We start from the raw sequence: 72089 nt of genomic DNA, 5'->3' as shown, positions 1-72089 counted from the left end.
AACGACGTATATGCGAGGTAATGAGTGTATATACGCCGTCATAGGATTTAGCCTGCGTGAATTTGATATTTATTTCCATGCTTTAGTTTATTACATGATATTTTTGCTTCATGCCTTAATTGTTACATGTCTTTAATTGACTTTCATGTCATATCTGTTACTTGTCATTTAGTTGTCCCTTTGTCTAAATTTGTTCGTTCTTTCCACGACTCCTGCTTATTTGCTATCTGCTTCTACCTGTCTTAATTGCATACTTTAATTGCCACATGCTTTACTAGCTATATTGTTTTATAATATTTATTGCATTCTATAATGTGGTTTCACTTGCGTGAGTTGTTTAGTTGTTAGAGACTGATGAATAGGTAAACTCGAGACTTCTGAGTTGCGAGAGATTCTTTGATTATTCTGTGGTTCTTTATTGCCTTGTACATTTACCCTCTTGATGTAGAAATTCTTGTAAATTTGGTTGTTGAATTGTTTATGTTGATGATTGAAATTGTTTGGGGAGCGGGTTGCAAGCTACAACAGGAATTGAAAGGTAATGAACTGAAATGGTGGAATAAGGTTGGATTATGATATGGACAGATGATGACATGGTGGGATCGAGTTGCGCCGCAACTGATTGCATATGTGGTACTTGTTTGTGATTATTGAATTAGCCTCGGCATTGTGATATGAGGCTATGAGACTTGTTATTCTGGGCCCTCCGATAGTTGAATTTCGAGTTCGTTTTCATGAGTTAATTACTTTACTTCCATTTCCTGTTTTCTGTTATTATTATAATTATTATTGCGTATAGGTTATTATAAGTGGCCCACCTTAGCCTCGTTTCTATTTCGTCGATGTTAGGCTTGGCACTTATATAGTACATGGGGTCGGTTGTACTCATACTACAACTGCACTTCTTGTGCAAATACCAGAGTTGATCGCAACAACGCATAGTGAGACTGTCCTGATCCAGCTACTTATGGAGACTTGAGGTATAACTGCATAGCGTCCGCAACCCTGGAGTCCCCTTCTATTTCATCATTGTTGTTTATTTAGATTCAAATAGTTGTGTTTATTCAGACTATTATTTGTAGCACTATAGACGCTCATGTATTCGTGACTCCAGTTTCTGGGATGATATTCAGATTACGTTGTTCGGTAGTATATCACCTTATTTCAAACTATTCGGTTGTTATTGTTAACATTTTCATTTAAATTGTTAAAATTAGTTAATAAATTTAGCTAACGTTGGCTTGTCTAACAAGTGAAATGTTAAGTGCCATCACGGTTTCGAGGGTAGGAATTCGGGTCGTGACAGACGTGATTTGATGACTTGGTTGTTGTTTATGGATTTGACTACTATTTAATTGCTTGAATTTATTGTAGAAACTTTAATATTATTTGTAATTTTATACTTTATAGTGTTTAATTGAAAGAGTAACATCTTTTTCAATATTATTGCATCGTATGCCTTAGTTCATTTTGGTGATTCTTTGAAGCAATCGAGAGAGCTTTTTGAGTTACCGTTTAAATCATGATTGAGAAATATTCGCGATAAGTTTCTCTTAGATCATTCATACCAATAAATTCTTGCAAGTTTCACCGCACTTCACATTAGCTTATTTGAAAGATTTAGATTTAATCGCGAGAGGAATTTGAATCGGAAGTATAAGCTAATCACCTATTGAATTCATGAGAATCGATAGAACCTTAAGAGTGAAATATAACATTGTCACGTTCAGAATAACAATTTTGCACCTATCATATCAAAACACTTATTTTTCATCTTGAATCTTGATAATAACCTGTTGCTCTACTCTCTAATCAAAGTGTTAATCATCATGAATAGCATTAAACCAGAAATTACTTGAACACCATTTAAATCCAATCCCTGTGTGATGACCCAAAATGTCATCTTTAAATTTAATAATTAATTTTATGTTCTAAGACCTTGAAAAGCACTATTTTATTTCTCTCCTATTCCTTGTCAAATATTAATTCTTGAATTCCTGCAATAATTGTTACATGCTTATTTGATTTATGTGTCTTAATTGCTACTTGACATTTAGCATATTAAATATTAAACTGTCTATTTTCTCCCTAATTTCCACAATTAACTGCTACTTGTCATTGTTTGTTTCATAAATAAATTATAATTATTGTATGCATTGATGTTTAATAGTTTCTCATTGAATGCGATATTTATTGGAGTATTTTTATTACATTTAAGAGTTGTTAAAATATATGGGGAACGGGTTGCACGCCGCAACAGATTTTTTTAAAGTTTATATTGGGGGGAACGGGTTGCACGGCGCAACGGAAATGAAAATAAATATATTGGGGGATCGGGTTGCACGCCGCAACAGATTTATTCTAAGTTTATATTGTTGGAGCGGGTTGCACGCCGCAATGGAAACAAGTTGAGGGATTATGACTGCTGAATTTGACTTCAATTATTGATATTATTTACCGGTCTTACTACTATTCTTGTTATTATTATTATTATTATTGTGTATTATTATTATTATTATTATTATTATTATTATTATTATCATTATTATTATTATTATTATTATTATTATTATTATTATTATTATTATTATTATTATTATTATTATTATTATTATTATTATTTTTGTGAAAAGATAAATGTAAGCGACCTGCCTTAGTCTCGTCACTACTTTATCGAGGTTAGGCTCGGCACTTACAGAGTACATGGGGTCGGTTGTACTCATACTACACTCTCCACTTCTTGTGCAGATTTCGGAGTTGGTCCTAGCGGCGTACCATAGACTTGCTCGAATTTCAGATACCCAGAGGAGACTTGAGGTATAACTGCACAACGTCCGCAGTTCTGAAGTCTCCGTCTACTTTATTTTAGTTGTGTGTTTTCTTTCAGACAACTTTATTTTATTCAGACCCTTATTTGTATTATTCTAGAAGCTCGTGCACTTATGACTCTAGTTCTGGGATGGTATTTAGATATTGCGTTTATTATGGATTATTCACTTTATTTCAGACTTTATTTTTGCATTTGTTTTTTTGTTATTAATTTAAAATTGTGTTAAAATGGTTGATCATATTCTAATGTTGGCTTGCCTAGTAAGTGAAATGTTAGGCGCCATCACGGTCCCGAACGTTAGAATTTTGGGTCGTGACAGTTGGTATCAAGGCCCTAGGTTACATAGGTCTCACGAGTCACGAGCAAACTTAGTAGAGTCTGAAGGATTGGTACAGAGACGTTTGTACTTATCTTCCATAGGCTATAAAGCTTAGGAACAATATCACTTCTTTCTTACTCTGTCGTGCGATCTTATTCTATCATCGATAATTGAACCATTCTATTCTTATTCTCTAGCAGATGGCGAGAACACGTAATACATCTACTGACGGACATGGACTAGAGCCCCCGGTGGCAACTATGGCTAGGGGTAGAGGTCGAGGCCGAGGCAGAGGCAGAGGTAGAGCTCAGTCTAGAGCTCGAGCAGCAACACCTGTTGTAGAACCTCAGGTGGATCTTCAGGAGGAGGTTCCAATTCAGACTGTACGGTTGGACCAATTCAGGTCCTATGAAGATTCATAGTTACTATAGTGCTTGAGGACGCCTTAGTCCGTTTGATGAGTCCTATAGAGGGCGTGCCCCAGAATGGTACAACTCCAGTGGCACCAGCCGTCTCACAGGCTGGGAGAGGAGCACAGACTCCCACTACTCCCGTTCCGGAGCAGATGGCTCCCCAGTATCAGGCTCCAGCAGCCCCGCCAATTGGGGTAGTTCAGCCAGTTGTTGCGGCACAGGCCGGTGATAGGCCCACCATGTCTTTTGAAGCCTTATTGAGACTAGATAAGTTTACTAAGTTCTTTCCCGTTCACTTCAGTGATACACCTTCTGAGGACCCACAGGATTATCTTGACCGCTGCCATGAGGTGCTGCGGAACATGGGTATAGTTGAGACCAATGGGTTGATTTTGTTGTATTTCATATGACGGGTTCCACCAAGTGGTAGTGGAGAGATTATACATTGACCAGACCATTTGGATCGCCTGCATTGACCTGGGAATAGTTCTCACAGCTATTTCTAGAGAAGTTCCTTCATATCACATTGAGAGAGGATTATCGCAGGCAATTTGAGCATCTACAACAATGTAACAACCCGACCGGTCGTTTTGAGATCTAGTGCAGCGTTCGACGGTTTGAGGCCATGAGCATCTTCACTTCAGGTATTATGACTTGTACGCGTGGTCGGGATTGAATTTCGGGAAGTTCGGAGTTGAATTGGAAAGAAAATTCTCATTTCGAAAGCTTTAAGTTGGAAGAATTGACTAAGATTGGATTTTAGGGTAAATGGCCTTGGAATCGGGATTTGAAGGTATGATGATTTCGGACTTGGGCATATGTTCGGATCGGGTTTTAGATGCCCCGGAAGCGTTTCGATACCTATTGTGGAAGTTAGCATTTTTGTGGAAGTTAATATTTTGGAAGAATTCCATAAATTTGGGTTGAAGTACATTTCAATGTTATTGATGTCCGTTTGGAATTCCGAGTCTGAGAATAGCTCCGTATGGTGATTTTGGTATTGGGAGCTCGTCCGGAAGTGGATTTGGAGGTCTGTAGGTCATTTTGGAGTCGTTTGGCGAAAGTTAGAAATTTGAAGGTTTTTGAAAAGTTTGACAGGAAGTGGACCTTTTGATATCGGGGTCGGAATCCGATTTCAGAAGTTGGAGTAGGTCTGTAATGTCAAATATGACTTGTGTGCAAAATTTGAGGGCAATCAGGCGTGATTTGATATATTTCGTCATCGAATGAGGAAGTTTGAAGTTTTAAAATTCATAAAGCTTAAATTGGAGTGTGATTCGTGGTATTAGCGTTGTTTGATGTGATTTGAGGCCTCGAGTAGGTCCGCATTATGTTTTGGAACTGGTTGGTGTGATTGGACGGGGTTCCGGGAGCCTCGGGTGGATTCTAGGTGGTTAACGGATCGAAATGGAATTTGAGGAAGAGCTGAAGCAGCTAGGCATATAGTGTAATCGCACCTGCGTGAAAAGGGCCGCAAGTGCGAGCCCGCATGTGCGGGAAAGGACTCGCGGAAGCGGATTTTGCTAGGGGAGGCGTGGGCCGCAGATACGGTCGATATCCACAGAAGGGGGACCGCACCTGCGTGCATGGAGCCGCAGAAGCGGATGGTGGCCGCAGATGCGGAGTTGATGGGTCTGGTGGAAGACCGCAAAAGCGGTAGTTGGGCTGCACCTGCGGAACTGCAGAAGCGGTCAAGTGACCGCATGTGCGGAAGTCGGGGCTGGGCAGTGTCTTCTTTAAAATGAGGATTTGGCTCTATCTCAATTCATTTCTCCCATGGGAGCCGATTTTGGAGCACATTGGAGTGCCATCTTCATCAATCATAATAGGGTAAGTGCTTTCTTCACAATTTTGAGTTAAATACATGAGTTTATATGGATTTGAACATGCAAATTAGTAGAAATTGGGGCTTTGGTGAAAAAACCTAGAATCTTGTATATTTGGATTTTGACAATGAATTTTTGACATGGAATTGAGAATAAATTATATATTTGAGTCCGTGATGTCATGGGCAAAGTTTATCTTCGAGAATTTTTGAAATCCGGGCGCGTGGGCCCGAGGGCGATTTTATCGACTTTTCAAGCGGAGTTGGGAATTATTGTAAATATGATTATAATGAGTATTTGAGTATATATTAATGGGTTTGCATAATTATTGACTAGTTTTGGAGCATTGGGCATCGGTTTGAGTCGTTGGAAGGGCTTGGGAGCCGGTTATGGAACTTCGGAGCGAGGTAAGTCTCCTTTCTAACCTTATAAGAGGGAATTTACCCCATAGGTGAAATAATTCAATTTGTGCTTCTATTTGTGGGGCCTACGTACGTACGAAGTGACGAGAGTCCGTGCGTAGCTACTATTATGCTTATGTCTGGGTAGTCTAGGACACGAAATCGCGTTATATTTGCGATGTTTGCATCCTACTTGTTAATTTAACCGTTTAAAACATATTAGAACTTGATAAAGGAATTACAAAAGGTTAAACTTCACCTACTTAGGTTTCGGATGGGTCACTTGACCGTTAATGAGAATTGATATTTCTTTGAACATCAAACCTAAATAAATCCTTAATTTGGTTGTTTGAATGTGTTTATCTTTTATGGAACGGGCCGAATGCCTCGGCAGATTAAATAGATGCATTTGTGGTTCGCGCCATTCGACCCTCCGGTAGTGCACAATTTAATATTATGTTGGATCGGGTCGTACGACCCCAGCATGATTTGCGCATGACGTAATTGATTGTTTTGGAATTTACAATAAATGATATTGCCTTATCGACCTAGGATAAATTATAAAATAATGGGAGATAATTTTGGAGATTTCTTAATTATAAAAGAACTGCTTACTTACTTCAAAATATCGAGCTTGCAACCATTCATATAATCCATACTTAATTATATCATTGATATCCTATTTATAGCCCATAGTAAGTGTCGAAGTCGACCCATCATCACTACTTCTTCGGGGTTAGGCGGGATACTTATTGGGTACGCGTTGATTTACATACTCATACTACACTTGCTGCATATTTTTGTGCAGGTACATATATGTCTAGAGGCCTTGTGGGCGCAGAGACGTGGTTATTGCGCGGACTTATGTGGGCTGCACTCTCTACTACGATTTGCCGCCAGCAGAGTTTTCTTCAGGGTATTTATATTTTTTCTGTCCAATTTGTATTCCGGACAGATGTTGTATTTTATTTTTCTTCCTAGTTGATGCTCATGAACTCGTGACACCGATTTTTGGGATGATTATGGGATGTTATGTATTAAATTTGTTAAAAGTATTATTATTTACTCTGTAAATCTCCATTCTTTACTATTTAAATTGAAGGAAAATATAATTTCAAAAGTAACAAAATGAGAACACAATTAAGTATTTATTGTTGGCTTGCCTGACAGTGGTGTCCGGCGCTATCATGACCTTTATGGATTTTGGGTCGTGACAACATGGTATCAAAGCACTAGGTTCGCTTAGGTCTCAAGAGTCATGAGAGAGTCTAGTAGAGTCTTGCGGATCGGTACGGAGACGTCTGTACTTATCTTTGAGAGGCTACAAGACTGTTAGGAGCACTTCCGTTCTTGATTCCTCATCATGCGATTCGATTCTTTTGAGGCTTATGCCTTCATTTCCTTCCTATTCAGTCTTATGCGACGTGAAGCGCTTGTTATAAATTGGGAGTCGAGTAATTTTAATGTTACTACAGATATGGTGCAGGATGTTTCTCCCTACGTATTTGATTGGGCTATTGTCGTTGCCTTGCAGAAGGCCGTTCTGTCGTTGCAGCTCAGTATCAGTATTACCTAAGGTTTTGAGGTTTGGCATTGATTTTTATGACGACTCGTGCGTTGCTATCGCACCGTGTTTGTGTAATGGTAGGATGTTTGTCTATGCATCAAAACAGTGAATGACTTGGAATGAGGTTTACTCAATGCATGATTCAGAGATCTAGTATTTTATTTCCGGTGAAGGAAAGGCAATCAGACTATGAATGTTCAATTTTGGGTTGATGGAATAACAAGACTTGGTATTTCGAACATGGTGGAATTTTTATCTGTGATGTGGTGTCGTCGCCCTGGATTGAATGTGTTAAGTTCGTCGATGTTATGGTCTTCATCAATTTTGCCTTCGGGACAGGGTAGTGTGAAATAATACCGGGGAAGCGGCTGTTAGAGATCGCAATGTGCGGGGGTTCATGACTTAATCGGTGGTAGAGGTGTTGGGGGCTCAAGGAAGATGATCTTCGGAAATGTTTAAAGTTGGTAACGATCGATTGGTTCAAGTGCTACAAAGGTAGATTTTGATTTAAGGCAACAGCTGGGCAACGAAGGATGATGAGGAATATGTGGGAGATGTCTTGCGGTGGTTAAATTTCTAGAAGGCCAAGTGTGAGAAACAAAAGTTGGGTAGTTGCTTAAAGGAGAGGGTTTAACCAAAGTGGGAGAGTGGCAGAGTATTAGATGGGTTCTGTGCTAGGATAGCTACACGCCTTGGGAAAAGTTTAGAGTGATTCGGGATTTCATGGTGGACAGTGACTAGGTCTACAGACTTAATTTGGAATATTGGCTATTATACGGGGGATAGTGGATACGACGGGAAGGAGTTGCCTGATAGGAAGAATACAACATAACTTTGGATGGGAATGTACTGTCGCACCTTTTAGTTGATGTCGATGAGAAATGAACGGACATGTACAACTGGTGAATGAGCACGGGCTCATAATGGGTTACTAATCATGTAGTAAATGTACCTAGTGCAATAATGTTGGAAGATGTCGGCATGTAATTTCCACAGGTGGGTTATCTCCTGTGAGCAGGTTAGCGGTCGCGTGGCTGACGAAGCCTCTGTGAAGAATTCTACTGGCTATCCGGTGAGAGGTTGAATATAAAAACGTGGCTAGTGATTCAGAGTGTTCACGAAATGGTTAACAGGAAGATTTTGAGGCGGATTAGTGGGTTGATTATACAAGATCATGTCAATGAGGGATAAAGAGCCTTGGTAGATTCCAGAATTATGCAATGGTAGCTTCAAGCTAAGTGGGAGAGCCCTCACCGCCTACGATGGGATTTCATGGTTGTCTACTAGTGAGATTTCTGGTTATTGGCATATTGGTGGGTTATTACGACTAAGGAAAGAGAACATCAACGGTAATTTGAGCAAAGGATTGAGGAATGTGTGCTATAGTTGGCCTTATTGACTCATGTTCGGGCTTTGGAAAGATTCGGGATTTATGCTTCGTGTAAAGGTGATTTACAAGGAAAGTGATTTACTCGGGTGCTTCTTGAGAGAGTGTTCATGTGCTAGTGGAGCCTTGGAGTTTGATTATATTCGAGACCAAGTCAGAGTGGGTGACTCTCACAAAGGTCCTAGTGGATTCTAAAGTTAAAGTGTGGTTCTTAAGGATTTCGAGTCCATAGTATGGTTAAGTATTGAGTTGCTGCAGCAGATTATAAAAGGGGCTTGGAGTGTTCTATGTTATCTTCGGTATGCGGTGTAGCAGTAGAAGAATGGGAGAAAATAACTTTGAAATCATAGGAAAATTATCAGAATGAGTAAACCTATTGAAGATACGAATATGCGCACAAGGAAAGTATGTGATGGTTCATGGGTTTTGAGACAAATGTGGTCTCGTGAAATAAGGTCACTCGGGATGAGTGCGGATTTGGGTTCATGATGTTTTGAATTGAGAGATTATTATTTCTAGGGAAAGTCCCGAGTAAATTAGAAGAAGTGGCTCGGTTGGTAATGGTTGAATCAACACGGTTATGGCATTGACCAGTTTCTCCAGCGTGAAGTTATACATGTGGTTTGTGGTTGTACACTTGGGCTTGAGCACCACCACAACTTGGTTGATTTGGGAGGTATTCGATTCGTATGGCTTTGTGGTGTAAAGGGATTTCCGAAAGAGTTATGCTAGTTTAAACCACTACTCGAGGTTTGTATTTTCTGTGGTTATGGGAATTTGACTGCGTGTTGCAATGGTTCTCTTGAAATGAGTTAAGTAAAATATTTCTATATGATGAAGTGTTTACCCTATTAGTGGTTTCGGAGTTATGATGAAATTTTTGTGCTCTTACGCATTGGAATGATTTAGTGTAGTGAGTAGCATGGGATTTGGAAGTTGAGGATCAAGGTTGCGGTTCGGTATTGACAAGAATGTCACGAGCTCGGATGAGCGAGAAAGGACTCAGATGGTTAGAGTCAGCTGGCATTATTTTTGGCGTCATCTGAGATTGGTGTCTGGTGTAAAGAGGCTTTGCATACTGAATGCAGATTCTTGAATTGCTTTACAGAGTTGGTGTAGCCGGTAGTATGAATGTGCAGACTCGTTGTCTGGTGCGGAAGGTCAGGGGAGCATGTCCCACTGAAAGATTGTATAAGTATGACAGGTAGTCACTTAAATGATTAAAGATGGAAACCAAGTATGGAGGTTGTGGTACTATCGTTGATGTGAGAATTTATGCATGAAGGGCACTCGGTTCATTTGGTTATGAACTGAGAATGTTTGTTCTGGATTTGGCGGCTATTCTTGTGTGTCGTGGGAAAAAGGTTTACCCTAGATCCTTGAAAGGTTGTTAGCCCAGTGCGGTACGATCAGAATCAGTTTGAGGTCCGTGGATGGATCTAGATATGAATGTGGGGTCTATATCGGTCCGGATGTGTTCATTTCAGCATAGCGCTCCTTGTGGAGGAGTATTCGTACGTTGGATGTTATTTCGCCTCCGACTATTTCATGTAATACAATATTGTGCCGTGTGAGTTGTGAAACGGCTTGATGATTTCATATGTGTTGAGGTTCCGCGTAGCGATGGTGTTATGTAAGCAGGATGGCTCTCGAGAGTTAGATCATATATCGCACCTTAGTTGTGCTTGAGTTTTGTAGCGTATGGCGCTATCTGTCTCCCCAGGGATGGTATTATGCACTTGGCGTGTTTGTGGCCGATATTCGGGTATTTCGTAGGTACGAGCATTTTAGCTCGGTAACTAATTCCTTACAGATTATTATGTGTGAATCAGGTGGCATGCCGCCACGGACATGTTGTTTGGATCGGGTTGCACGCCGCAATAGTGTGATGTTAAGTACAGTTCTCTATATCTATTCTTATGTGTTTTGTTTCTCATTTTCTGAGGAAGGTTCATAATGCCTTTTCGGTTGCTTAATTAGTTACGTGTATTGAGTAGTTCTTTCCAGAGTTCGTTTTCCTTATGTATCACATTCAAGTTTGTAGTTTGTCGGCATATTGTGGCATCATATGAGATTTTTGGCAAAGTCTGAGGTGGATTATTGCCTAGGCAACTTATACTGGGAGAGACAGGATTATTGGACCTGGGGTTAGTGTGATCAGATCCGTATGAGGCATAGTTAAAGAGCAAATATCGGTATTCAGTCCAGAATGAGGTAATAGTTCTTGTCAAGGGGAGAAACTCAATGAATGGTTGACTCAGCAGTTGGTTGTAAATTTTTACGCATCTTTTCTGCTGCGGCAGCATTACAAGAGTTGGAGCAGGACATGTATGTGGCATGAGGTGTGTTGTGGACATCAGGTTTGTGGAATTTCGGCTATTGTTATAAGAGGATGTAATTATGGTCATGTGAATTATGTGGTGCATGGTGTGAATTCAGTAAAGGTATGCAGTCATGTTTTGGTACATCGTGTGGTGATTGATACGGTAATCGTATGTTGGAAACATGCATGGCAGAAGATTCCGGATGTTGGAATTTGGCTCTAAGGCAAATTTGACTAAACAAAAGGGGAATCTTCAGATTTACTCGAGCCAGTGTGCTCAATTGATTTGTGGTAGAACGGGTAGGTGCACGAAGTTCTAAACAGTGATTTCGGATAACTCCAGCGCAGTTCTTAGCACGTTCGAGGACGAACGTATGTTTAAGTGGGAGAGAATGTAACGACCTGACCGGTCGTTTTGATCTCTAACGAGTCGTTCGGTGGCTTTAGGCCATGAGCAGCTTCACTTCAGGTATTATGACTTGTACGCGTGGTCGAGATTGAATTTCGGGAAGTTCGGAGTTGAATTGGAAAGAAAATTCTCATTTCGAAAGCTTTAAATTGGAAGAATTGACTAAGATTGGATTTTAGAGTAAACAACCTCAGAATCGGGATTTGAAGGTTCCAGCAGGTTCATATGATGATTTCGGACTTGGACATATGTTCGGATTGAGTTTTGGATGCCCTGGGAGCGTTTCGGGACCTATTGTAGAAGTTAGCATTTTGGAAGAATTCCATAAATTTTGGTTGAAGTGCATTTCAATGTTATCAATGTCCGATTGGAATTTCGAGTCTGAGAATAGCTTCTTATGGTGATTTAGGTATTGGGAGTGCGTCTGGAAGTGGATTTGGAGGTTCATAGGTCATTTTGGAGTCGTTTGGCGAAAGTTAGAAATTTGAAGATTTTTGAGAAGTTTAACCGGAAGTGGACTTTTTGATATCGGGGTTGGAATCTGATTCCGGAAGTTGGAGTAGGTCTGTAATGTCAAATGTGACTTGTGTGCAAAATTTGAGGGCAATCGGGCATGATTTGATAGGTTTCGGCATCGAATGAGGAAGTTCGAAGTTCTAAAGTTCATAAAGCTTGAATTGGAGTGCGATTCGTGGTATTAGCATTGTTTGATATGATTTGAGGCCTCGAGCAAGTCTGCATTATGTTTTGGAACTGGTTGATGTAATTGGAAGGGGTTCCGGTGGCCTCGGGTGGATTTCGGGTGGTTAACAAATCGAAAATAGAATTTGAGGAAGGGCTGAAGCAGCTGGGCATCTGGTGTAATCGCACTTGCATGAAGAGGGACACAGGTGCGAGCCCGAAGGTGCGGGAAAAGGACTCGCAAAAGCGGATTTTGCTGGGGGAGGCGTGGATAACATATGCGGTCGAGATCCGCTGAAGGGGGACCGCACCTGCGCGCGTCGAGCCGCAGATGCGGAGTTGAGGGGTCTGGTGGAAGACCGCAAAAGCGGTAGTTGGGCCGCACCTGCGGAACCGTAGAAGCGGTCAAGTGAACGCAGGTGCGGAAGTCGGGGCTGGGTTATGTCTTCTTTAAAACAGGGGTTTGCTCTATCTCATTTCATTTCGCCCATGGGAGCCGATTTTGGAGCACATTGGAGTGCCATATTCATCAATCATAATGGGGTAAGTGCTTTTTTCGCAATTTTGAATTAAATACATGAGTTTATATGGATTTGAACATGGGAATTAGTAGAAATTGGAGCTTTTGTGGAAAAACCTAGAATCTTGTATATTTGGATTTTGACCACGAATTTTGGACATGGAATTGAGAATAAATTATATATTTTAGTCCATGATGTCATGGGCAAAGTTTATCTTCAAAAATTTTCGGAATCCGGGTACGTGGGCCCAAGGGCGATTTTATCGACTTTTCAAGCGGAGTTGGGAATTGTTGTAAATAGGATTATAATGAGTATTTGAGTATATATTAATGGGTTTGCATAATTATTGACTAGTTTTGGAGCGTTGGATATCGGTTTGAGTCGTCGGAAGGGCTTGGGAGCCGGTTATGGAACTTCGGAGTGAGGTAAGTTTTCTTTCTAACCTTGTAAGAGGGAATTTATCCCATAGGTAAAATAATTCAATATGTGCTTTTATTTGTGGGGCTACGTACGTACGAAGTGACGAGAGTCCGTGCGTAGCTACTATTATGGTTATGTCTGGGTAGTCTAGGACCCAAATCGCGTTATATTTGTGATGTTTGCATCCTACTTGTTAATTTAACTGTTTAAAACATATTAGAACTTGATAAAGGAATTTCAAAAGGTTAAACTTCACCTACTTGGGTTTTCAGATGGGTCACTTGACCGTTAATGAGAATTGATATTTCTTTGAACATCAAACCTAAATAAATCCTTAATTTGGTTGTTTGAATGTGTTTATCTTTTGTGGAACGGGCTGAATGCCTCGGCAGATTAAATAGATGCATTTATGGTTCGCGTCGTTCGACCCTCCGGCAGTGCACAATTTAATATTATGTTGGATCGGGTCGTACGACCTCGGCATGATTTGTGCATGACATAATTGATTGTTTTGGAATTTGCAATAAATGATATTGCCTCCTTGGCCTGAGATAAATTGTTAAATAATGGGAGATAAATTTGGAGATTTCTTAATTATAAAAGAACTGTTTACTTACTTTAAAATATTGAGCTTGCAACTGTTCATATAATCCATACTTAATTATATCATTGATATCCCATTTCTAGCCCATAGTAAGTGTCGAAGTCGACCCCTCGTCACTACTTCTTCGGGGTTAGGCGGGATACTTACTGGGTACACGTTGATTTACGTACTCATACTACACTTGCTGCATATTTTTGTGCATGTACACATATGTTTAGAGGCCTTGTGGGCGCAGAGGCGCGGTTATTGCGGGAACTTATGTGAGCTGCAGTCTCTACTATGATCTACAGCCAACATAGTTTCCTTCAGAGTATTTATATTTCTCCTGTCCAAATTTGTATTCCGGACTAATGTTGTATTTTATTTTCCTTCATAGTTGATGCTCATGTACTTGTGACATCGGGTTTTGAGATGCTTATGGGTTATTCTGTATTGAATTTGTTAAAAGTATTATTATTTACTCTGTAAATTCCCATTCTTTACTATTTAAATTGAAGGAAAATATGATTTCAAAAGTAACAAAATGAGAACCCAACTAAGTATTTATTGTTGGCTTGCCTGACAGTGGTATCCGGCGCCATCACGACCTTATGTATTTTGGGTCGTGACAAGCAGGGCAGTATGACTGTTACTCAGTATGAGTCCCGTTTTGTGGATTTAGCTCGTCATGCTCTCCTTTTACTACCTACTTAGGGAGAGAGAGTGAGGAGGTTTATTGAGGGACTTACTCACCCTATCAGGCTTCAGATTGCCAAGGAGACCGAAAGTGAGATTTCCTTTCAGGCGGCTGCTAATGTCGCGAGGAGTATCGAGATGGTGCACAGGATAGAGTGAAGGGTTTGATAAGAGGCCTCGTTAGTTAGGTGGGTTCAGTGGTGCCTCGTCTGGGGGCATGGGTAATTTTGGTAGGGGTCATCCTCCCAAACCGTTTCATTCAGCACTTCAGGCTTTTCACGGTGCTTCAGGGAGTCATAGTCATATTATGCCTTACTTTGGGCAGCCAATATTTAGTGCATATTCAGCTCCTATCAGAGCACCACCACTCCAGAGTCACTACAGCAGTTATCCAGCCCGTTCGAGTCAGCTTCAGTTTCAGCAACCATGGCAGCAAGATGGGTGTTATAAGTGTGGGAACATTGGTCACATCAGGAGGTATTGCCCTAGGTTGTCGAGTAAAAGATCTCGGCAAGATTCTTGTGCCATCATACCAGCACCGGTTGCTTCATCGCCTGCTCAGACAGCTAGAGGTAGGGGTCAGACAACTAGAGGTGGAGGTCAGGCCATTAGAGGTGGAGATCAGGCCATTAGAGGTGGAGGCCAACCAGTTAGAGGTCGTCCCAGAGATGCAGTTCAGAGTGGTGGAGCCCAACCCCGATTTTATGCTTTTCCAGCTAGGCTTGAGGCCGAGTCATCTGATGCTGTGATCACAGGTATTATTCCAGTTTGCCATAGATATGCTTCAGTTCTATTTGATCCAGGATCTACTTATTCATACGTGTCCCCCTATTTTGCTTCATATTTGGTTATGCCTTGTGATTCTCTGAATGCTTTTGTGTGTGTATCTACACCGGTGGAAGACTCTATTGTAGTAGACCATGTCTATCATTTATGTGTGGTTACTATTAGTAGTCTTGAGACTATTGTGGATCTTCTACTTCTTGATATGGTAGATTTTAATATAATCTTGGGTATGGATTGGCTGTCTCCTTATCATGCTATATTGGATTGTCACGCCAAAACGGTGACCTTAGCCATGTCGGGGTTACCTCAACTAGAGTAGAAATGGACTCTTGGTTATTTCACCAGTAGGGTTATCTCTTATGTGAAAGCTCGACGTATGGTCGAGAAGGGGTGTCTAGCTTATTTGGCTTATATTCGCGATCCCATCGCGGAAGTTCCTTCTATGGATTCAGTTCCAGTTGTCCGTGAATTTCCATATGTATTTCATGCAGATCTGCCGGGGATGCCACCCGATAGAGATATTGACTTATGTATTGATTTAGCTCCGGGCACTCAGCCCATTTCTATTCCACCATACCGTATGGCCCCACCGGAATTGAAAGAATTGAAGGAGAAGTTACAAGACTTGCTTGATCAGGGATTCATTAGACCCAGTGTCTCGCCCTGGGGTGCACCAGTGTTATTTGTAAAGAAGAAAGATGGTTCAATGCGAATGTGTATAGATTATCGACAGTTGAACAAGGCTACTATCAAAAACAAGTATCCACTGCCAAGAATTGATGACTTATTCGTTCAGCTTCAGGGTGCCAAGGTATTTTCAAAGATCGACTTGAGGTCTGGTTACCATCAATTGAAGATTAGGGCATCTGATGTCCCTAAGATAACTTTTCAGACTCGGTATGGGCATTACGAATTCCTAGTGATGTCATTTGGGTTGACAAATGCCCCAACAACATTTATGGATTTGATGAATCGGGTGTTCAAGCCATATTTGGATTCTCTTGCGGTTGTATTCATTGATGATATCTTGATTTACTTCAGCAGTCGAGAGGAGCATGAGCATCATCTCCAGCAGAAGCCGCATTTTCAGTCGCAAAAGCGACGCCGCATATGTGGACATTTCATCGCAGAAGCGAAAATTGACAGAACATTAAGGGGTCGAAAATTACTATTTTTCTTCATTTCGTTTAGACTTTTAAACCTCAGTTTTTGGGCGATTTGAGGGAGTTTTTCAAAGGTTCGAATTGGGTAAGTGTTACTTATCCTATAATGATTATATTTCATGAATCCATGTCTATATTCATCATTTAACTCGGATTTAGATGGAAGAAATTGAAATTTTTGTAAAACTTTCCAAAAACGAAAAATTAAGATTTGAAGGTCCATTTGACATCGGAATTTGGTAATTTTTATTTGGTTGGACTCGTCTCGGAACGGGTGTTTGAATTTCGTAAGTTTTTTTGAGGTTCGAGATGCGGGCCCCACTGTCGATTTTTTAGATGAATTCGGATTTTAATTAGGAAAATTAGTAAATTCATCCGGAATTAATTCCTACGATTTGTATTGAGTATATTAAATTATTTATGAGTAGATTTGAGGATTTCAGATACGAATTTGTGAGACAAAGGTTTATTGGAATCTTGAATTTGGTTGCAAAGCTAGGTAAGTGTCGTGGTTAACCTTGACTTGAGGGAATATAACCCTTGAATTATTTGCTATATGAATTTCATGTGTAATGATGTATAGGCAAGGTGACGAGTGCCTATATTTTGTCAAATTAATTATTTAAATATCTTAAATTAGTTTAAGACATGAATTAATTGTTATAATAGTTATTTCTCTCCTATTCCTTGTCAAATATTAATTCTTGAATTCCTGCAATAATTGTTACATGCTTATTTGATTTATGTGTCTTAATTGCTACTTGACATTTAGCATATTAAATATTAAACTGCCTATTTTCTCCCTAATTTCCACAATTAACTGCTACTTGTCATTGTTTATTTCATAAATAAATTATGATTATTGTATGCCTTGATGCTTAACAGTTTCTCATTGAATGTGGTATTTATTGGAGTATTTTTATTACATTTAAGAGTTGTTAAAATATATGGGGGGAACGGGTTGCACGCCGCAATAAATTTATTTAAAGTTTATATTGGGGGGAATGGGTTGCACGCCGCAACAAATTTATTTAAAGTTTATATTAGGGGGAATGAGTTGCACGCCGCAACAGATTTATTCTATGTTTATATTGTTAGAGCGGGTTACACGCCGCAATGGAAATAAGTTGAGGGATTATGACTGCTGAATTGACTTCAATTATTAATATTATTTACCGGTCTTACTACTATTCCTGTTATTATTATTATTATTATTATTATTATTATTATTATTATTATTATTATTATTATTATTATTATTATTATTATTATTATTATGTACAAGTTAATGCAAGCGACCTGCCTTAGCCTTGTCACTACTTCATCGAGGTTGGGCTCGGCACTTACAGAGTACATGGGGTCGGTTCTACTCATACTACACTTTGCACTTCTTGTGCAGATTTCTGAGTTGGTCCCAACGACGTACCATAAACTTGCTCAGATTTCAGATACCTAGAGGAGACTTGAGGTATAACTGCACATCGTCCACAGTTCTAAAGTCCCCATCTACTTTATTTTAGTTGTGTGTTTTCTTTCAGACAACTTTATTTTATTCAGACCCTAATTTGTATTATTCTAGAAGCCCGTGCACTTGTTACTCCAGTTTTGGAATGGTATTTAGATATCGCGTTTATTATGGATTATTCACTTTATTTCAGACTTTATTTCTGCATTTATTTTTTTGTTATTAATTAATTTAAAATTGTGTTAAAATGGCTAATTATATTCTAACGTTGGTTTGCCTAGCAAGTGAAATGTTAGGTGCCATCATGGTCCCGAAGGTAGAAATTTTGGGTCGTGACACCCTGTGGAGACGATAATCAAATTGTATTATCTTTGGCTAGCGAGCATCAAGTTTGTGTTGTGTTTTACGCTCGTTATTAAGCCGGGGCCGATATGTGTGTGTGTGGGGGGGGGGGGAGGGAGTTGGTTTTTGTGTGTACCCATTTTCTCTCCATAAGCCATGTATAATAATGTTATATTTTTCTAACCTACTTAAATATCTATATGTGCACCAAAAACTTCAAAGAGTTATATGGTACAATATTTATTAGGCGCACCTTAATTTGTAAGTGAGAATGAAGAATCTATTTTTTTCCCTCCCTGTTGATTCTCTTTGATCCCCCTTTGTTGGAGTTGTTGCTCCTTTGGTGATTCTAACCCACAAACCTGGAGTTGTAGGTGAAGGGTGCTGAGCATCTGAGCAACCCTCTCTTGTCGAGAATGAGGAATCTAATCCCATGATTTACGTGTTGTTTTTATAGTTTTTATTCATTTATTTGATTTATTCTTTCAAAATTTCCAAGTCCTACGCATTAAAGTTCTTATTCTTCCCTTGTTATTATTATACCAAATGACTTCGTTAAAACTAGTACGAGCGTATGATGTACTAATGTAGCATATAATTAATGGATTCAATTTATTGTAATATTCATACAATTGATGGATTCAATTTATTGTAATATTCATATTTTTGATTCAGAATATATATTTATGTTAAAAATTACTTTTTAAAAAAATAAATATTAATCTTTAATATATAATTTTAAAAGTGTGATGAGTTCAGTGGTAAAAATCTAAAAGTTGTATTTGTTAAACTTTAAATTTTGAATCCATCTCTTCATATAGTGCACACATCTTCTTAAAACCTAAACCCCTCCCTAATAATTAAGAATAGGAAGAAGAAAATGTCTATGACTCATACTTAGATGAGGAATTTGATTTTATAGAAAAAGTTAGAAATATTTTTTACCCCAATCAAATACTATCACATACTTCTTAGTTCATATATAGAATAATGAAAATATACTTTACTCCGAATTGTCACAATTGAACAAAGGCAATTTACTAAAAAATCAAGTAGTAACCGCTCTTTTACCCATAGACGCAAATGAAAGAAGAAAAAGAAAAGACAAAATAGCTTAAACCCCTGTAAATTTAGTAAGGATTATTAGTTATACTCTTGAACTATTTGTGGTCTTAATTACTTTCCTATAGTTGTTACCCTTTCGACGATCTCATCCCAAGAAAGTGGCATGCACTCGCCTGCCACGTTAAATTTCCTGTCCATGTGGCATGTTTTGAAAAATAAAAAATATATTTTTACCTTTTTAAGTGTGTTATCTTTTTAGATAATCTTTTTCGGATAATATTTATAATAAAACTTGGCTAGAACTATATTATTTAGGCTATTTTTTTATTCTGCTAAAAATAATAAAGTTTTAGTTATTCTTTTTTAATTTAACCCGAAAAAAAGAAATATACAATTAAAATAAATAGTCAAGGCATCTAAAAAAAATATAAAAAGTATATTATTTGAACTTCATTATTATGGCTATAATTTTTTATTTAGATATAAAATATGGAGCTCTAAGAAAGTATTTTTTCTTTACAGATTTTACCAGTATAAATATACAGTTGAAATAAATAGCCATTGCATCAAAAGAAGAAATAAAAAGAGTATACAATTGCAAATTCATTATTTTGGCTATACCTTCTTTATTTGATAAAAAATAATAGAGTTGTAGCCAATTTTTTTCTACTGATTTGACTCAAAAATAAAAATAAAAAGTTAAAATAAATAGTCATTATATCTAAAAACAAAATAGGAAATACACAACTAGTACTCTATTATTTTAGTTAAAACTTTTTTTTTTTTGGCTAAAATGATGGAATTCCAACCAATCTTTTTATAAATTTGGCCCGAAAAAGAAAAAATATGCAGTTGGAATCCAACAAATAGACTTATATTTATGGAAGAAATTAAAAAGAATAAAAATTGGGGTACTTAGTATATTAAGATGAACCATGAAAAAATACATAGTTAAAACCTACTTGGAAGTTGATTTTTCAAAGTTTCTTCACTCCCACGCGCTTAAAAGAGAGTGCATCCATACTCTTTACCACATCAAGGGGGTTAATGACTCATAAAAAACCAAGTTAAGTGGGTAATTAAGAACATGAATAGTTTATGAATGTAACTAATAATTTGTGTCCATTTAAGGATTTTTTTAGGTATTCCGCCAAAATAAAAAATAGGAGAACAATCTGAATGTGCTTGGGGCTCGATTGGATTCAACTATGCACTCGCATAAAATCAAGCATAGCAATGCATACCATTTTTATATATACACAATAATTCAGAATTACTTGTACGCTATTCAATTTGTCATTTTTGTTGCTCACATAAATGACACACTCAATTAAATTATAATACGAGTGTATGTATTATCCTAAGGGAGATAAAAACAAAATAAAAATACAATGATTAATAATTTGGAAATAAATAATAACTAAAATAACCCCTTATATTGAACAAATATTTTATTACAAAGTAAGTAAAATATGTATTGAAATTGTTTTATTGCTATTAATCCTTGCATAGTTAGTCTTAGACCAAATGACCTAATTTTCTCAAGGTAAATCTATGATGAAATAGATAAGATCTTTTCACCTTTAATCGAATATTCTATAGTTTTGAGAATGAAAAAAGAATTCAGGATAAAAATATTTTTCTTTTAACGATTCTTATCGATATGTATTTGAATTAGTCGGGTATCCAAGCTGGTGTTGGACATAGTATGGGAAACCAAAACAAAAGAAAAGGTATTAACCAGGATTGTAAATAATCCACAGAGCTAAGGGCATAATTGTAAATAATAAAGCACAAAGTAAAAGGTGGTAAAACGAGGGAAGGGGGTAGACAGAACCGCGACCAGTTCAACAGTTTCGATTTCCCAAGTTAGAGAGAACAACCTTTTCTACTAAATTTTTATTTAAATAACCCACAAAGGAAAAAATAAATGAAAATAATAAATGCACGTAGATACTAAACAATTAAAATAAATACTAGTAGCAATAGCAATAAAAAGAAAAGGAAAATAAAATAAGAATCGGATGCAAAAGTTGAATGAAATGTGGCATAATAAGTGGGTTGAGATCCGTATACGTTCCCTCCCTCTCTCTCTTATATCTCATCTCATCAAAGAGAGGGAGAAAAAGAAAAGAGAGAAGAAAAACAAATTAAAAATCCTTTTTTTCTTCTTTCCCTCTCTTCTCTCTATTCTCTCTTTCTCTCTCTCCGGGGTTGCCTCTTTTTTTCCTTTGTCCCTTATCAACAAATACACTCTCTTCTCTTACCCTCTCTTTTTGGTTCTCTGATTCTCCATTGAAGAATCACCACAAGAAGCAGAAGAAGAAGACAGCAAGATTCGACAAACTCTCTGTTCAATATTTGTTTTTATTTTAGTTTTGGAAAACCCTAACCCTAGTTTACTTTTTCTTTTTTTATGGTGGCGCGGGGTGTTTGGTGCAGTTTTGGGATCTTTTATTTGTCACGGCTGTTATTTCCTTTTTTCTGGCCCTGATTTTTGTCTGGGGTTGTTTCGATTTTGGTTTGGATTTTTTGTTGTTTGGTTTGATTTTGGTGGTTGTTGAGGTCTGGTGGAAGTTTTAGCTTGATATTTGTGTGTGTGATGCAATTGAGGAGAAAAAGAATAGATGCCGTCGGAGCCATTACCTTGGGATCGGAAGGATTTCTTCAAGGAGAGGAGGCAGCACGATCGTTCAGAACTGTTGAGGGGTGGGCCCCGCTGGAGGGAGCCTCCGCCGCGCCACCACTACGGTTCTTCTCGTTGGGTTCCTGCTGATTTTCGCCCTACTAGAGGCGCCCCTCCTGGTAAGTTTTTTAATCTTCTTTCTTTACTGCTGCCCCTTAATCTAGGGTTTCTATTTTGTCGTCCTTTGGGTCAATTTAGCGCTTTTCTCGATCTAGAAATTCGTGCGGGTCTTATGGTTTTTGTTTTAGATCTATAATTATTTAGTTCTTTGGGGTTTGAATAAATATGGTTTCTACGGTATATATGAACTTGTGTCTAGGGCTGATCTGTTACCTAAACTGCACAAAAGTTGACTTTGGGGTTGATTTTTCTCCTTAATTGTGTGTAGATCTGTGATTTTCTTGCTTTATCTGTTGGTGTATTGTTTTGCACAAGTTAGAAGTCATGTGAAATTCGTCTTTTTGCCCTCTAAAAGTCTGGTTATTTATTTTGTTTATATCTGTTGATTTTTGCCTCCTTTTTTGGTTACCTTATTTTATGGGGGTTTGAATTTTTTCTGCTGAAGGTCATGGTAAGCAGGGTAGTTGGCACATGTATCCAGAAGAATCCGGACATGGTTTCATGCCTTCTCGTTCCAATGAAAAGATTGTGGATGATGAGAGCTGTCGGCAGTCTCGTGGGGATGGTGGTGGGAAGTATGGCAGCAGGAGTAGTAGCAGGGAAAATAGGTCTTTTGGTGGTCAGAGGGATTGGAGAAGAGGTGGTGGTCTCTCTTGGGAAGCTGCTGCATCCCCCAGTGGTCCTGTAAGACAGCATGATACTGCTACAAATGATCAGCGGCCAGCGGATGTTATGGTCCCACACAATTCTGAGCATGTCAACAATACATGGGAGCAGTCTCACTCTAGAGACCAGCACAATAAGAGTGGTAGCGCTAATGGAACAGCAAGCACGGGGCAAAGATTTGAGAGGGGGAACTCGCTGGGTTCAATTGAATGGAGGCCACTGAAATGGGCTCGGTCTGGAAGTTTATCGTCAAGGGGATCGTTAAGTCATTCAGGCAGCTCGAAAAGCATGGGAGTCGATTCTAACGAGACAAAGCCTGAGTTGCAGCCTGGAAACTCAAAAGCTCTGCAATCTCCTACCGGGGATGCAACTGCATGTGTAACTTCTGCTGCCCCTTCTGAAGAGACTTTTTCCCGGAAGAAGCCGCGCCTGGGTTGGGGTGAAGGACTGGCCAAGTATGAGAAGAAGAAAGTCCCCGAGGATAGTGCTGCTAAGGTGGGAGCTTGTATCTCTGGTGATAGTGTGGAACCTGGTCATCCTCACCCCTTGAACACGGCAGATAAAAGCCCAAGGGTTGCTGTTTCTCTGGATTGTCCCTCTCCTGCCACACCTTCGTCAGTTGCTTGTAGTTCTTCCCCAGGTATTATTCTCAAGTAATTCCTTATTGTAATGCTGTTAAATAGGCGCACACTGTGGATTTACTCCCATCCTTTCTGTAGTGGCAAATTGCCAAAATATAAAAAGAATGCCAAAAAACAAATAATTGACGGGGAAAAGAACACTGAAAAGTATACATTAACCTTATCCAAAAGAAAGAAAGAAGCACGCTGGAAACGATGGGATCAAAGTAGTTGTTTGTGTGTTAAAGGACCTGAACTGTCAGGAACTGTACTTAGGCATTTTCTTTGATCTGTATGTCTTTATTCTAGCAACTTGGACACATTTTCAGTCTTAATTTGAATGCTGAAGAGTTATACGTCGGAAAATGATTATGTAGTTCAATTTAAATGTAATATCCCCACTTTCAAAATTTAATTGGATAGGGTGAAGGTCATGGATTTCTGATTTGATTCAAAATCATCGAACTTTTGCATTTGCAGGCATAATATGTAATGCAACCTTCACCTTTATGAATACATTAAAAGACAAGTTTCACAAATTTGCTAGTAACTGAAATGGTAGAGTTATTTTACTTGGTATGCTCCTAATTCAACAAATCCCACTATCTATTGCTTGGTACTTTAACTCTTTCTGTTATTTTTGGATTCTCCGCAGACCCAATATGTGTAACGGCTCACTAACTTATAACATTTGTTTGGTGTGGGAGCATATACTTTGCATCGGGACTACTGCATATCCCTGTCTTGAAAGATTTGATACTCGTTGTGGAGCTTTTGTAGTAGTCAAGAAAGATTTAGCTTTTATTGCTCCCATTCGTTGGTTTGCTGAAGGATCAAGACATGCATCTGATTATCTATGTTTCTTATCTGTATTATGGTTTCGTAGCAGAATCCTTCCTAGAATCTCCTTTCTCTGACTCCATTTATTAGAGAAAATTCATATGTTCTTTGTCTTGTCTTCTGTATACATAGGCTTGCCCTTTTTTATTTCTGTCCCTGTATTTTCTTTTTAAGTGGGTTGATATGATATTATGGTTTTGCAGTTGAATACCAGATAGTGAGACTAGTTAACCTTCTTAAGTACAAGAGATTAAGAAAAGATAAAAATTATTCACATTTTGTTTGTGTTTGGTTGAGAGAATTAGCATCTAATTCACAGTTTTTGCCCATGATATGATAATAACAGGTCTTGAGGATAAACAACCTGTCAAGGCAACAAACATTGACCAGGATGTTGGTAATTTATGTGGCTCCCCCAGTATCATCTCCCAGTATCACTCTGAGGAATTTGCTTTTAACTTAGAGAATTTTGATCTTTCACAAATCTCCAATTTGAACTCTTCAATCAATGAATTGCTACAATCCGAGGACTCAAGTTCCGTGGACTCTGGTTTTATGAGATCAACGGCAGTGAACAAGTTGCTAATCTGGAAGAACGATATTTCAAAGGTGCTAGAAAAAACTGAAGTTGAGATTGATTCACTTGAGAATGAACTGAAGACAATGATATCTGAACCTGAATATACCCAGCTTGTTCCATCTGGGTCCTGTTCTCCACGAAAAGAGTGCAACTCAAACTCTCATGAAGATCGAGGCACTACTGATATAGCTTCTAGACCTGCTCCATTGCAAGTTGTTATACCCGAAGATGTAATTGGACAGGAAGGGACTAATATACAGGAAAAAGAGCACACTGAGGTGAAAGTTGAGGACATTGATAGTCCAGGCAGTGCAACTTCAAAGTTTGTTGAATTACCCTCAGAGAAAGATACGGCACCTGTTGATGCCATGAAACATGTTGGTGGAATGTTGATTTCAGATGACAGTAAGTCTTTAAGTAATAATGTGAAAGTGTGCAGTTCCACTGAGGACAAAGCTAAGTCTAGAAGTTCAGATGTGAAAGTGTGCAGTTTTAGTGAGGATATGGCAAGGGATACACTTGCCTGCGGGGAGAGCTCCCAGCTGACTGCCCGTTGTTCTCGACCTGTTTCTGATGGCAGTTTGAACTGTGGAAAAGATGCTTTATATAATTTGATATTAGCTGCCAACAAAGACACTGCATACAGAGCATTTGATGTATTCAAGAACCTACTGCCTGCTGGCAAATGCAGTTTTGATTTTTCAAGTGTGTCTTCTTTGCAAATTGATCATGCGGTTAAGGAAAGATTTGCTAGGAGGAAGCAGTTTAAACAGTTCAAAGAAAAGATCATTGCCCTCAAGTTTAGGGTACATCAGCACCTTTGGAAGGAAGATATGCGCATGCTTTCTGCAAGGAAGTTTCGTGCGAAGTCTCAGAAAAAGTTTGATTTTAGCCTGCGCTCTGTGCAGATAGGACATCAAAAACACCGTTCTACAGTTCGTTCACGATTTTTGACTACTGGTATGTTATTTCCTTTATCTTTTCTTTCTGCACCTTGAACCCCCTTGCTTTTTTTTTTTTGTGTCAAAATAACCCGCTGTTAGTTTATTTGCTATGCTATGAGTGTACATTTTCGGCATCATAATCCTTTTATTTTATGCCTATAGTTGTGCTTGATGAAAATATGTGTTAGAATGACTTTATCTGTCTCCTGGCGGGTATCTTTTATAGATTTAAAAATTCTGCTATACCAAAGTCGAAGAAGTTTCAAGATGGGGATATTTTGGTGCCGTGCTGCAACCTTACACTCTTCTTGCCAAGTTGGTTCCACTATCCATTGAGATAAATTTTAAGTGTGATACTTTTGTTTAATGTGTGGGTACAACATTCAACATTGTGGTCCAGAGTTAGGGAGTAGTTAGATGAATTAAAGTTAAGCTGCTATTCTATTATTTGGAATTAATTGTACTTAATTTGTTGTTCGTTGCCCGGAGGGTAGTCAGACAATGTTATAGCTCCTACGAACTAGGGGTTTGGGGTTTGGGGGGGAAGACTTCGTGCTATTTCCGTGGTCCTCTTTTTACTAGTTCATGGCATTGGCCCTCATGAATTAGAATCTATTTTGATAATCTAGACAGAGTTTCTACTTCGATTTTTTTTCCCAATCTTTACCACAATTTTGCTCTTTGATTTGAAAGGTACTTTCTTTTTTTAAGTTTTAAAATGTGGAATTCTATTTTTAAGCTTTCTTGTCTCTTTACGTGCTGGAGGTCTGATCCAGAAAAAATGTTTAGTAGGTTCTTGCTAAGTTGCTCGGACTCGGGTGCGGGTATCTGATATGGGTGTGGATCTAGAGGTTGAATCCAACATTTTGTAAATTTTAAGATTCATGGGTACGGATCCAGATAAAGGTCCGGGGATTTGGCTGTATCTTAAATAGATCTATAAAAATATGCCTAAATCATGAGACATTATGTGGAGAACGTACATGTAGCATGTAGAATCCGTATTATTCTCAAGTTGTAGGTAGCCATCTAGAAATCCACAGTAGCTTTTGTCCTGAGAAATCAAAATGCCAAATCTTTTCTCTAATTTTTCCTTAGGTTGTGGTCATCGGTCAAAGTACCAATGTTTATTGACCATATCCGGTACGTATCCCACACCCAAGACGTTTGCAATAGCTTTTGTGGAGGACTAAAATGGGGCGATGTTTGAAATACTCTTGTATATTTTAGTCATGTCTTGCAGGTTGTGCGTGGCTGTCTAATGCTTTCAATAAGTAGCGCATTGTAAATTCTTGTTGGAATTTAGATATCTACAATTCCACTTCATGAAAGTTTTTGTTTCTCACGTTATAAGTAGTATTTTAAAGCAATTGCCGAGGGGATGACTGGGGATGACTGACTGGTTCAGGCGTATAAGTGACAACAGGCTAGCAACTCGAAGAACCAAGTTTTATATCCCAACTACAACACTCAGTGTGAGAGAGCCCATCTGTACCAGCTTCCATGGCAGGTTTACCCTTGCTTGTGGGAGAGGTGCGTGAAGCTGTTTTGGACGCAAAAGAAATTACAACTTCCTTGAGATATGCATCCTATGTCTGTAAATATGTGAAGCTGTTTTCATCTTTTTCTTCTTTAGCTTTAGCTTAGCAATATCCCAGTGGCTTTGTTTGCCTTCATGTTCGTTTTCTTTGCAATACTGATTTTAAAAATGTCCATTGCCAATGCAGTTGGAAAGTCAAACCTGGTACCCTCATCGGAAGTATTGAACTTTGCAAGCAGGCTGCTCTCAGATCTTAGGACGAAGGTCTACAGGAACACGTTAAGGATGCCTGCTTTAGTTTTAGATCAGGAGAGGACGATGTCAAGGTTTATTTCAAAAAATAGTCTGGTGGAAGATCCCTGTGCTGTTGAGAAAGAAAGGTCTGTGATCAATCCATGGACGTCAGAGGAGAGAGAAATTTTTATTGACAAACTTGCTACCTTTGGGAAAGACTTCAGGAAGATCGCTTCTTTTCTTGATCATAAAACAACTGCTGATTGCATAGAGTTCTATTACAAGAATCACAAATCAGATTGTTTTGAGAGAACAAAGAGAAAATCAGATTATTCTAAACAAGCAAAAGTTTGTTCTGCAAATACCTACCTTGTTGCTTCTTCTGGGAAAAGATGGAACCGTGAGTCTAATTCTGTTTCTCTTGATATCTTAGGTGCTGCATCAGCAATTGCAGCTAATGTTGAGGATAGTATTGAAATTCAGCAAAAGTGTACGTCAAAGTACTCAGTTCGAATGGTCACTGAGCACAAGACGTCCAGACACAATGAGTTGGAGAGGTCAAACAGTCTTGATGTATGCCATAGTGAAAGAGAAAGAGTGGCTGCTGATGTTTTGACTGGTATCTGTGGTTCCTTATCATCAGAAGCTATGAGTTCCTGCATTACAAGTTCAATTGATCCCGCAGAAGGAAACCAGGAATGGAAGCACCAGAAAGTGGGTTCATTGACCAGATTGCCCCTGACTCCAGAGGTTACCCAGAGTGTTGATGATGAAACCTGTTCAGATGAGAGCTGTGGCGAGATGGATCCTACTGATTGGACGGATGAAGAGAAATCAATCTTCATCCAGGCTGTGTCAGCTTATGGCAAAGATTTTGTTATGGTATCAAGATGTGTTAGAACAAGATCCCGGGAGCAGTGCAAGATATTCTTTAGCAAGGCCAGGAAGTGTCTCGGACTGGATAAGATTCTTCCTGGACCTGGTAATTTGGTGAGGCAGGATGTTAATGGTGGAAACGATCCTGATGCTTGTGTTATGGAGACTGAGCTGTTTTGTAATGAAAAATCAAGTTTGAAGTTGAAAGAGCTATCTGATTTATGTGTGAGTGCAGGGATTTCAAAGCCTGATATGACCAGCTTTGATGATAAAGATGGGGCTGGAGAACTGGATTCAGTAGATACTGAACTTGTGTCAAAGAATTCAGTTCAGGTAAATTGTCATGTGGATAAGCAAAGGGTGGAATTTAACAGGCATTGTGAGATTCATATTGGTGCTTGTACTGAAAATGGCCGAGGGGATGAAAATATGGTTACGGTTTCTCAGGAAGGTGGTGTTCAAATTGATGGAGATGTCTCTGAGAATGGTCCGGCTGACATATTGTGTGCCAATAAAGTTTCTGGCGAGCATTTAGGGGAAGAAATAAAGGAAGTAGTGCCTGAACGTGATTTTAAAAATAGAAAGGCAGATAGCGCTGAAGTAAGTAGGTCAAACTTCTTTTTGGAAGATACCGCGTCCAGGAGTAATTCGCGTCTTGCTGCTGTTAGGGGAGGTGAATTGTGCCCTCTTAATGGATCTCAGAATACGACTCTTCTGGAATCTGATTCTGAGTGTAAGCCTGATGTCAATTACTCAGAAAGCAATATTTCAGTTCAGAGGAAAAAAATGCCTCGAGCTTCTAATGCTGTTTATTTATCAGAACTAGAACTTGAGAATGTTGTTGATCAGCAGCGTGAGAATGCTACTCAATCAGCTGAGCAGCCCTTGCCGAGTACCTCACAGATAGCCCATGTTGATTCCAGGCAGATTCTTGGCAGCTATTCATTGGGGGAGTCAGCCACGAAGGAGAGTGGAGATGGCTGTAGTACATCAGCTGCATTGCAAGAAATCCAGAAAGTGGGTAAGAATCTACGTTCAGATACGTCATCTACAACTGGTTTCTTTTTCCAGAGGTGCAATGGTACTAACCGAGAACAGACAGTAGGAGGTAGCTCATCAAATGTGGATAAACCTTGTAGGAATGGTGATGTGAAATTGTTTGGACAGATTCTCAGTAAACCATGCCCTCAAGCGAATACCAGTTCTAATGCGCAGCAGAGTGATAGTAGCAATCAGCAGTTGAAAGTTTGTAGCAATATGTCCAGTGCAACTCACAGTTTAGATGGGAATTCAGCTACTGCCAAATTCGAGCGCAATAACTTCCTGGGCTCTGAGAATCATCAAGTAAGAAGTTTTGGTTTCTGGGATGGAAATAGAATACAAACAGGGTTTTCTTCGTTGCCTGACTCTGCTATCTTGCTGGCAAAATATCCTGCTGCATTTGGTAATTATGCGATAGCTTCCAGCAAAGTGGAACAACAGCCTCCTTTGCATGGGGTTGTGAAGACAGCCACTGAGCGGAGTTTGAACGGTGTCCCTGTCTTTCCAACTAGAGATGTAAGTAGCAACAATGGAGTAGCAGCAGCAGATTATCAAGTGTACAGGAGTCTAGATGTGCAGCCTTTTACTATAGAAATGAAACAGAGGCAAGATGCGGTGTTCTCTGAGATGCAAAGAAGAAATGGGTTCGATGTGGTGTCTAGTATGCAGCAACAGGCAAGGGGTGTGGTTGTTGGTAGAGGAGGGATTCTGGTGGGAGGGCAGTGCACCGGCGTCTCTGATCCGGTGGCTGCAATCAAAATGCATTATGCCAAAGCCGAACAATTTAGTGGGCAAGCGACAAGCATCATCAGAGAAGATGATTATTGGTTAAGTAAGGGGGACATCAGCAGGTAGTTGATCGCAAGGGAGGCCACAGTGGATGGTCTCCATGGCAATTCTCTTTTTGCCACAATGTACAATAGTTTTTGTAATTTTAATTCAGGAAACTTATAGGCAGTAGACGGTAGCAGTTGCCGTCTTTTTGGTTACGGAATTCTAGGTGTCTGTAATATTTGCCAGTAGCTTTGTATTTGTTGTATTTGATGGAAATACAGCAATAATTTATCAGAAGCTTGGGAGGTGGAAGAAATTTATCTTACAATGTTTTTCCCTTCTTATCTTGTCCTTACCTACAGCTACATGTTTTTCTTTTTGGTGTTTGATATCATTATTAAGTGGCTGCTGATTTAGTTCGGGGGCTCGTTGGGGTGGTTATTTCTAACTGCAGCAGAGGATTACAAGGAATGTTGACTGTGGAAAGAGAAGCTTGTCTCTAGTGGATTCTTTTCACTTGGGATGATGATTGCATTTGGATAGATATTGGTTGGTGACAGCTGGCCTCTTTGACAGGTGATTAAAGAAAAAACACGGGGTATCTTTTTAGTCAGGTCCCACCGCACCTATCACTGACTTATTGTTTTCACAGGCCCAGCCGCAAAATATCTGCCTCAGGACATGCTGTAAATATCCCACTAAGTTTTTTTTAGTCTTGTCTAAATTTAAAAATTCTCCATTTCTCTTCTTTCCAAAATCTTTTGACCAAAGAAAACGGAAAAAAGAAAAAACACGCTTCTTAAGTTATATAAACTTACAAGTCACATTAACCAACATTTTGCCATGACTTGAATCTTTAAATCATTCTTCTGCATCTGCAGGCCAAAGAGGTAGGATAAGCTTGACTACCCAATTATTGGCACAAGCAGGGGCCACGGAATATACTTCTAGCTGGAATTTGGCTGATTCGCCTTGCGTTCTTCTCGTGTTTGAAGGATAGATGGTAGAGGTGCTGTAATCTTGATAAGCTGCAAGATGAACAACTACTGTCAATAAGTTTACTTTGAATTGAAATGCATAGCAACGTACCCTTGTTTAAAACAATAATTAAATATTTACACATGATCCGCTTTTTATAGACCCCAAACAAGATCCATAGAATAAAGGTAATTCAACTATTGTTTGCAAAAGAGGATACTGAAGTTGGTCACTTTCGATGCTACAATTCCTATTACCATCGAAGGAGTAAATCACCAAACGACTATGCCCTTATACTTCCACCCTCACCTTACCAATTGTTTAAATGGAAAAGGGCCAAATTGCCCCTTTGCTATTGGAAATAGAACAATTATACCAGTTTGATTGTAGTCCCAAAATTACCCTCGCCGTTAGTCAAATGGCTCGTTTATGCCCCTAAAAACTGACGGAGCTCTAGGTCTGATTTTAATCCACACTAAAATAATATTTTCTTGCTGACATGGATTTCCAAAATCCATGGGAGGGGTATTTTATTCCAGCATAAGGCCACATGGAAAGGAAATTAAAATATTTAGAAAGTCTTCCTCAGTTGGTTTCCCCTCCATGGCTGTCGAAACTTAAAAGAAGCACGTATACACAAAAAGTTGAAATCTTCATGCAGAATGTCATTACATATATATAAATGAAAACCAAATAAGCAATTGAGAATAGCATTAAACTAATAATGGTTCAATTATCTTAGCAGGGTAGTCAGAAACAGCCAATTCTTGGTCCAGCACCAGCTCCACCATCGCTGGTGTTGCAGCCGGTGCTGTAGTGCCGGTTGTTCATCAGAGCATTTGAACCAAATGTTTCAACTCCCGCTAAAGCTTTTTGTTCAGGATTTGGGAGTTCTTCGACTTCGTTACTTTCTTCCTTAAGCGAATAAGATTCAGTAACAACAATTCCTTCCATATCAATTTCAATCTTCCTGTTTCCTTTGTCTCCGGAGCAGAAGATTTCTCCCGGAGTCCCGGGAAAGATATCGGTTCAGGTTGGGGGGTGGTTTCCTTCTCCAGCACGAGGACATCAGAGACGACAATCTTTTGGGTCAGAAGCTAGTTTATCGGCTATGTTGAGATATATACTATTAATCATATGTTTAGATATATGATTTATTCAATTTTAATAAAGATTTAAATAGATCATATATTCGTCTGTTTGTCCATTTACTTGTATAGTACTCCCTCCGTTTCAATTTGTGTGTCTTACTTTTCTTTTAGTTTGTTTAAAAAAGAATGCCTCTTTCTATATTTAGTATCTCCTTAACTCCAACTTTCCACATGGCAAATTTAAGACCACAAAATTTAAGGGTATTTTGGTACATTACACACATCTTTAGTGTAAACACAAGATTTAAAAGACTTTCTTACTTTCTTAAACCCCGTGCGAAGTCAAACTAACACATAAATTGAGACAGAGGGAGTAAATGATTTAGTGTATATAGTTTTAGCTTACGGAGAAGGATCAAATATATCCCTGTACTATGAGAAAAAGTTTAAATATACCTCTCGTTATACTTTGTGTCCAAATATACCCCTTCTGTTATACTATTGGTTCAAATATACCCTTCTTCTGTTAAGTTTGTCCAATGTAGATATCCAATCCTACATGGCACTGACATACACCACAGTGCCCCTAACTCATTTTACCCTCCACCCTTCTATTTTTTTCGCCACTAAAATTACTTAAGTTTTGAAGCACCTAAATGGAAAAGAAGTAATTTCTTTCCATTGTAGAAAACATCAAAAGATGAGCATTGGCACCAGTGACAATGATGGGCTTATCACAAGATTTGCCCTCAGCTTTGCGTTTGTTTTGCCTTTTTTTCTTGAAAGCCAGGCCTGCTAACATTATGGCCTCCGATGAACTAACTGTTCCCACTCCAATTGCTGTCTCCTCTTCCAATGGCACGCTGAATAAACGTGCTATCATGTTCACGCACCGATTCTGCAATTTTATTTAAGTGTCGAGCTTTTTAATAATAATACAAAATAATTAGTGTCCTAATAAAATAATTCACTGATTATTAGTCAGTAGTGTTTTTTTACCTAGTTTACATAGTCTTATTCCAAAACAGCAACCTTCTGTCTTGAACACCATAATGAAGCCAAGTAAAATGAAACATGAAAAGTAGTGTTTGTTTTTGTATACGATTTTTCTGGGCATGGGCTTGACATTGATTGCCATTAAAACCCCATGCCCTTAGCTCTCCTCACTAAGTTCCTAAGCTAATCAAGATTGGATATTTAACACTTTCTGCTTTGGAAATAACTTCCGCACACTTTGATGATGTTACTTGATTTCTTTTATCTTCTAGCAAAGCAGATATAACTATGTTCATCAAAATTTTGATTGAATAAAAAGGATTACCTGCAGTTACGGTGGCAATGATGGTGGAGGGGAAAAAATTTTAGTGGTGGAAAAACACATAAAGCTGGGGTAAAATAGGTTAGGGGCGCTGAGGTGGATGCCTCATATGTCAGTGCCAATAGTATATTTGATGTCCACCTTGGATAAACTTAACGGAAGATGGGTATATTTGAACCAATAGTATAACGACAGGGGTATATTTGGACTCAAAGTATAACGAGGGGTATATTTGGACATTTTCTCATAGTACAATGCTATATTTGGATCTTTTCCGTTTAGCTTATACACAGAAGATTAAATTATCGGTTCTTATAAGAATAAAGTTTGAGTTCACAATCTAATGATGAAATTGGACAAATCATCAGAATAATTAATAGTTTAATTACGATTTCTTGTGCTAGTACATTTATACGTATTGAACGGACCAAGTAGAGATGAGTATTTTATATTGATTTGATAAAATAATCCTCTAGTCCATTAAATATACTTATACTCTAAATCTTGATATAATTATTATCACTTGTGTATATTATTTATTATTTTAATTTATTAAAAGGCGAGATTCTTTTGTGAGTCAATATGCCTGATAAATTGGCCAATAATGATATATATTAGCGATGTAATGATTAGTTGAAGGAATTCATGTCTCCATATTGAGATTGATGATACACCTTTACTGGGCGATGAATTTTGTATTCGATACATAAAATAAGTTAAGTGAAAGTTTAAAGGAAATAAGTAATAAATTAAATTGTCATTGATTAATATCTGAATCTTAACATGAGGAGTTAAATAAATTTAATGGAAGAATTTTAAAATTGAACTGAGGAGTGCAATTACGAATTTTTAGTGGAATAATTCGTGATTTATTATGATAGAATTAATTCAAATATTTCAAATTAATTCCATAATAGGAAGCATCATTAATTAAATTATGTGCTCCATGTTGTGCCTGAATATTAGGAAATAAAAGAAATTCCAATAGGTTTTGGAGAAAGGCTTTAAACCCTTAAAATGTGTGTTATAAATGCATGAGTTTTTCCATCTAGAGGTAGGCGTTTTCTCTAGCCGTATTTGGGACATGTTTTCCGAGAGAAATTCGTTCACTCGAATTTTGCTATTTTTGGGTATTATCTAGGTAACACGGGTGAAGACGGTGGAACTGTTGGATCATGATCTTGCTGGTCAGGAGTAAACTTGGTGGTGTTTTCGCTGGCCATCCGCGAAACTGGAGTGCTACTTGATCGACGAGTTGTGCTCATGCTTCAAGAGGTAACCCGTATAACTTTGTATATGCTAGTTGTCTAAATTACATGTGATTTTGATACTAGTATTGCTTCTGCTTCATATAATAACCCATCAGGCCCTATGTGATGAATCTCAAAATCATATGAAAGACAAAAAGAGGGATATGTTTTTATTTTTCTGAAATATTTTGATTTCCTTTCCATGTAGTTGTAGACTTTTGCTGAAACAAAATATATGCGCCTAATTGATTTTGGAAACGGTAGATTTTGAGAAGAAAAGGCTTTTTGTATTTCTGTGTGTTTTTTACATCCCTAAGCAAAGGTATTTATACACTAGGTCCTATGACTATTTTAGGAAGGGAAATAAATCACAATCAATTTACAATCAATCAGAATAAAATCAAATCTCAATCAGAATCAAATCTTTCCTAATAATTAAACCAATCAACACTCCCCCTCAGGTTGGTGCAAAGATGACGCACATGCCCAACTTGCAAACCAGTATATGAAAAGTATGTTTGTGAAGACCTTTGATAAACACATCAACTAGTTGCTTTTCTGATGACACATGAAACAAGTTCAAGGCACCAATTGTAACTTTTTCTTTGATGAAGTGTCGACCAATTTCAACATGCTTTATTCGGTCATGTTGGACTGGATTATAAGCTATGCTGATTGCAGCCTTGTTGTCACAATATAAGGAGCGTTTCCGCTTTTCAGAGATTCTCAATTCCTCTAGTAATTTTAGTAACCATAGTTCCCAGACACCCTAGGCCATGGCTCTATATTCTGTTTCCGTACTTGATCTAGCAACTACACTTTGCTTCTTGCTTCTCCAAGTAACCAAATTCCCTCCTACGAGTGTACAGTAACCGGATATAGATCTTCTATCATCTAAAGATCCAGCCCAATACGCATCTGTATAGGCCTCCACATGAAGGTGACCATGTTTGGAGAAAAACAGACCTTTGCCTGGAGCAGATTTCAGATACCGCAAGATGTGAAAGCCAGCTTGCATATGAAGATCTCGGGGATAATGCATGAACTGACTCACCAAGCTGACTGAATAAGCTATGTCAGGTCTAGTATGAGAGAGATAAATGAGTCTTTCAACCAACCTCTGATACCTCCCCTTATCAACTGGCTCTCCAACTACTGTTTGTAACTTGTGATTACTTTGCGATTCTGCTGATTTGCAACCTGTCATACCGGTTTCTTTCAAAAGATCCAAAATATACTTTCTTTGAAAAATAAAGATTCCTCTTTTTGATTTAGCAACCTCAATTCCCAAGAAGTACTGCAATTTTCCTAGATCCTTGATCTCAAATTCCTGTGCCAATAGCTTCTTCAATCGGGTCATCTCCTATTTGTCATCTCATGTTATTACTATGTCATTAACATAAACTATGAGAATAGTGAGTTTATCCTTTTGATGTCTTATGGAGAGTATGATCAACATTGCTTTGTTGGTAGCCGAAGGAGATCATTGCTTTGCAAAATCTGTCAAACCAAGCTCTAGGGGATTGCTTCAGTCTGCACAACTTTCTTTGACTTTGTTCAGTATCAAATCCAGAAGGAATCTCCATATACACCTCTTTTTCTAAGTCTCCATGAAGAAATGCATTTTTTACATCAAACTGTTGTAAGTCCCAATCAAGATTAGCTACACAAGATAAAAGAATTCTGATAGTGTTTATTTTTGCAACAAGGGGCAAATGTCTTTTGATAATCCACTCTATAAGTCTGAATGAATCCCTTAGCCACCAATCTTGTTTTGAATATTTCAATCGAGCCATCAGCTTTGTTCTTCACAGTGAAGACCCATTTGCAGCCAACCAACTTTTTGTCTGGTGGTGAAGTGACAAGTTCCCAAGTCTCATTTTTTGATAAGGCCTTCATTTCTTCAATCATAGCTTGCTTCCATTTAGGATCTGCAAAAGCTTCCCTCCAATTCTAAGAAATAGACAAGGCAAAGGCTCTATAGGAGGGAGACAAAGAATTATAGGAGACAAAATTAGATAAAGAATGTTTAGTGGTACAAGATCTGACTCTTTTTTTGTAAGCAATAGGCACATCTAACTCATTAGGAAATGTAGATAACTCACTAGTAGAAGAAGGTTCAGCTTCGGTAGATTTCATGATGGCTTCGTCTACTCTATTTCTCCTTGATTAAGTTTTCAAATCAAGCCTATCCAAACGCCCAATAGTCTCTCCCTGAATTCTTTCTCCAATTTTACTTTCCCCTGTGACAATATCATCAAGATGTCCAGTAATGGTACTAGGTAGAATCACACTACCTCTTCCTCCTTACTGCTCTCCCACTGAAGAGATGATGAGGTAATACTGAAATAGGGTTCAGATTCTTGAAAGGTAACATCCATGCTAATAAAAGATCTCCTACAGGGAGGATGATAACATTTGTAACCTTTCTGTGTCGGAGAATATCCAATGAAAACACACTTTATAACTCTAGGATCAAGTTTCCCAGAATTCCTAGTGTGGACAAAGCAAACAAACCCAAACACCTTTGGAGGAACAATATATTCATTCTTACCCTTTAAAGCTTCCAGGGGACTATGAAAATTGAGGGTTTTAGGTGGCATTCTGTTGATAAGATAGGCATCCACTAGAATAGCATCCCCCAGTAAGGTTTTGGTAGATACATGGTAAACATAAGAGATCTTACTACTTCTAACAAATGCCTATTTTTTCTTTCAGCTACCATGTTTCATGCACTAGTGTAAGGACAACTAGTATGATGGACTATCCCATTGGACTCCAAATAAGCACCAAATCTTTTATCCATGTATTCGCTGCCATTGTCAATTATCAAAAATTTTATTTTGGCATCAAACTAAGTACAAATCATCTTATGAAATGACTGAAAACGAGAGAAAACTTCACTTTTGGCTTTTAACAAATATACGCAAGTCATCCTAGTGCAACAATCAATGAAAGTAACAAATCATCGACCACCAGACAAAGAAACAGTTGGGGTAGGACCACATACATCAGAATGAATAGTCATAAAAGGAGTTGTGCTTCTATTATCACTCACAGGATAAGAGTTTCTAGTATGCTTGGCACATTCACACGCATCACAGAACAAAGATTTAAATTGAGTCCTTGAAAACAAATCAGGATATAACTTCTTCAAAACAGAGAATGATGGGTGTCCTAACCGTCTATGCCGCTATATTATTTCGTGGTTGACATCCTTACTTCCCCAAAAAGGCTTGACTAGAGTTTTGAATTCCATCTAATATATACAAATCATCACGCAATCTACACTGCCAATCATTTCCCCTGTTTGAAGATCCTGAAAAATACAATGATCGGGGAAGAACTCGATTTTACAGTTTAGAGCTTTCGTGATGGCAATAACAGGTAAAGGATTGACAGGGAACCTAGCGACATGGAGCACGGATGATAGTTTAATATTAGGAGTACAAACGAGTACAAACGACAAAATCTGTTCCAGAGATAGGTGTTAAAGAACCATTGGCTATTTTAACATTATCTCCTTTGAGACACAAAGAATAGTTTTGAATGCCTTTAGAAGAGCCTGTCATGTGTCTATTTGCACCAAAATCAACAATCCAAAAATTAAGGTGAGCAGCAAAAGCAATATATGATTGCATATAATTGGATGTGGCAACATTAGCAAAGTCAAGTTTGGCTAGGAGGTGACGGAGAAGCTGAATTTCATCCGAAGACAAGATTTCTCCAAAAACCGTCTCCTCGAATGCCTCTATATTTTCTGCCCATCAGAAGGAAATCCGAAGAAAATTTCTCAAAAATAATCTGCCTCGCCGAAAACTAAATTTGTCTCGATGGAACCTTAACTCCGGTGAACGGAAAAATCAAAACTGGTAGGGATAGGCTCGGAATGTTCCAGCAACCCCAACAGAAAGAAATTCCAACCAAAAACTGAACAAAAGGAGTTTATGCTGCGGACAGCCACCAAGAGAGAGAAAACTCGACCTCTTTGATAAAAACAGAACCTTAGTGCTGTGAGGGAGATAACTCACCTAAAAAAGGCAGCAATGGCTCTGATACCATGTAGATTCTGAGAAGCAGAAAAGGCTTCTTGTATTTCTGTGTGTTTCTTACATCCCTAAGCAAAGGTATTTATACACTAGGTCCTATGACTATTTTAGGAAAGATTTGATTCTGATTTGATTCTGATTTAGGAAGGGAAATAAATTACAATCAATCAGAATAAAATCAAATCTCAATCAGAATCAAGTCTTTCCTAATGTATACAGACGAGGGTATAATTGCTCTATTTTTAATAGTTTAGGGACAATTTTGGCTCTTTCCCTTGTTTAAATCTCTAATCAATCACATTTGTTTTTGAATGATACTTTCATACACCAACCAGCCAAATCAAAATAATTTTCCAATCTCTCATGTGGATGCATTTCGAGGCTAGAAGGGTAATTTCACAAAAGAAACAAAAGAATGGGAAAAAATGAAAGGCCAAACTTGGAAAAAAATAGGCAAAAGAAAATCACATTGAAAAAAGGCATCTGGAGCCACCCTCCCTCTCTCGGAGCACCATTATGACCTAACATGAGCCCCTATTTACCTCGCCATTCTCCTTCCCACACCTTATCTCTACTCATTGCCCTTCCACATCCCTTTCACTTTTTCTCATGCCCACGCATGGCATTGGCTCCGATAATACAACATCAAACAAAAAGTCTTTGACATTTATAAGAGTAAAAGCAAAGACTAAGACTACTACTTATACCCTTCTAGCAAATCAAACTCAGCTATGAAGCTGGTGGGTGATTAGTTGGCTAAATTAAACAAAACTTAGGATTTGTACATGTCCTAGCTTCCCACCATCCCTATTCAACAATGGGATATCCTAGAACCTGACTTGGTCTTTGGGCCTACTTTTTTTGGGGTTAATTCGTCAAATTCTATCGACTTCATCTCTCCCTTTGTTGGTCTTAGTCGCAATTGACCTCAAATTTTATGAACAAGAAACTTGTTCCTTTGCCCTTTCCAACGCTGGGAGCAAGTTGGCTCAGGCATCAGAAGGCTACAACAGTGATCTCCTCCCAACTGTCGTGAGGAGTGGTAATTGGCATCAATTTGGCTGTTCACTGAAGTTCTAAAGCAGTCAGCTCTTCTCAACCTCCTGTAGAGTCGTCAATATGAGCTTAGCCCGCTGGGCCGGCATAGCACATCCCGTGATTTGATAGGATTGGGCTAAGATTTTTGAAACCCATCTAAGTACGAGACATTTTTAGCCTGACCTAAATAAGCCCATCGCCTATAAGGCTTGAACGAAACTAGGCTGGCTGGCCCGTGGGCCAAATAAAAAATTTATTTAAATGTTATTAGTTTTTAAAATTTAGTTATTTCTTAATGTTTAACTAATTAACAATGCATATGAATTGTAGATATAGATGAAAATAAAGATGTTAAGACCACCTTGTCACAAGTGGATTCGAATGTGCTTGACGTAGATGATGCGTTAAATATGTCACAAGTGCCATGAAAGTTTTCTCTGAGTAATTTGTTTGAGTTTTGACTTTTAACAAATATAATAGTGTCCTCCATTTTTTGTGTTTTATTGTAATCTATTAGAACAATGTCAAAAGTTATTAAGTTTTGCAGAAACTTTCTGTCTAACAAGATGTTTTTTGAATTGCAAATACATTATAGGTTAGAACTTAAATTTTAAAAAATATGAAAATATTTTCAAAAACTGGTGGGCTGGCCCGTGGGAGCCTACAAGTGATGGTTGGCAATCAACGTCGATTTTGGCTCCTCACTGAACTTCTAAAACTGCACATTCCCCTCCTTCCCCCACCTTGCAAAATACACAGCTCTCGACTTCTAAAAATTGCACATTTGTCTTCCATATCCCATCAGTTTATGAACTCTCATCAAATTATTCATTAGACATCTCCTTTATAATACCTCTTATTATATTTGGAAGTCAAAAGGAAGAATATCTATCTCACTGAGACCATTCACACGCTACTTATACAATAAGATGTTCTATCCTTGTAACTTTTGAAGTTTGAACAAAGATGTTTTACCTTCTATTGGCCGATATCACCTTCTTGAAACTTAGCCTCATCCCGTACCTCCCTTTGAACATCTCGACACCTCTATGGTTTTACCCGCAACACCATTAGAAGATTCAACATTTTTCCTACATCTCCCTTCACAACACATATACTGTTGACCTTGTTTTTTTCTGTTGTTTTTTGTAAAGATCAACACTTTTGACTTAGGCTCGTCACTAGCGTCCTATGCTATATTTGGATGTTCACATCTTGCATCGGATCCTTCGCCTACAACTTGTCACCTACACATAACTCACTAGTGGTCGTTTACAAAGGTATCCTACTACTCGTACTCGTTATTACCCATTATGCCTTTTTGGGTCGTATTTGTCCTTTATTTCAATTCTAAATCTAGAGAAGAAACTTTTTCTGATTCAGTCCCGTGACAATTTATGTTTTAGATATGTTTGATTTACACTCTAGTGATATCTTGGAGCTCATTCCTACTTCTAGGTAAATCAATTGTTGGTTGCCAATGTGTGTTACGTTAGTGAGGGTTAATCTTTAAGGACAGGTTAATCGGCTTAAGGCACATTTGGTTGCCAAATGTTATGTACTGATTTTTGTACTAGGTATAGTGATATATTCTCTCCCGTGGCTAGGATTGCTTCTATTAATTTTTTCCTATCCATCATTGTTGTTAGTGATTGGCCTCTTCATCAATTGACATCAAAAAATGCATTTCTCCATCAGGAACTTGAAGATAAAGTATACATGGAGAAACCACCAAGTTTTGTTGCTCAAACAAAGTATAGTGATCTTGTGCTTTGATCACTATATGATTTGAAACAATCACCTCAATCATGGATTGGTAAGTTTAACACAGTTATTCAGGAGTTTGGCATAACCCACAATGAAAGTTGATCATTCAGTGTTCTCTTGACACTTCATCAGATATGTATATTTGGTAATGTATGTGGATGAAATGCGTGTAAGGATTTGGAGGCATTACCAAATTGAAACATCATTCGGTCAGTATTCTTGTACCAGGATCTAGGCAAGTTACATTGAGGTATTTCCTAAGCACTCACCTCAATCCCGATTAGGTATTGCCATTTCATAGAGGGAGTATGCTCTCAATATTCTTGAAAACACAGGCTTGACAGATGTTACACCTATTGACATCATATGTATCCAAATGTTAAGCTTATAGAGGGTGAAGGGGAGCATCTTGGTTTTCCAGGAGGTTGATCAAAAAGTTAAACTATCTCATCATAACTTGACCTGGTATTATGTTCTCAATAAGCATTGTAAATTAACTCTTGGATTCTCTGTGTGCCCTATTGGGATGCAGTGATTCGCATCGTTCATATAAATCTACTCCATGAAAAGTAATGCACTATGAGGATTGAGAAAACTGTTGCGTACACGGGCACATTGAGCAGATCAATTTTAAGACGTTATACTTCCAAATAATGCTTTCTAACTGGTATCTTGGTAGAGTAGAAACAAAATGTGGTTTCAAGATCCAATGCAAAAGCAGATTATTGAGTCATAGTACTACAACTTATGAAATTCATATGAATGATGAATTAATCGACTAAGAAAGCTGAAGTTCAGAGAGAACGATTGGATGGACTTATGCGTAATAATCAAGTCAATTCATATTGCATTTACTCCAAAAGAGAGGACCCCAAGCACCCAGAAATCATTTGTTATTTTGTCTTTTCTCTCGGGACATAATACATATTGTCACACAACTTATAAGGTCAAATCACCAAGTCCCTCGACGGTCTTTGAGCTAATTATAAACATAGATTTCAATACACCATCTTGAGGGAGAGTGTTATATAGGTTGTATAAGTGCTCTACATCGGGAGATGTAATTGTATACTTTGAAAAGCATGAATATAAAACAACCCAGGTATAAGACATTTGTCTCATGCTTTCTCCCAAATCTCTCTCCCATGTCTCTTATTTCTCACCAAGCAGTTTGAGGGCGATAGACAAGTCATTGTTTGGGTTGTCAACAGTAATTGGAAGGATTATTTAGAGTTAAATGCAACAAATTGAGGATCAAATGAGAATAACTGACAGAACGAGAATCAGATCATTACTAAGGTCATAGTCTTGGGACTCGTTTGGAAAACTTCCCTTCCTTAGGTTTCTAGGGAGAGGTTAGATTCATTTAATCTGTGCATATTGAAGGCCTTACATGCAAAATTTTGTCCAATAAAACGAGCAATTAGTGGGGCTTAATGGAGCAATATATTGAATTTACTTGTTTAATCTAGGTAGCAAAACTTTTATTCATCCATAGCTTTCATTTTAAAAGAATTATTAGAGGATATATGGCTAATGACATCAAAACAAGCATCTTAGTTAAGTATTCCTCTGATCAGTTATGTAAAACTGCAAATGACCTAAGTTGCTCCGACATAGCAGTTTAGGTGCCGCACCCGTGTCGACACGACACTAGTATGGGTGTGGGTATGGGATCCGTTCAGGATCGGATCAAATAATTTTGGGTATGTTGTCCATGACAGATGGAAATATTCGAGACGAGATACAATTTGATTCCCGAAATCAGAACTAAAACGGTGGTAAATTTGAAGAAAATAGCATACCTTATCTAGGAAATCAATCTTTTACTTATCTACAACTTGAGAATAAAAAAAAATCCACACTTTACTAGCTATACGTAAGTATTCCACAAAATTTCTCATAACTTAGGGATATTTTTACATTTTTATTTTTTGAATTATTTTTAGCCGGATCCCTGCACCCGGATCCGGATCTGTACAAGGATCCGTATCCCCGAATTTTAGAATTTACATCTCGAAAGATCCGACCTCTAGATCCGCACTTGTGTCGGATACCGCACCCGTGTCTGAGCAACTTAGCAAATGACTAACGTAGATTTTTTTTTTGGTGGTAGGTAATGACTAGCATTGAAATTACTGGCTTCTAAAACAATATTGTGAAAAACAACTAACCTCATTTGTGATTGGGTGTATAAGAACTATTTGATGTGCATGCAGGTTATATCCACAGTCTCCAGGAACAGGATTCTCAGGTCTTTGATAGCCGCTAATGAAAAAGTAAAGCCAACTAAAATCAGGTCACGATATTAGCAGCATCAGCAACTATTGTTATTGTTTAAAGTGATTAGACAAAATAAAAAAACTCAGGTACTTTCTGTCTCAATTTTAAGTAATTTGACTATCTTCAAAATTAGCATAAAGAATAAAGCTTCTTTTCGTCCAAAATAGGCATAATTTATATGCCTCTAGAGAAATCCGTAAGCTTGTTGTCCATAACTGTCATGAAAAAGGACTGTTGATTACTACTTCCTTGCTTTAATATGATAAAGCTGTGGAAGCAGGGTACTATAAATAGCACACAAAACTACTGTTTTCTACCATGAAAGCAATAAGATGTCTGACCGAGGGACTAATTAATATTTTAAAAAAATGCGACAAACAGAACTCTAATTCCATACCCATCTTTCTCAAAACTTTCATCCATTAATTCAGGATCAAAGCACTTTGGTTGCCCGCCAGAAACATAAAGAGGATCACCTGGTAAGATATACAATATCTTATTAATCATAAAAAGAAAGGAACCAACAGAAGAGCTGCTTGACTACTTAACAAGAGCAGAAGAACTGCTGTAGCATGCAGAGAAATGTTACAAGAGCAGTCATTATTTGCAAAAACTAATCGATTTTGGTTGGTTAGTTTGTTCAAGGTATACAAATTAAGATTTCAGAACCAATCTCTTTCAACAGACCCAGTAGGTCCAGGAAGGCAGTAAGATTATTACCTAGAATTCAGCTTCGACAGAATTACAGTTAGCTCAGGCTAACATTCTTAGCCTTTTGCATTGACCACATAGTGCAGGGGAAGCATACACAGTATAAAATCTGAACACAAGATACTTGTTGAGGAAATTACATTATGGATGATTCCATAAGGAAATGGTAATTGTTCCTTTTTTAGCTTGGAAGTGTTTGTCAATGGAATAAACATCTAAACCTGCAATTTTTATTGTTTTTTGATAAGGTAAAGGTTTATTAATTAATGTACCAAGATGGTACCAGAGGAAAAAATAAACCTGCAATATTTATAACTATTTGATAAGCCAATCATATTTGCTTGGCTATAACCCAGAGGATGAAAACACATTCCAACCCCCCACAGTTTCAATCACATACTATCTAGAAGTAGAGGGCCTCGTATCATCTTCATCAGAATGGTCATTGACATTCTGTAACAAAAGAAGATGCATAGTCCACAGATTAAGTTGAGGAAGTATTCCAAGATCATTCTCTTATTATCATAACCCAATGTATAGTCTGAGGTTCTTCAATAACCTTTTCTCCATTACTCGTGCACTAAGGTAGATATTACTGATATGGTTTCATAGAACTAAGAACTATGAACGTGTGCGTTGCACCAAACCAGAGTCGAAGTACTGGTCAACATATGGCTGGTCATCTGAAGTTGGTGAACTTCGTGTGTCATTAATTCTTTTTTTGGGCATTTCTTTTAACAGACAAACTGATTTCTACTTCTATTTTTATTTTTATCTTTTTATGATGGGGGAGAATGTCTAATAAAATTTCAGATTACCAATTAGTGGAAGTCCAATGAAAGAGAGGTGGATACGGATTTGGTGTGGCCTTCCAGATTGAATTTCAACCTGTTGAAAACATACAACATGAAGGAAAGAAAATATTAAGGTTACATCTCCTTCTCCAGGGTAGGGAAGGTTAAGGAAGGTGGCTATAATAATAAATTTCTTATGTCTTTGACTTCTAATACCTGGACCAATGTGCTCTTATTCTCTAAATCTCTTTCAAGAACGTGAACACTGCTCAGAGCTGGCTTCCCTGGAAAAGAAGTTCAGCAAGGAATTAAGCCAAAAATAGTGTCTTTTGAAGCAACACTGGAAATGGTAACTGAAGGAATCTTTATAAAAACTAATCCAGGAGACTGTTTGTCCAAAAAAACAAATTTGAAAACCTGAAGGAGAAGCAACATACAACCCTTTAGCAACTCCAGGATATTTAATCGTCCCAATCGGTTGCTTGATGAGAACCTATCAGTCAAAATTACTTTTAATTTCCAGTAACCCAGTGGATTGGCTACCCTAAAACAGACACTCCAACAGAAAAAATGAAACCAGACAAACTGAGGCGAGAAAAAGTGTTAGAAGGTTACAATGTAAAACATGCATAGAAGGACAAAAGGGGGAATGTAAGGGAGAGTAATGCTATAATATTACCTCATCCATATCAATCACACCACTTACAAGCGCCCGATATATCTTGCTAATTTTCCTCATTTTCTTGCACTCTGAGTTGGTGTATCTATACAAATAAAGTTCACCATCTTTAACATAATGAAGGTGGCTATAAAAGCTTCTTATTAAGAGTAAAATGGGAAGTTTAAGTTAAATTGTTTCCAAATTTAGAAAGCTATTATTCTTTTTGAAACGGATTTAAAAGGAAATGTTGCCACATAAACTGGAACGGAGAGAGTATTATCTTGGGACTGAAAAGTGTTATATGTTGATAGCTAGTGACAATTTAAAGATAGTACGCAGACTAGCATATGCTTCCACAATTTTCTCCAATCAAGAGAGTTTTGCATGCTTAATTAACAATCTCTTTCAGAACATTAATAAGACAACTCGATGCATCAGCATCCAACACTGGAACATAGACATCAAGCTGCGTTTATTATTTTATCACTCTTAATGAAATTAGTAATAGCAGCATAAGGCATGTCAGGAAAATAGGGCATGTATAATTGGTGAAGCAGATTCAACATACTTGTCTTCAACAACCGATGTCCCCTCAGCAAAATATGCCGCAAGGCGAGATTTAGCGAGCTTTGTTTTTGCACAGAGAAGTATTCCTGGAACATCCCATAAAAGGAATAAGATTGTTTTTTCTTGCTTGATTTCAGAAAAAGAAGACAGGGAACTGTCAAAATGAAAATTTTATATTGTTACAAAGTGTTCATAATTCCAGAAAGAAGCGCTGTAGCATGATGACTCGACTTCGTATCGGTTGCTAGATCTCGAGAATAAGATCATGATTAAACTACTACTAGGCCCTATTAAGAAAAAGGGGGAGACAAAATTCACATTTCTTGAAAACTAAAACTAGGCAAGAATAACGTGCTGCCATGACAGAGCACGATTAAAGCTCCACCTTGTGGCAATTACATACAGAATACCATGGAGAGTTTCTTCTAAGATGGACTAATATACTGATTTTTAGATCACGTAAAAATCCAAGAGTGAAGTTGGAGGCCAACAATCATGACACTGATTGTCACATTGAACGACAATTAGCATTGAAGGGACAAAAACTATTTCAAAAACCATATCATTATCACTTCGCTTCAATGTTGTCCAGAATCGGCAATTAATGTGTTTCTGTTTTCTTTGCTGGATGGAGGTGAAAGATAGCTTGAATGTTAATTTTTTATTACATTTACATTTAGTATTTCCATTCAGTAATTCAAATATAAAATTCTCTACTACCATTGATACAGGTTTATGTAATTCTGTTCTTTTTCAATAAAGGAGATACCATGACATAACATTAAAGTCATCTTTCATATTTTACTTGTAGCAGAAATTCATTCTTTATTCAATAAGTAAACTTGGAGCAGAAATTCATGTACCCGTGATAACTCACCTGATGTACCCCTTCCTAGGCGATGAACTGGAACAGGATGTGTTTTTCGACAACCCGATGAAGAGGTTGTCAGCTTGCTCACATGCCATTGGAGTTGTGTCAAGACAGTCCGCTGCTGGAACAACCCTCCAGGAAGAACTTGCAAACCAGAAGGTTTATTTAGAGCAATCTGAAATGTGAGAATCCATAACATGAATATACCTTTGGCCCATATAGGAAAGCGAGAGAAATTCTCTACGAGCTATGCTACAATATGCTCTTTGTTTCACTTGTATTTGTTTCATTCTCTTTATGCATCCACTTACAAGATTTCCAACTGCAGGCTAATTTATTTTAACTTGTTAAAATTTAAAATTTTCGTTCAAGATCAAAACAGGGCCTGTAGAAAGAAAATCGATGAGATTACAACTAAGCCTGAATTCCAAGCAACTTGGGTCACTATATAGATCCTTTATATCAATTATGGTCCATTTGGGCCTATTTTATTCCAATACTGGAATTTGCCTTTAGTAATTTGAATACTCGAAACCTAGGAATTCTTTAAATCTCACATTTATTCCTACACAAACATACAAATCCCTAACCAAACTAAAAGGACTTTTGGCAAACACAGATCCTGTAAGTGTAGCAACAACGACTAAACCTTAATTCCAAACTGTTCGTATTGCTTATGGATATATGCTTCCATTGTGTTATGTTCTTTGTTAAATCTGTATGGATGTGAAGGGATTGTAGGTCCATTGAGACAATGTCCCTCCATTTGATTTTTGGTCTACCTCAGTTCATTTGATAAATCATCTTAGTGACACACCTCCGGATTAGTGCATTTGGAGGTGTACATAGGATACAATCAAAGATCTTAAGCGGGTATATCTAATTTTATCCTCTGTGTATGCTACTTGCACTTTCTATTGAATGTGATTACTTTTAATCTTTTCTAATGTTGTAAGATAGCACATCCATCTTGACACAAGCATTTCTACAATACTCATCTTATGGATATGTCAAACCTGAGAGGCCCTACATTCATCTACAATCGTTCTATAGTCTATGCTTCCCTAAAAGGCTAATGCCATAATCCCGTCTAATCTCACACCAAGTTCATTCTTCTTCCCTGAACTAGTAGTGTATATATTCTTACTTTTACTTATCCAAAAACTCTTGCGATCTAAAATGTTTCTCGATAATTCAAACCATTGATTGACCCTTTCAGTAGTTTCGAATATTGTTTGCAAATAGTATTCACGGTGGAATCCCATCATATATACTATTAGTTAATCTATAAATAGGATAAACTAGTACAGACACAAAGTAGATCCCCGGTGTAAAGCCACAATTATGATATCATAAATAGACTAGACTTATGCTGGTCGTCAACCTACAAACTTCTTCTAAAGAAGCAAAGTAAGGCACTATGAAACATAAACTTCCAAAGCTCAGTGATAAATGCCCCTTTAGTTAAGTGATCACATCACTTGACAGGATTTTGCAGAAGATAACAAGAATTGCATCTAAAGTTTGAGTACCATAGAATCTACCAAGGCGGTTCTTTAATTTTTTCCTGCCAATCAAGTTTTCATAGAAAACCTCTTGAGAAAATGGTTAACCAGCAGCCATTTTACAAAAGTTACAAGGAATTGCATAACTTCTTTGATTTGTTACTTACCTTCTCAAAAGAAATTACAAGGAAATCGCGTTTATTTTATTTGGGTTGTGGGGGGGGGGGGGAGGTGGAAGGAATCTAGTGCAAAGATTTCAGTCTTTTACTTTAAGGTTGGTTAAGCCCAATATGTATCTAGGTGTCTTTAACTTTTCTATTATTCACCTATGTACGCAAGTAGAGTCCCCTCTCGACACATTATCAACACACGCATGGACATCAATTTTTCCTCTTGAATTTCCCAGTTTTTCCAGATATTTTTCTATTAACCAATACAAACCTTTTTGGATGAACATACAAAAAGTTTCAAATTCATCAATGATACAAAGAGCTACGCAGTGATGTCAGTCCCACACTTCGATTGGCAGTGTCAATGATCAACATCATAATAAACGGAGATTCTTCCTAGACTGATTAATACGATCACATTAATAAGTTATAAAACTTTGATAATAAAACAGAAGCTCAAATTTAATTTACCAAATAGTCATCTTCAAATAGTACTTGTAACAAGTAAGGTGCATCAGGTTCTCTCCAAGGAAGTCGATGATATACTAGTTCTGTACCAGCTCTGCTCATCCAAAAACTACACTTCAGAATTCAGATATTGAATCACGCAACATAACGTAGGCTAAGTATTGCGAAAAGGAATTCATTTTACAGAAGTGACCTGAGTTCAGTATCTGGTATAGTAACAACTTTACTGTCAACTGTTATCTGCAACAATTAAGCATGACCAAGCTTCATAATCTCAATAGTCCATGTGCATTAAACATCCAATTTAACCATTATCCTTGAGGAATTTACCTGCTTATTTTGAATTCTCTGCAACCAACTGCTTTACAAATTAGTGTCTGAATCTTCAACAATACAATCACAAAAAAATTATTAAATTTTTTGATAAGCTTACCCTTGTAAAGGAGCAGAACTTTTGTACTTTCTGGAGTAGAATTCGATCAGTGTAAGACCTGTAGATTTTGCCAAAAAAAAAAAAAAAAAAAAAAAACTAAATTTTTTTAAACAAAAAGGTTTGTGGAAAAATGGGTATATTTTGTGTAAATATACCAGCATCAATGGGTCGGACCATGTCATGGTAAGTTAATCCGTCATTAAATTCCGGCCAGGGCTCTCCGAAGTACGCCGCTGACGGCGGCGCAGCTAGTTCTGCTTTCTTCGACATTCCTAAGTCGGAGTCGGGAAAATGTTGACGGAAGCCACTTACAATGGCATGCGCGTGTATGGCCAAAAATATTTTGTTTTGCCCCAACACTTCTTTTAACAAACACTATTAACTTTTAAAACTTAAATATATCATTAAGACGCAATTCTAATCTAAAAATAAACTAATGAATTATTTCTCAAGATTTTGTGTTACACCGCAAAAACGTTACTAATCAAAAATTATTTTATATGTAGCTATATATATTGAATATCCAAATAATTTTGTTTCAAATTTCTTGTCCTCGAGCTCAGCTTTGCCCTTTTTCCTTTGAGGAATGTCTTAGGGATAAGGCAATATTTTTACTTCGCAGTGGTTTAGTGAAGCAATGGAAAATCTTAATTTAAATCTTATCACTTTTGAGTTCTTAAAGACTCTTTTTCTAAGAAAATGTTGTTAAAGATATAGCATAATTTGCTAAAAAATAAGAGAGAGAAATCCAACTTGTTTGCTTATTTAACTTCCACGAGTTTTGTTTTATAAGCACTCCTACCAAAATTATTATTTATTTGTTAGTGAAAGGAGTATAAAACTTTTCGAACTCACTTCTAAGTCTTGAAACGACAAATTTTAAAATAATAACGTGTGCTTTAAAGTACAAAATTAAATGGTTAAAAAATATAAAAAAATCTAAAAAGAAATATTGAAACATTTAATTTTCTTTCAAGAGATGGGAATGCAATGATTTACATATTGATCTCATGAGTCACCGCAATCATATCATAGTTACCAATAAAGTAATTTTTATGTATTTAATTTTGAATTAATTCAAATGCTTATAGTAATTTTTATGTATTTAATAGACGTCAAACTCACATAGTTACTAAGAACTTTATTATATTTTAATATTATTTTTTCGAGACTTTTACGAGTAATCATGACTTTAAAAGCTACATATATATCGGAGTCTTACTATTTGCATCATGAAAACTAATAAATTAAAATGGATATCGAAAAATATCTCAAGACAATCCAGATATTGGTTGATTGATATGATTGGGTTATTTTCTAGTTCGATCTAATAACAATTTTCAGTCACAACAGAAGGTAATAGAGCATTGCTACACTCAAATCTATTGACCATGGATTCACCGTCAAAGATAGAGCTAGAGTACAAAATATGTGTTCATGGGAAGCTAATAGCTTTTGCTCAGTCAAAACTGTATATTAATTTGATATCGTTGTAGAAATAATATAAATTTTAAATTCTAGATCCGATTTTATTCACCATGCCTTCGAAGTTGAAACCAATAAAGTTTAACGAGTCTACAATTAAAAAATAATAATAATAGAGATACATGGCATGTAATGTAGAAGAGCTAAAGTGAAAACTCCTTTCTATTTTTACCTCCTTCCTCTAACATTCCTTCAACCACATATCATTATTTACCTGAAAAATTGGATAGCGTTAAATTTATGTATGGTTCTAAGGATACGTAAAAACTACATATATATCGGAGTCTTACTATTTGCATCATGAAAACTCATAAATTAAAATGGATATCGAAAAATATCTCAAGACAATCCAGATATTGGTTGATTGATATGATTGGGCTATTTTCTAGTTCGATCTAATAACAATTTTCGGTCACAACAGAAGGTAATTGAGCATTGCTACACTCAAATCTATTGACCATGGATTCACCATCAAAGATAGAGGTAGAGTACAAAATATGGGTTCATGGGAAGCTAATAGCTTTTGCTCAGTCATAACTATATATTAATTTGATATCGTTGTAGAAATAATATAAATTTCAAATTCTAGATCCGGTTTTATTCACCATGCCTTCGAAGTTGAAACCAATAAAGTTTAACGAGTCTATAATTAAAAAATAATAACAATGGAGATACATGGCATATAATGTAGAAGAGCTAAAGTGAAAACTGCTTTCTATTTTTACCTCCTTCCTCTAACATTCCTTCAACCACATATCATTATTTACCCGAAAAATTGGATAGCGTTAAATTTATGTATGGTTCTAAGGATACGTAAAAACTACATATATATCGGAGTCTTACTATTTGCATCATGAAAACTCATAAATTAAAATGGATATCGAAAAATATCTCAAGACAATCTAGATATTGGTTGATTGATATGATTGGCTATTTTCTAGTTCGATCTAATAACAATTTTCAGTCACAACAGAAGGTAATAGAGCATTGCTACACTCAAATCTATTGACCATGGATTCACCATCAAAGATAGAGCTAGCGAGTACAAAATATGGGTTCATGGGAAGCTAATAGCTTTTGCTCAGTCATAACTGTATATTAATTTTATATCGTTGTAGAAATAATATAAATTTTAAATTCTAAATCCGATTTTATTTACCATGCCTTCGAAGTTGAAACCAATAAAGTTTAACGAGCCTATAATTAAAAAATAATAACAATGGAGATACATGACATGTAATGTAGAAGAGCTAAAGCGAAAACTGCTTTTTATTTTAACCTCCTTCCTCTCACATTCCTTCAACCACATATCATTATTTACCCGAAAAATTGGATGACGTTAAATTTATGTATGGTTCTAAGGATACGTAAAAACTACATATATATCGGAGTCTTACTATTTGCATCATGAAAACTCATAAATTAAAATGGATATCGAAAAATATCTCAAGATAATCCAAATATTGGTTGATTGATATGATTGGGCTAATTTCTAGTTCGATCTAATAACAATTTTCAGTCACAACAGTAGGTAATAGAGCATGGCTACACTCAAATTTATTGACCATGGATTCACCATCAAAGATAGAGCTAGAGTACAAAATATGGGTTCATGGGAAGCTAATAGCTTTTGCTCAGTCATAACTGTATATTAATTTGATATCGTTGTAGAAATAATATACATTTCAAATTCTAGATCCGGTTTTATTCACCATGCCTTCGAAGTTGAAACCAATAAAGTTTAACGAGTCTATAATTAAAAAATAATAACAATGGAGATACATGGCATGTAATGTAGAAGAGCTAAAGTGAAAACTCCTTTCTATTTTTACCTCCTTCCTCTGACATTCCTTCAACCACATATCATTGTTTACCCGAAAAATTGGATAACTTTAAATTTATGTATGGTTCTAAGGATACGTAAAAACTACATATATATCGGAGTCTTACTATTTGCATCATGTAAAAACTAATAAATTAAAATAGATATCGAAAAATATCTCAAGACAATCTAGATATTGGTTGATTGATATGATTGGCTATTTTCTAGTTCGATCTAATAACAATTTTCAGTCACAACAGAAGGTAATAGAGCATTGCTACACTCAAATCTATTGACCATGGATTCACCATCAAAGATAGAGCTAGCGAGTACAAAATATGGGTTCATGGGAAGCTAATAGCTTTTGCTCAGTCATAACTGTATATTAATTTTATATCGTTGTAGAAATAATATAAATTTTAAATTCTAAATCCGATTTTATTTACCATGCCTTCGAAGTTGAAACCAATAAAGTTTAACGAGCCTATAATTAAAAAATAATAACAATGGAGATACATGGCATGTAATGTAGAAGAGCTAAAGTGAAAACTGCTTTCTATTTTTACCTCGTTCCTCTGACATTCCTTCAACCACATATCATTGTTTACCCGAAAAATTGGATAACGTTAAATTTATGTATGGTTCTAAGGATACGTAAATTTCCTTCGATACAAAGATAACAATATAAGTATTTTGACTATGAGAATAGGAAGAATGAATAAGATGAATTAAACAAGCACAAGGAGATATCTTTTATCTATGAGAAAAAAATCTATTTTTTTCAATTTATTTCGTGCCCCCATAGCTTACAAGGATCACATCTTTTATAATAGAGGGTCATTGCTTTATCTATAATAAAATAATAAAATAATACATATAGTGGAGGACCCATGATGATTTATCTCTTCCTCGATTCCCGTCAAGATTCTTTCCCTTGGTGCGGTTGTAACGGCTCTTGTCTGTGAGTTCGATACTGGCTCAAACTCGATACTGTCTCAAGTTCGTTACTGGGTCGGCCCTTTGGTCTTACCTCAAGTTCGACCTTCGGGATGGGCGTGGTGCATTTCCGACCTTGAAGCGACGCCTTGCGGATCGATTTGGTCATGGACTCGATAAGATTATCGAGCCAACTCCTCGAACAGCCTTCGGGCTCGAGGCTCGTTTGTACTACCCTCAGAACTCACTCCCAAATTCTACTCCGGTTTCTTGCCATTCGAACTCGATCGAACGTAGGAAAGCCTAAATCTATTTTGACTGTATACAAATAGTCCCCTCGATTCTCATGAAGGATGCGGTGAGAATCGACATGATCTTCGACGGGTCTATCGGGCAACAAGCTAACATTTTATCAGGGGTCGATTATGACGTATGTGATAGATATCCCATCGATTTAGTCTTTCAAGGTATTTAATGCTTGTCAGATGGTGGTCGGCCACCTCTGATATTGAACCGTCATGATGCGAGCCTATAAATAACCCTTCCATATAACTTTTACCACTTTTGCGCCTTCTCTCTTCCAAATTCTCTTATTTTTCCTCTCTATTTTGTTGCTTTAGAGCCATCTACACTAGAGTTTTGGTGCCATCAATTTTTCACTTTCCTTTGCATTCCTTCCTCTCATATCAATGGCGAAAACTTCAAAAATTATAACTCAGAAGGAGAAAGCTTCTTCTTCACGGTCGTCCGACGACAAGGCGCCGGTGGAGAATCCTTCATTCGTTCCGGGTCGATGCGAGCAGGTGTTGATGTACATGTGCTCTAAAATGGAGGGTCATCTCGAGGACGTCAGAAAAGGCTGCAACTGGGGTCCTGAGGTCGTGTTGCAAATTCCATTCCCCGAAGAGAGCGCCATCACTCATATAGAGGGTTTTTTTAAGTGTTTACACTTATCCCTTCACGTTGGGACCCGTCGACCCAGTGGTTATCGATTTTTGCAAAAGATATCAGGTCACCCTCGGTCAAATTCATCCCTTTTTATGGCGTATAGTGATCTTACTTCGCTTCTTCTCTATCAAAGCCGGGGGCTGGATTTTTCTCTGAATCACCTCATACGATTGTATCGACCTCAAATATTTTGAGAACTAATCAAACTTCATCGTCAGGCATCGAAGGCTTTGATGTCGAGCATCAACGAAGACAAGGATCGGGGTTGGATGGGTCGTTATATTCAGGTGAGGACCCGTGACCTTATTCCGGAAGAGAAGATGACGTTCCCCGAAGAATGTAATTTCGACCGTAAGTGATTCTTGTTTGCTTTTCATGTCTTTTCCCTTTTTTTCTGATGTCTTTCCCCGATATTCATTTTACCCTTGGATGCCACAAGCAGTACCTGACCTCGAGGATTGGGTTTGGAAGTTAGCCTCGACTTCCTCTTATGCCGAACGCGCTTGGCGTGATTTGGCTAAAGGTAGATGAGAGGCCAAGAACCATGGTAAGGTTTTGCTTCTTGTTTCCTTCGAGGTATTCTTTGTGTTCTATTTGTTACCGATTTCCTTTCATGTAGGTGTAACCAAGGATGCCGCTCTGAGGCTTTCGAGCGGTGAAGAAGGAACCAAGTCCCCGGTCCCGCAACCGGGGAAAGATAAGAAGCGAAGAGCTGCCTCTCGGTCAGAGGACCCCAAGCCCAAAACTCGGAGGGTGAGGAGGAAGGCAATTGCCCTTCCAATTGATTCGGTCCAATGACTGAGAGAAGAAAAAGAAGAAGAAGAAGAAGAAGATAATGCCTCGGCTTTGGTGATCCGATCTGCGAAAGCTATCGAGGTTACTAGAGCTCCCAAGCCGATGGCGGCTATACCGGTCGAGGTCAGTCCTGAAGTCCCGAGTTTTGATCGGAGCACCCCGAGTGATTTGCTTGGGGATATGACAGTGGGTCATTCGCCTTCTCTTCCAACTTTTTCTAAGGAGGCATTAAAGGAAGCTCGAGAATCGAAGACCCCCGATATGGACGGAGGCTCTAGCGTAGGGGACCATTTTAGGGATTGCTTTACTGGAGTCGATGATGCTTCCGATATTGGTGACGCTTCTCTTCTACTAAAGGAGGCTCAACGTTTCATTACTCGGGTAATGATTTTTCTACACTTGGTTTCTTTGTTCTTTTCTATACTTGACTTGTGTTTTTTCCCTACTGTGTAGGCCATTAGTAGGTTTTGAGTCGATCTTAGCCAGTGTAAGGCCGATCTTCGGAAGGTCTCGGGTGAGAGAGACGCCCTGCGGCTTCTTTGCAGCCAAAAGAACGAGGCTATAAAGGACCTCCAAGCAGATTTGGCTAAGGTCTGTGAAAAAGAGGCCGAACTCGATAAATAAGTGAGCCTCGTTCTGTTAAAGTATGGGTCTGAATCAACTGTGGAAGTTAACCCTTCATTGTCTCAGCTGCAACAAAAGGTTGAAAAGATCGGGTTACTTCAGGAAGAAGTTGATCAAATCCAAGTTGAATGCAATCGGTGGAAGGAGACTCTCGACCGCCTGGCTGCGGAAAAAGAAACCATTTTGACCAAATTATTATCGGCCGATGTTCAACTTCGAAGCGTCAAGCAAAAGGGGTCGGCTCAATCTAAGAGGATCTAGGAGCTTGAAACACGGCTTGCTGATGCCAAGGCGAAGGTTGAGTCATCGAAAGTCTTGGCGGATAAGTCCATTGCTGTGTATCGGGCTGATGCTGAGGCTGCTCAGATGGAGGCCTGGGAGGCTGCCGACGCTCAAGCTCATTGGGTTGCCGAACTTGCTAAGTGTAGGTCTTGGAGGGAGACCCTCGAGGAGATACACGCTCAAGGTTTCGACCTTACTGAAGAGATAAAAAAGGCTAAAGAGCTTGAAGCTGAAGTTAAAGCCATGGCTTCTGATGATGATGATGATGGCGGCAGCAAGAGCGGATCCGAGGATGGGGAAGAGCTCGACAAAGAAGCGAACGCCCCTGAGGATGACCAGGAAGCTTAGTTTTAAATTTTTTTACGTTTGTAATCAATCACGTAGGAAATTTTGTATATATACAACTTGGTCGACTTGTTTTTGTATTGTGAAGACCTTAATCAAATTTTGGCTTCGTAGTCTCTATGATCGATCGATAGTCTTTTCAGACTTGAAGTGATGTAGCCCTTAGGCTTGCTAGTTGAGTCAATGATTCAAACTTGAAGAAATATAGCCCGTAGGTGTAATGGTTGAGTGAGTGTTCGCTCAAACTTAAAGTGAAAGTAGCTTATAGGCTTATTAGCCGTTGAGTGAATGTTTCGAACTCGAAGTAATGTAGCTCGTAGGCGTAATGGTCGAGTGAGTGCTTGCTCGAACTCGAAATAAAAGTAGCTTGTAGGCTTATTAGTCGAGTGAATATTTTGAACTCGAGGTAATGTAGCCGTAGGCGTAATGGTCGAGGGAGCGCTTGCTCGAACTCGAAATAAAAGTAGCCCGTAGGTTTTTTAGTCGAGTGAATGTTTCGAACTCGAAGTGATGTAGCCCATAGGCATAATGGTCGAGGGAGCATTTGCTCGAACTCGAAATAAAAGTAGCCCGTAGGCTTTTTAGTCGAGTGAATGTTTCGAACTCAAAGTGATGTAGCCCGTAGGCATAATAGTCGAGTGAGTGCTTGCTCGAACTCGAAATAAAAGTTGCCCGTAGGCTTATTAGTCGAGTGAATGTTTCGAACTCGAAGTGATGTAGCCCGTAGGCGTAATGGTTGAGCGAGTGCTTGCTCGAACTCGAAATAAAAGTAACCCGTAGGCTTATTAGTTTAATTTAACTTAATTATGTTTGCGTAATAAATCTCCAAATATAGGAATTTTCCTTGGATATAAGATGTCGGTAAAGAGGAGAACTTTCTTCACAAGTCACTACACATGTGTTCCTGTTTCGCGTCTGGGTTCAGGCCAATCTACATGAGCATGGTTCGTTTCGGCCATTTGGCTTTTACAATTTTTCCTATTGGAACCATGTTGTTATGAAATAATTTTCTTGCATCTAAACTCGATGTATTTGAGGGCCTAATGCCCCCCAGTATTCGAGGTCGATTGTACAGAGGTCTCGGATATTTTTGTGAGTGTAGCATGATCAATGGTTGCCTCATTAAAAACTTTGCCGAAAAACCCATTTTGGATAAAACCGGTCTAAGGGAAAAAGAGTGCAACGCGTGCTTTCAAGCGAAAGATCCATCTTAGCTCTTGTTCGGACTTCTGCAGGGGTCGGTTTTGAAATGTAAATGAATATGGAAGGGTTGTACCTTAGCAATAGTACCGTTTTAGATGTGATACATTCCAGCTGCTTGATAGCTGTTTGCCGTTTATAATGTCGAGCTTGTACGATCCCTTTCCGACGTTCTCGAGCACCTGATATGGTCCTTCCCAATTTGGTCCTAGTTTTCCTTCGTTCGGATTCGTTTATTGATGGTGACTTTTCTTAACACTAAGTCCTCGGGCTTGAAATGGCGGAGCTTGGTTCTTCGATTATAATATCTTTCGATTCGTTGCTTTTGGGCAGCCAATTAGACGAGAGCAATTTCTCGTCTTTCGTCCGATAATTCAAGGCTGGTATTCGTAGCCTCGTTATTTGATTCTTCCGCCGTGAACCGAAATCTGGTACTAGGTTCACCGACTTCGACTGGTATCAATGCTTCGGACCCATATACTAAGGAGAAAGGGGTCGGCCCCGTACTGGATTTTGACGTTGTCCGGTATGCCCAAAGGACTTCGGGTAGGATTTCTCTCCATTTTCCTTTAGCGTCGTTCAACCTCTTCTTCAGGTTTTGAAGAATAGTTTTGTTCGTTGATTCGGCGTGTCCGTTCCTACTGGGGTGGTATGGTGTTGAAAGTATCCTTATTTTGTGATCTTCGAAGAATTTTGTTACTTTGCTGCCAACGAATTGCTTCCCATTGTCACATACAATTTCTGCGGGTATCCCGAATCGGCATATGATATGATCCCAAATAAAGTCTATAACTGCTTTCTCTCTTATTTTCTCGAACGCCTGCGCTTCAACCCATTTAGAAAAATAGTCAGTCATAAATAAAATAAATTTTGATTTACCTGGGGTTGATGGCAGAGGGCCGACGATATCTATTCCCCATTTCATGAATGGCCATGGGGATAGGACTGAGTGAAGTTGCTCTCCAGGTTTGATGGATCATTGGCGCAAACCTTTGACATTTGTCACATTTACGAACAAATTCCTTAGCATCTTTGCCCATATCGATCCAATAATAACCTGCTCTGATTAGTTTTCGAACTAATGTATCGGCACCAGAGTGATTCCCACAAGTTCCATCGTGCACTTCCCGTAGGATGTAATCGGTATCTCCCGGACCCAAGCATACTGTCAACGGTCCATCGAATGTCCTTCGATATAGCGTTCCGTCCGAAGCCAGCGTAAATCGAGCAGCTTTAGTCCGTAGGGCCCTGGAATCTTTAGGGTCCGATGGGAGCTTTCCGCTCTTTAAGTATTCAATATACTTGTTTCTCCAATCCCAGGTTAAGCTAGTAGAATTTATCTCGGCGTGACCTTCTTCGATTACCAATCTCGAAAGTTGAACGACAGTCCCCGAGCTCAAGTTATCTACCTCGACCGACGATCCCAAATTCGCAAGCGCATCGACCTCATTATTCTGTTCTCATGGAACATGCCGTATAGTCCATTGTTTGAAATGGTGCAAAGTGACAAGCAGTTTGTCTAAATACCTTTGCATTCTACCTTCTCGGACTTCGAAGGTTTTGTTTACTTGACTCACCACCAGCAAAGAGTCACAATTGGCTTCAATGACTTCTGCTCCCAAGTTTCTAGCTAGCTCGAGACCTGCAATCATGGCTTCATACTCGGCCTCGTTGTTAGTCAGCCTGATAGTTTTAATAGCTTGCCTAATAATGTTACCCGTGGGTGGTTTCAAATCAATGCCTAGCCCGGACCCCTTCACGTTCGAATCCTCGTCCGTAAAAAGGATCCATACCCCCGATGATGTACCCGATTTCAACAGGAGTTCTTTTTCGACTTCGGGTACGAGGGTTGGTGTGAAGTCGGCCATGAAGTCTGCTAAAATTTGAGACTTGATGTCCGTACGAGGTTGATATTTGATATCGTACCCACTGAGTTCGATGGACCATTTGGCTAATCGGCCTGATAGTTTGGGCTTATGCAAAAAATTACGAAGTGGGTAGGTGGTTAATTACACATATGGGGTGACATTGAAAGTACGGTCTTAACTTTATAGAGGGACTTATCAGTGCAAGTGCCAATTTTTTTAGGTGCGGATACCTAGTTTCCGCTTCTCCTAAGGTCCGACTTATATAATAAACGGGAAATTACGTACCTCGCTCTTCTCGAACTAGGACACTGCTTACGGCGACTTCCGATACTGCCAAGTACAAGCAAAGTTTTTCATCTGTTTTTGGAGTGTGAAGTAGTGGTGGGCTCGATAGATATCGTTTCAGTTCCTCTAATGCTTGTTGGCATTCCGGTGTCCAAGCGAAATCGTTCTTTTTTTTGAGTAGAGAGAAATAATTGTGACTTCGATCTGATGATTTCGAAATGAATCGGCCTAAGGCTGCAATCCGTCCCGTTAGCCTTTGTACAGCTTTCACGATGTCCACGATGGCGATATCTTCGATGGCCTTGATTTTGTCGGGGTTAATCTCGATTCCCCGATTTGACACCATGAAGCCGAGGAACTTGCCCGAACCGACCCCGAAAGCATATTTTTTGGGGTTGAGCTTCATGTTGTATTTCCTCAAAATCTTGAACGTTTCCTGCAAATGGGCCAAATGGTCCTCTGCGCGCAGGGACTTAACTAGCATGTCATCAATATAAACTTCCATTGATTTACTTATTTGTTCTTCAAACATTTTATTTACTAGGCGTTGGTAAGTAGCCCCCGCATTTTTTAGCCTAAAGGGCATCACATTATAACAATATGTTCCATATTTGGTGACAAATGAAGTCTTTTCCTGGTCCTCCGGGTTCATCTGGATTTGATTATACCCGGAATAGGCATCGAGAAAGGTGAGGATCTCGTGGTCGGCCGTGGCATAGATCATGCGATCGATGTTGGAAAGCGAAAAGGAATCTTTGGGGCATGCTTTGTTCAAATCCTTATAGTCCACACACATTCTAAGTTTGTTCCCCTTTTTAGGCACTACAACCACATTGGCTAACCATTTGGGATATTTCACCTCCCGAATGGACCCTATCTTGAGAAGTTTGGTTACCTCGTCTTTTATGAATGCGTGCTTTTCCTCGGACTGGGGTCTTCTTTTTTGCTTCATCAAATGTCCCTTTTGTTATATGCTTCTAGATAGGCCCGTATAATGCTGCTCGGTGGGCCGGGCCTGAACCGGACCGGACCGGGCCCGCGGTCCTAACGGGCCTGGTGGGCCTGGTGGGCCGGTCCTGGGTGGGCCGGTCTTGGTGGGCCTCTGAGCCCGTCACGGGCTGGTCTCCATGGTTGAGCCCACGAGCCCGGGACCGTTTGGCCCGGGACCGGCAGGCGGGCCTGGGCCGGTCCTGGCGGGCCTGGCGGGCCCAACGGCTATTTTAAAAAAAAAAAAAAAAAAAAAAAAATCAAACGGCCATATTTAAAATCTAGCCGTTTGGGCTGAAAATATGACCGTTTTTTAAGTTAAAAAAATGGCCATTTGGCCCCCAAACTTTATTTTAACCCCAAACTTTATATAATTACACTTTTCCCCATTTCTCAACTATAAATACCCCCTCATTCTTTCATTTTTATTCACCAATTCATCAATATCTCTCAATATCTCTCAATCTCTCTCAATCTCTCTACTACAATTACTTAATTTATTGTTGAAATTTCGTGAAAAATTGTGAAGTTGTTGAATTGAAGTTTTCAAGTGTTCAACGATTTTCAATTTTCAAGAAGTTGTTCGGCAATCCGGTAAACTCGTTTCAACTCTTACGTTTTTATAATATATTTTTGTGTGGTTTAGTTTGCATAATTATAATTAATATGGCATTTACTTTGAAAAAAATGTTTGGTAAAGGAAAAGATAAAACCGGTGAAAGTAGTGGCCAACCAACTACCCTTCCCCCGGCTCCCCGACCTAGAAAAGATAAGCAAGTTGAAAGTAGTCGCCAACCTAGACGTCCTCCTCCTTCCGTAATTCTTGATAGTGATCACCCTTGTTTTCAATTTACCGATAGTGAATTTTATCATAATGTTGCACCAGGTGATAGATTAGATGATGAAATTATGAATGCTCTTTATCCTAATGAAACCATCTTAGAAAATAATGAGGAAAATGAGGATGATGATGAAACTCAAGCACCGGATTTAGATGATACACCTACTAGTCCTCTTAATAACCCAAGTGATGCACCGGTCGACCCACCTGTAGAAACTCCTACTTTTAATAGAGAACCTGCTAAACGCTTAGAAACATCATTAGTTTGGAATTTTTTTACTCAAGTAAGAGAAAAAAATAAGGCTAAGTGTAAAACTTGTGGGAAATTAATGTCGCATAAATATGTAGGAGACCGTAGCGGCACAGGTAGTTTGACTAGGCACATAAAAACACACCCTAGAGATAAGGCTAGATTTTTTCAAATGAAAGCGCATCTAGAGGGGACAAGTGTAGATTCTGCGATTAACCCTAGTACAGGTTCAAATCTAGTTCAACCAGGAATTAACACTGTCACTGGAGGTATTTTATATTACGATCCAAATAGAGATCGTGAAGAATTAGCAAAGATGATTACTGTTATGTGCTTACCTTATACTTTTGCTTCTAATCCTAATTGGGTTCATTATATTAGAAGAGTGTTTAATCCTACTTATAAAGGTTGGCCTCGCGCAACAGTTAAGAGTGATATTTATAAATTCAAACATGAATATGAACAATATTTGCGTTATTTATTTACTCATATACCTAATCGGATTTCTATTACTACTGATATTGGTAGAAGTGGTAATGATTGTGATTACCTAACTGTTACAAGTCATTGGATAGATGAAGAATGGATAATGCAAAAACGCATAATTGCATATAGAATAATTAATTCGCGTCACACAGGTAAATTTATAGCTAACACTGTTGCAGATATTTGTAGATATTTTTGCTTTAGCGATAAAATAATGGCAATTTCAATGGATAATGCTTCTAGTAACACCAGTGCTATAGGCATGCTTACAACAACACTAAATCCTGCATTTACTAATATTTTCCATGTTAGATGTATTTGTCATATTTATCATTTAATTGTCGGTGATGGTATGCGAATATTAAACATAGAAATTGAAAAGGTTAGAATGGCTCTTAATTGGCTTTTTTATTCAAACCGTAGAAGTAGACTTAGAGAGTATTTTAAAAAATGTGATGAATATGGCCTTAGAGAAAGAAAGGTTCCTAAACCTTGCCCGACTAGATGGAATTGTATGTACGAAAGTTTAGTAGTAGCATATGAATATAGAAACCCAATTAATGCAACGTTTAATTCTCGGGTAGGTGGTGAAGATGATGATGAAATGCTTACCACTCAAGATTGGACTAATGTTAAAATTCTTTTAGATTTTTTAGAACATTTTCAAATTGCAACAAATGCATTTTCTGGGCAATATTATCCTACTATTTCAAACTGTTTAGTTTATATTGCAGCACTATCTGATTTGTTTGTTGAATTTAGTGAGGGTGGGGATATTTATGAACTTGCTATAAATGAAATGAAACAAAAGTTTAAAAAATATTTTTTTCCTATCCCTCCTATTTATGGTCTTGCTGCAATGCTAAATCCTACAATGAAATTGGGAGGTCCTCATTTTTGGTATTCAAATATTTATAAGGCTTTAGATCTTTCAAATGAGGAAATTGCGACACTTGCAGATGCAAAAGCTTCAATTAAGATTAACGCTCAAACAGTTTATAATGCTTATCAACTTGCCTTAGAGCATGCTAGGCCAACTATTCCAACCCCTACTTCGTCTAGCTCACAATCCTCTAAAAGAGTTGCGGGCTTAAAAGCTCTTAAATCTTGGACGGAGTTCAGGGGGTCTCAAGGTGAAAATTATGATGAAACTTCACATCTAAATGAGCTTCAAGTTTATTTGTCTCAGGGACTTGAAAAGGAGAATCCAGACGGCTCTTTTGATCTTTTGGAATGGTGGAAGGCAAGGGAAAAACATTTTCCTGTTCTTGCAAGGATGGCTCGGGATATTTTATCAATTCAAGCTTCAACTGTTGCATCAGAGAGCGCTTTCAGTCAAGCAAGACTGCAAATAGGTGATCATAGAGCGTCTATGAGGGATAGCTTGGAAAAATCAGTATTGTTTAGAGATTGGATCCGCTCGGAAAGAAGAAACTTTGGAATTGCAGAAGCACAACCGGCGATAGATGAAGCTTATGAAGAAATGATAGCGGAACTTACGGAGGATTCGGCTTCGCCCGGAAGTGGTGATGAACAAGCTTCTTTTCCACCACCACCAACGCAACCTCCTCCGAACCTTGAAGGATTTATGAGATTTGTTAGAGATAATACATAGAATAATATGTAACTTGTATTTTGGCACATCTTCCTTAGTTTTTTTCCTTCTAATGGTGGTATTAGTACCTTGTTGTGCTCATTCCATTGGGGGAAGGATGACTAAGAAAGATATGTCATTTTTGGTAATAAAATTTATTGCTTCTACCCATGAGCTTCTTTTCGCAATATTTCTTTGTCTATACTTAGAATTATTTATATGCTACAATATATACATAATATACAATATATATACTACAAGAAAATATATTTATAAGATACAATATATACATAAGATACAATATATATACTACAAGAAAATATATAAGAGAATATATATACATAAGATACAATATAATATACTACAAGAAAATATATTATGCTACAATATATACATAATATACAATATATATACTACAAGAAAATATATAAGAGAATATATATACATAAGATACAATATAATATACTACAAGAAAATATATTATGCTACAATATATACATAATATACAATATATATACTACAAGAAAATATATTTATAAGCTACAATATATACATAAGATACAATATATATACTACAAGAAAATATATAAGAGAATATATATACATAAGATACAATATAATATACTACAAGAAAATATATTATGCTACAATATATACATAATATACAATATATATACTACAAGAAAATATATAAGAGAATATATATACATAAGATACAATATAATATACTACAAGAAAATATATTATGCTACAATATATACATAATATACAATATATATACTACAAGAAAATATATTTATAAGCTACAATATATACATAAGATACAATATATATACTACAAGAAAATATATAAGAGAATATATATACATAAGATACAATATAATATACTACAAGCAAATATATAAGAGAATATATATACATAAGATACAATATAATATACTACAAGCAAATATATTATGCTACAATATATACATAATATACAATATATATACTACAAGAAAATATATTTATAAGCTACAATATATACATAATATACAATATATATACTACAAGAAAATATATAAGAGAATATATATACATAAGATACAATATAATATACTACAAGAAAATATATTATGCTACAATATATACATAATATACAATATATATACTACAAGAAAATATATTTATAAGCTACAATATATACATAAGATACAATATATATACTAAAAGAAAATATATAAGAGAATATATATACATAAGATACAATATAATATCAAGAAGTGATATTTATGCATGACAATTTAGTGTTTTACTATTGTTTTGTTATTTTCTTTTTCGTCAAGCACTTTAATAATTAGATATACATATATACTACATATTAATATAGCCATGATACTACAAGAAATTGTCTTTAAAAAAAAAAAAAAAAACCCGCTAGGCCCGCGAAGCCCACGAGCCCGGCCCGTTAAGCACAGGACCATGTGGGCTTAGGCCCGTCACGGGCCGGTTCCACCCATTAGGCCCACGAAGACCGGGACCGCCAGGCCCGGGACCGCCAGAGCCCGGGACCACGAAGCCCGGGACCGCGAGGCCCGGCCCGTTAGGCCCACTAAGGCCCGGGCCCGGGACAAAATACAGCGTTAGTGTTTTCCATCCCTGTTATATCTAAATGGGACCAGGCAAAACAATCAATGTTATCGATAAGAAATTGATCAAGTTTCTTCCTGAGTTCGGGGTTCAACCCCGTTCCCAGGTATACCTTTTGTTCGGGCTAGTGCTCGATTAGTATGACTTGCTCCAGTTCCTTAATTGTCGATTTGGTGGCGTCGGAATCATCGGGGATCACGAAGGACCGAGGGATCCACTGATCATTCTCTTCTTCGATGTTCTGGTTATCTGGCTAGGTCGAAGCCAACATCTGTGATTGCTATTTGGTGTTTCGTTCTCCTTTTGAGCCCGATCCCTTTATCGGTGAAGGCGAGGATATTGATTTTACTTCCTCGACGGCGAACATTTCCTTTGCGGCCGGTTGTTCTCCGTACACTGTTTTGACACCGATCGATGTTGGGAATTTGAGGACCTGGTGTAGGGTCGAAGGCACAGCTCTCATGTTATGGATCCATGGCCTTTCGAAAAGGGCGTTGTATTTCATATCGCCTTCGATCACGTGAAACTTTGTTTCCTGGATTATTCCGGCCACGTTTATCGGTAGGATTATCTCGCCTTTGGTGGTTTCACATTCCATATTGAATCCGTTTAGAACCAGAGTTGCGGGTATGATCTGGTCCTGCATGTCGAGTTGTTCTACGACCTTCAATTTGATGATATTGGCCGAGCTACCTGGATCGATTAACACACGCTTAATTTTAGTTTTATTCATAAGTACGGATATTACCAGTGCATCGTTATGAGGTTGGATGACTCCCTCTGCATCTTCATCATCGAAGGACAAAGTCCCTATGGGTGCATAATTTTGAGTCCAAGATCGCTTTTCCCTCACAATCGATGTTTTAGTGCATTTAAGCACCGGTCCATGAGGGGTATCGCCGCCGCCGATGATCATGTGAATGACGTGCTGCGGTTCTTCTTGTTCGTTTTGCTTGCCGAAATCCCTGTTCTTAAAAATGATTCTTCGCCCTATCACTCAGAAATTCCCGAAGGTTCCCTTGGTTAAATAAGCGGGCTACTTTCTCTCTTAATTGCCTGCAATCTTCCGTTCTGTGGCCATGAGTGCCATGATATTCGCACATTTATTTGGGATTCCTTTGGGCAAGATCGGTCTATATGGTTCGAGGCCATTTATTATCTTTGATGTGTCCGATAGCCGACACGATGGTGGATGCATTAACGCTGAAGTTATACTCTGATACTCGAGGTGCTTCTATAGGATCAGTATATTTATCAAAGCCGCTCTTGCTCATAAGTCCCCGAGAATTTTTCCCTCGATCAATCTTTCGATTGTTCCAAACTGTATTACGTGCTGAACCGTTGTTCATCCGATCTACGTCGTACAGTTGATATCAGTCTCTGTTCGACCTTTGTTCTCTGTAGATCTCCCTCTGGTTTTTAGTAGCTGTCCTGTTCTGATGCACGGGTCCATACAGATCTCCCAACTGTTCATCCTCGACCCTAATTTTCAATTTATACCGGTTGTGTATATCTGCCCAAGTTATTGCTGGATACTCGATCAAATTTTATTTCAGCCGATGTGATGCTGTAGAACTTAGCTCGTTCAACCTTTGGGTGAAAGCTTGTACGGCCCAATCGTCTGTGACTGGTGGCAATTCCATGCGTTCCATTTGAAATCAAGATACGAATTCCCTCAGCATTTCACTACCCCTTTGCTTTACTTTAAAGAGGTCTGATTTCCTTGTTGCAACCTTTATGGAACTAGCATGTGCCTTTACGAACGACTCTGCTAACATGGCAAAATAATCGATGGAATTTGGTGGCAAATTGTGATACCAGATCATTGCTCCCTTCCAGAGGGTCTCCCAGAATGTTTTCAACACGGATTCGATCTCATCGTCCTCCAAATCGTTACCTTTGATGACACATGTGTAAGAGGTGACATGTTCGTTAGGATTGGTCGTACCATTATATTTGGGAATTTCAGGCATACGGAATTTTTTGGGGATTGGTTTTGGGGCCGCACTCGAGGGAAAAGGCTTTTGTATGAATTTTTTTGAATCAAGCCCTTTTATCATTGGTGGAGCCCTCGGGATTTGATCGACTCTGGTATTGTATGTTTCCACTTTCTTGTCATTGGCTTCGACTCAATTTGTGAGTTCATCGAGCAATTTAGTCGATTCGGGAGTGGTCCCCGATTCTTGCTCGTTTGATTTCACTATGGCGGGCTCCGTTCTGGGGGTGATTTTTTCTCGAAGTGGATTGGAATTCGGCCTGCTTTGTATATGAGTTTGGCTCTGTAACTGAGCTATCGCTACTTGTTGGGCATGTAGCATCTCGAAGATCATACGCAAGCTGGCCCCGATTTCCCCCGCATTTTGGGTGTCTCAGGCTACGGATCGAGTACCGCCCTGAATCCTTCTTTCTGGTTCGGAACGCTGATTCGCCTCAAGAGCTATTTGTGAATTGACATCCAATGGTACTTCGACTCGAATTTTGGGTACTTCGATTCGACCCTTAGTGCCATCGTTAAGTGGCCTTCCGGCCCCGGGTGCCAAGTTGTTGGTTTCATCTTGAAGGCCTGCTTCGAGGTCGATAGGTAAGGCCATTGCCGATTTGAAGTTGTAAGCTGGTGTGTACTGTAGATTTATATCAAATAATCTTTGTTATCCTTAGCCCCACGGTGGGCGCTAAACTGTTTACCCAAAAAATAGATAGAGTTGAATTTGTACGCTCTAAGGATACGTAAATTTCCTTTAATACAAAGATAACAATACAAGTTTTTTTACTATGAGAATAGGAATGATGAACAGGAAGAATGAATAAGATGAAGTAAAACAAGCACAAAGAGATATCTTTTATTTATGAGGAAAAAATATGTTTTTCCAATCTATTCTGTGCCCCCATAGCTTACAAAAATCCCCTCTTTTATAATAGAGGGTCATTGCTTAATCTATAACAAAATAATAAAATAATGCATATAGTGGAGGACTCATGATGATTTGTCTCTTTCTCGAATCCCGTCAAGATTCTCTCCCTTGGTACGGTTGTAACGACTCTTGTCTGTGAGTTTGATACTGGCTCGAACTCGATACTATCTCGAATTCGTTACTGGGTCGGCCCTTCGATCTTACCTCGAGTTCGATCTTCCGGATGGGCGTGGTGCGTTTCCGACCTCGAAGCGACGCCCTACGGATCGATTTGGTCACGGACTCGATAAGATTATCGAGCCAACTCCTCGAACAGCCTTCGGGCTCGAGGCTCATTTGTACTACCCTCAGAACTCACTCCCAAATTCTACTCTGATTTTTTGCCATTCGAACTCGATCGAACGTAGAAAAGCATAAATCTATTTTGACCGTATACAATCATGTAAACCGATTTTTAATTATTCAATTCCATTTGGAAATTTGAACGGCATGCTGATGCCATATTTTGTTGTTCATGGATAGATGGCATTAAAATTCAAGTTAGACACGTAATTGAAGGTTCTGCTGATAATTTGAGGCTTTAAAGTTGAATTTTCAATGACGTATGAGTTGAGAATACTTCTCGTTATGATATTTTAATTTGGACTGAATATTACCAGTAGTATATTTGGTGAATCACAATAAGAGTGATCATGTAACACTTTCTGGTAAAAATTTTATGTGGCGCTCAGTTTTGTGACGCCCATTAAATTTGTGACTTAAAAAAAAAGTTTAACTGATACCCAATTTTTGGATAACTTTAAATAAATACTCTTTTTTCTTCTTCTTTACTTATGTTTTCTTCTTCTTTGTGCTAAGAGTTTCTTATTCTTCTTAGTTGTAAAATGGGGTTGTTACATTTACCATTGTCTTGACAATTTGATGATTGATATTTGTTTTTTATGATATTTGAAAGTTATGTTTCAAATTGAGTTCATTCTAAGTAAATTTAGGCATTGAATAACATATCGGTTTGTTAAAATTTAAAGAACAAGTTTATGTTTCATAACTTAAGATTTGAAACCTAAAGTTGTATTCAATAAATTAAACTATTTAAGATTCAAATTTATGAGGTTGCATTTGAAAGACAGAAAAATCATATTTGATTTCTGAAGTTGCATTGAAGAGATTAAACTACTTCGGATTCGAATTTCTGAAGTTGCATTTGAAAGATAGAAGAACTTCAGATATAATTTCTGAAGTTGCATTACATAGATTGTACTACTTTAGATCTGAGCGGGTACACTTTACAAAGTTTTGTGCAATGCAGGTATAACTTCAATTGTGATACCAAAAGTGGATATATATGAAAATGCCCCCACTTGCTGTTATAACTGTTGTAATCTTAGACCGAACATAGAGGCATGACCTTTTTCAGTTTATAAATTATAACTTACTGGGTTCCTATAACCTGAACGAAGTCATTGGTATAATCAGTCAGCATAAAGATTACTAAGGTTGACATATTTGAACAACTAGTTTATATCGGGTAAAATATGTTCATATTTAGTGATCACATGATAAAGCGACACGTGGAATCGAAGACAGAAGATGGCCAAACCCGGAGGCAATGATCCCGCTTGTCATCGGAGAGAATGATACTCATAAAGACAAAATAAATGTTGTCATCTGGTAGCATTCAATGAAGAATATTCGACGGCATTAAGTGCATGATCCGTTATAGAGAATCAGACATTCACTGCCCACCGTTACACATTCTTCAATGGCCCTCATAATTGTCATTAAAGAGGAGCTTAATCCTAGGACCTAGTTCATTAGGTATAACTATAAACAGTGAGCTCTATCATCATTATAAGGACACGAATTTTCTGACAAGCATATACTATACTTCATTAAAAGCTCAAATAATATTTTACTTTCTTTTTTATTTGCAATGTTCTTATTGCTCCCGGTAGCTCTGCGCCCCGAACCAAGATATATGTCGTTTATCTCAATTTTTAAGGCTAAGTCTTATATTTCTGTCTAATTCATCTGTTATTTTTGGATCAAATTAATCCATTTGTCTATAACCCACGTATAAATTCAATAGTACCATTTTAAGGGTAAACAATTTGGCGTCCACTGCGGGATATAGATAGTCGTGTAATTAAATTGATCACTGCATATGTTACTAACTTGTTTGATTCTCTATTCTTAGCAAAAATCATTAAAAATGGCAGATAATGGTGTTAACAGCACACACAACGTTGAGGCCCAAGGAAATTATCCTCAGCATGAGGATTCAATCAATGATACCCGCAATGAGGGGAACGAGGCCACGCCGGTCCACGACGGCCGATATCCGCGACATGTTCGGGAGGCGACTCCTGATGACATTGAAGAAGAACACGTTGTTGAAGCAGTCAGGGTCTTGCAAAAGCAACAGGAGGCCATTATAAGCCATCAATAGGATAAGGTCATGACGGAGCTGAAGCAGGCATTGTCGGGAGCTTCTAACAATGCAAATGGAGAAGGCCCAATTCTTGCCTGTGCTCCCGCAAACCAAACGACGCAGAGGATCGACATTCAACAACAACACCCCGATGGGCGAGGTCGGCTTTGATGGGGCCGGGGGAAATGCATACCATCACAACAGCGAGAGTGATCCCTTTAAAATCGAACTCATGCGATTTATGAGGGAAGTAAATGCCTGAATGGATTAAATCCCGGCCGGACCACCAGCGCTGAA

General features: G+C 38.1%; 2 protein-coding genes across 4 annotated transcripts; one reads left to right on the top strand and one right to left on the bottom strand.

Annotated features, from left to right (window-relative positions):
* The first annotated feature begins 21305 nt into the window (after window positions 1–21305).
* LOC107814661 (uncharacterized) lies at window positions 21306–30460 on the top strand. The gene is made up of 4 exons (XM_016640104.2): window positions 21306–22002; window positions 22449–23309; window positions 24476–25669; window positions 27381–30460. Exons 1-4 carry the CDS (start codon window positions 21825–21827, stop codon window positions 30197–30199), a joined length of 5052 nt encoding a protein of 1683 aa, XP_016495590.2. The 5' UTR covers window positions 21306–21824; the 3' UTR covers window positions 30200–30460.
* A 24-nt stretch (window positions 30461–30484) lies between these two features.
* On the bottom strand, window positions 30485–50441 carry LOC107814662 (RNA pseudouridine synthase 5). 3 transcript variants are annotated; one of them, XM_016640110.2, is made up of 14 exons: window positions 50228–50439; window positions 50073–50130; window positions 49970–49997; window positions 49833–49879; window positions 49643–49733; window positions 47503–47671; window positions 46627–46711; window positions 46077–46161; window positions 45815–45890; window positions 45614–45681; window positions 45422–45491; window positions 44290–44368; window positions 43784–43877; window positions 30485–31146 (listed from the first exon to the last, which is right to left on the bottom strand). In XM_016640110.2, exons 1-14 carry the CDS (start codon window positions 50340–50342, stop codon window positions 31066–31068), a joined length of 1146 nt encoding a protein of 381 aa, XP_016495596.1. In that variant the 5' UTR covers window positions 50343–50439; the 3' UTR covers window positions 30485–31065. The 3 variants fall into 3 exon arrangements, with proteins under 3 accessions (XP_016495596.1, XP_016495594.1, XP_016495592.1); XM_016640108.2 differs by lacking the exon at window positions 30485–31146 and adding an exon at window positions 31171–33085 and having other exon boundaries at window positions 49970–49987; window positions 50247–50380; XM_016640106.2 differs by lacking the exon at window positions 30485–31146 and adding an exon at window positions 31174–33085 and having other exon boundaries at window positions 50228–50441.
* Window positions 50442–72089: the final 21648 nt, after the last annotated feature.

Source organism: Nicotiana tabacum, chromosome 13 (assembly GCF_000715075.1).
Source record: "Nicotiana tabacum cultivar K326 chromosome 13, ASM71507v2, whole genome shotgun sequence".
NCBI lineage: Eukaryota > Viridiplantae > Streptophyta > Magnoliopsida > Solanales > Solanaceae > Nicotiana > Nicotiana tabacum.
The sequence above is the reverse complement of the archived record's forward strand: the minus strand, read 5'-3'. Positions and strand labels throughout refer to the sequence as shown.

What these genes read in the sequence shown, in the direction of transcription:
- LOC107814661 (XM_016640104.2), top strand. Translation starts at nt 21,825, where the DNA reads ATGCCGTCGGAGCCATTACCTTGGGATCGGAAGGATTTCTTCAAGGAG. An exon ending in TACTAGAGGCGCCCCTCCTG is followed by an intron (nt 22,003 to 22,448) that starts GTAAGTTTTTTA and finishes TTTCTGCTGAAG; the next exon opens with GTCATGGTAAGCAGGGTAGT. An exon ending in TTCACGATTTTTGACTACTG is followed by an intron (nt 25,670 to 27,380) that starts GTATGTTATTTC and finishes TTGCCAATGCAG; the next exon opens with TTGGAAAGTCAAACCTGGTA.
- LOC107814662 (XM_016640106.2), bottom strand. Translation starts at nt 50,342, where the DNA reads ATGTCGAAGAAAGCAGAACTAGCTGCGCCGCCGTCAGCGGCGTACTTC. An exon ending in ACATCGGTTGTTGAAGACAA is followed by an intron (nt 46,162 to 46,626) that starts GTATGTTGAATC and finishes TTATTTGTATAG; the next exon opens with ATACACCAACTCAGAGTGCA. An exon ending in GAAAGTTTTGAGAAAGATGG is followed by an intron (nt 43,878 to 44,289) that starts GTATGGAATTAG and finishes CTTTTTCATTAG; the next exon opens with CGGCTATCAAAGACCTGAGA.